At 37.8% G+C, this 68453-nt stretch overlaps 12 protein-coding genes, 1 long non-coding RNA gene and 2 pseudogenes across 19 annotated transcripts in view; 9 read left to right on the forward strand and 6 right to left on the reverse strand.

The window, feature by feature from the left end:
- Window positions 1–641: 641 nt before the first annotated feature.
- On the reverse strand, window positions 642–1496 carry LOC133729543 (cyanidin 3-O-galactoside 2''-O-xylosyltransferase FGGT1-like; annotated as a pseudogene).
- Window positions 1497–3305: 1809 nt separating this feature from the next.
- On the reverse strand, window positions 3306–8084 carry LOC133729541 (uncharacterized). 2 transcript variants are annotated; one of them, XM_062157074.1, is made up of 8 exons: window positions 7622–8084; window positions 6756–6959; window positions 6116–6604; window positions 5752–5862; window positions 4988–5176; window positions 4525–4737; window positions 4021–4141; window positions 3306–3930 (listed from the first exon to the last, which is right to left on the reverse strand). In XM_062157074.1, exons 1-8 carry the CDS (start codon window positions 8024–8026, stop codon window positions 3818–3820), a joined length of 1845 nt encoding a protein of 614 aa, XP_062013058.1. In that variant the 5' UTR covers window positions 8027–8084; the 3' UTR covers window positions 3306–3817. The 2 variants fall into 2 exon arrangements, with proteins under 2 accessions (XP_062013058.1, XP_062013059.1); XM_062157075.1 differs by having other exon boundaries at window positions 6116–6601; window positions 7622–8082.
- Window positions 8085–8256: 172 nt separating this feature from the next.
- Window positions 8257–9918, forward strand: LOC133729545 (transcription elongation factor 1 homolog). The gene is made up of 5 exons (XM_062157082.1): window positions 8257–8391; window positions 8837–8965; window positions 9118–9188; window positions 9509–9530; window positions 9635–9918. Exons 2-5 carry the CDS (start codon window positions 8853–8855, stop codon window positions 9696–9698), a joined length of 270 nt encoding a protein of 89 aa, XP_062013066.1. The 5' UTR covers window positions 8257–8391; window positions 8837–8852; the 3' UTR covers window positions 9699–9918.
- A 194-nt stretch (window positions 9919–10112) lies between these two features.
- LOC133729544 (transcription factor VOZ1) lies at window positions 10113–12984 on the reverse strand. 6 transcript variants are annotated; one of them, XM_062157079.1, is made up of 6 exons: window positions 12827–12956; window positions 12636–12709; window positions 12161–12422; window positions 11836–11985; window positions 11170–11692; window positions 10113–11068 (listed from the first exon to the last, which is right to left on the reverse strand). In XM_062157079.1, exons 3-6 carry the CDS (start codon window positions 12386–12388, stop codon window positions 10515–10517), a joined length of 1455 nt encoding a protein of 484 aa, XP_062013063.1. In that variant the 5' UTR covers window positions 12389–12422; window positions 12636–12709; window positions 12827–12956; the 3' UTR covers window positions 10113–10514. The 6 variants fall into 6 exon arrangements, with proteins under 6 accessions (XP_062013063.1, XP_062013065.1, XP_062013060.1 ...); XM_062157081.1 differs by having other exon boundaries at window positions 12545–12709; XM_062157076.1 differs by lacking the exon at window positions 12636–12709 and having other exon boundaries at window positions 12827–12984.
- A 2681-nt stretch (window positions 12985–15665) lies between these two features.
- On the reverse strand, window positions 15666–18566 carry LOC133733262 (OPA3-like protein). Its single transcript, XM_062160908.1, has 4 exons — window positions 18162–18566; window positions 17620–17754; window positions 17053–17139; window positions 15666–16051 (listed from the first exon to the last, which is right to left on the reverse strand). Exons 1-4 carry the CDS (start codon window positions 18288–18290, stop codon window positions 15890–15892), a joined length of 513 nt encoding a protein of 170 aa, XP_062016892.1. The 5' UTR covers window positions 18291–18566; the 3' UTR covers window positions 15666–15889.
- A 5050-nt stretch (window positions 18567–23616) lies between these two features.
- On the reverse strand, window positions 23617–24654 carry LOC133733264 (putative germin-like protein 2-1). Its single transcript, XM_062160909.1, has 2 exons — window positions 24383–24654; window positions 23617–24253 (listed from the first exon to the last, which is right to left on the reverse strand). Exons 1-2 carry the CDS (start codon window positions 24492–24494, stop codon window positions 23718–23720), a joined length of 648 nt encoding a protein of 215 aa, XP_062016893.1. The 5' UTR covers window positions 24495–24654; the 3' UTR covers window positions 23617–23717.
- A 3043-nt stretch (window positions 24655–27697) lies between these two features.
- On the forward strand, window positions 27698–28364 carry LOC133729547 (histone H3.2). The gene has a single exon (XM_062157084.1). It carries the CDS (start codon window positions 27761–27763, stop codon window positions 28169–28171), a length of 411 nt encoding a protein of 136 aa, XP_062013068.1. The 5' UTR covers window positions 27698–27760; the 3' UTR covers window positions 28172–28364.
- A 133-nt stretch (window positions 28365–28497) lies between these two features.
- LOC133729546 (trans-resveratrol di-O-methyltransferase-like) lies at window positions 28498–29989 on the forward strand. Its single transcript, XM_062157083.1, has 2 exons — window positions 28498–29410; window positions 29582–29989. The coding sequence occupies exons 1-2, from the start codon at window positions 28652–28654 to the stop codon at window positions 29879–29881; spliced, it is 1059 nt and encodes a 352-aa protein (XP_062013067.1). The 5' UTR covers window positions 28498–28651; the 3' UTR covers window positions 29882–29989.
- A 1007-nt stretch (window positions 29990–30996) lies between these two features.
- LOC133733263 (trans-resveratrol di-O-methyltransferase-like) lies at window positions 30997–32466 on the forward strand (annotated as a pseudogene).
- Window positions 32467–32947: 481 nt separating this feature from the next.
- On the forward strand, window positions 32948–34275 carry LOC133733265 (uncharacterized). The gene is made up of 2 exons (XM_062160910.1): window positions 32948–33286; window positions 33374–34275. The coding sequence occupies exons 1-2, from the start codon at window positions 33119–33121 to the stop codon at window positions 33962–33964; spliced, it is 759 nt and encodes a 252-aa protein (XP_062016894.1). The 5' UTR covers window positions 32948–33118; the 3' UTR covers window positions 33965–34275.
- A 4820-nt stretch (window positions 34276–39095) lies between these two features.
- LOC133734698 (uncharacterized) lies at window positions 39096–40109 on the forward strand. The gene is made up of 2 exons (XM_062162312.1): window positions 39096–39422; window positions 39517–40109. Exons 1-2 carry the CDS (start codon window positions 39255–39257, stop codon window positions 40030–40032), a joined length of 684 nt encoding a protein of 227 aa, XP_062018296.1. The 5' UTR covers window positions 39096–39254; the 3' UTR covers window positions 40033–40109.
- A 785-nt stretch (window positions 40110–40894) lies between these two features.
- LOC133734361 (uncharacterized) lies at window positions 40895–43548 on the forward strand. Its single transcript, XR_009858244.1, has 3 exons — window positions 40895–41617; window positions 42171–42249; window positions 43276–43548. It is a non-coding gene; the product is annotated as an uncharacterized LOC133734361 (long non-coding RNA).
- Window positions 43549–43900: 352 nt separating this feature from the next.
- On the forward strand, window positions 43901–44684 carry LOC133731353 (uncharacterized). Its single transcript, XM_062158746.1, has 2 exons — window positions 43901–44077; window positions 44160–44684. The coding sequence occupies exons 1-2, from the start codon at window positions 43901–43903 to the stop codon at window positions 44682–44684; spliced, it is 702 nt and encodes a 233-aa protein (XP_062014730.1).
- Window positions 44685–57829: 13145 nt separating this feature from the next.
- On the reverse strand, window positions 57830–60401 carry LOC133731354 (ACT domain-containing protein ACR9-like; the record flags this gene model as incomplete). Its single annotated transcript, XM_062158747.1, has 4 exons — window positions 57830–58032; window positions 59207–59558; window positions 60009–60114; window positions 60218–60401. Coding segments are annotated over 4 exons (717 nt in total), but the record flags the coding sequence as incomplete, so codon positions are not given.
- Window positions 60402–68414: 8013 nt separating this feature from the next.
- The window catches only part of LOC133733268 (probable small nuclear ribonucleoprotein G), a 295-nt gene continuing 256 nt past the window's right edge, over window positions 68415–68453 (forward strand). The window contains exon 1 of the mRNA XM_062160912.1: window positions 68415–68453. This exon is cut by the window's right edge and continues 256 nt beyond it. The gene's annotated coding sequence lies outside the window, so the exon portion shown is untranslated.

The raw sequence follows: 68453 nt of genomic DNA on the forward strand, positions 1-68453 counted from the left end.
CAGGAGACTTTTTGTGGGTTGTTTCTCTTGCAATATTTAGGATTTGGTTATCTGGTCACTTAGGTAGAAGATTGCTCTTTATTCAACGTATCAATTTGTGTGGTGTAGACAAGGTCAGTCACACTACCGTCGGTTACCTTAATAGAATGTTACCCTCTATTTAACGTATTTCTTTGCATGGAAGTATGGTTGACCATACTATTGGTACAGTTTTACATAGACTGGACTCTGCTTGGTGCTTAATTCAATGCTTTATAGCATTTCTCAGTACCCTTATTAGGTTTTATTTCCGATGCCTTGTTGATCTAGTATTGTTTTTGTTATTTTTCATTTTGATGTAGTTTCTACATCTATAAATCTATAAATTGCAATCTTTCTTATTATTATTAATAAAGTGATTGACTATTACTCTAAAAAAAAAATCGCAGGAATTTTGGGAAGCACGAGATTTAGAGGAAAAAAACATGCAATCTTTTTTTTTAACTTTGTCAAGGAGAACCCAAAGGCTTCCTAGGCCCAAGATAAAAACCCCTTCAGCGCATGTGAAATGCTCAAACTGTGCATTGCAGCATAGTGTCTGGCCACTTTGACAGCTTCGGAATTCGAACCTAGGTTAGGGAGCACACCCAGCTTCGGAATGTCAACCCACTACCAAATTCCTTGTTTTCCAAGGCATCAAAAGCTCGAGTTTCGTGAGTCTGTTACTTGATTGAGAATGAACTACTGAAACACAGCAAAGGGTGTACAGGATCAACTTCATCCAATGCTTTCTTTCTCGACAGGCCTCGGTTTAGCAGGTACCATACACTTGCAGGATCAACTAGCCAGTAACATACTGACTGAATCTAATTGCCTAGTTGACGCAACAAATCAGGCAACCAGTAACTAAAATCGAAGAACACAAAATCAGGCTTGAGTTTGAGGAGATATTGTTCGATTTGGGGTCGGGTGAGGTCCATGGCAGTGGCAAGAAGAGAGCCTAAAGAGAGAGGAATGTCAGCTGTGGTTTCAGTCCCCAGAGGGAGCCCATCGACATGAGGGACATCGAGGGGAATGAATGTAATGAGATGAGGGTGGAGATTATAGTGCTGCAACTTGGATTGAGTTTTGAGAGGTAAAAAGAATGAGATGTTGTGGCCTCTCTCTGCGAGTTTGTTCGAGATGTGAAGATATGCAGTCAAATGCCCCATAGCAAACCATGGATACATAGCAATATGCAGAGTTTGGTCACTCATATTTGGACTACTACTGAACAAAATTTGACTGAAGCAAGCACTTACCTGTATTATAAAGTTCATAGGAAATATGATCTGTTTGGTGATGGTATCTCAGCCATAAAATCCCACCAACTCCACATACAAGTTACAAGATGCAATCAAATATTGGAGTTATAGTACCGAATACAATAAATACATCTCCGTCTAGAACTAACTCTAACTCTCTTGTCTTCATGCAGATAAAACAAGCAGCTGTCCTCCATGCAGATCAAAAGCGCAGCTATCCTTCTCCTGAGCAAACACGCAGAACCGAATCAAAGCCACCCGCCGAAACAGGCTGCCAACACCTGTCAAGGGCAACAAAGTAATAAGGCCAGACAAAACGCAGGAACACAGACGTCTGGTCATCTAGGGCTGTCAATGGGTCGTGTCGGGTTGGGTTCGTGTCGGGTCAAGGTATTTATCGTGTCACAAGATACAAACCCAAACCCAACCCATTTAATAATCGTGTCAAAAATTTAAACTCAAACCCAACTTATTTATTAAACGAGTTACCCGTTTCCAACCCGCTTAACCCATTTAATAAATAGGTCGTGTCGTGTTAGACAAAATGACCCATTTAAGGGTTAACAATGCGACCCATTTAACTAAAAAATACAAAAATTGATTAAATTCACTAAAAACTCCACAAGACGAAGAATATAAATAATTATATGTACTTCATAACTAATTAAATCCAATAATTATAAAACAAAATATTTCAAATTGTCTAATCCTATGATCAAAAACTCCTAACGTCTAATATTTCAAGAAGAAATATAGCATAATCGGGTAATCGGGTTATACGGATTCACTTCGTGTTGGCGGGTTGACCCGTGGCCGACCCATTTATTAAATGGGTCATGGCAGGTTGACCCACGGCCGACCCGCTTTTTAATCGTGCGGGTTCAACCCGCTTTATTTCATGCGGGTTTCGAGTCGTGTTATCGGGTCGTGTCGGAATTGACCAAGACTAAAAAATCGAAATTTTCGCCGATATTTTGGCGAAATTTTCGTTTTTGGGAGACCCCGATACTTTCTTTAGTTACCAAAGGAATTTCGATCGAAATTTTGGGAATTTCTCAATATTTTCAAAATTTTCGCGAAATATTCGAAACTTCCCGAAATTTAGGGAATATCTCGCGAAATTCTGATCCACTTTTCATTTATCACGCGGCCCCACCAACCTGAAAGCCCACGTGCCCAATGAGACTTGAAACTGCAAATAAAAATGATGCCCAGACCAAGAGTCGAACCTCGGTCACTCGTGAAGAACATTGGTGACTCAATCATTCTTGCAACACTTCAACTAAAGTATTTGTTAATTACATCTTTTAATATAAGTAGTGACCAGAAGGTTATAGTAAATATGTAATGAATAACCAATTTACTATTAATTTTTTTTTACCACCAATTCTCAATTTGAAATACCAATATTTCAAATATTTTACTTTTGAAAAAAAAAAAACATTGTCATCTAATTTATTACACAATTCAAGTTTCGTAGCTTCATGCTTCATACCTTTCTCATGCTGTTATTTCGGTAATAAAAAATTACTAATATTACTAGGTATACAATTATTTACAATTACTAAGTTTTGGTTTACATAATGTATTGTAATATTGTATTGGTCTAATTAATATAATTCACCATTTCATCTACTATAACTTTTAAAAAACATTGAGAGTATTAAGTTAAATATCCACAAATGTTAGACGACTCAGCATATACTACTTCACCTTAAATTATTACAACTCAATATATAACAATGTTTATTCAACATTTTCGTTTGAAATAAAGTAGATAATTGATCAAATAAACATATGTAAAAGTTTCATTCAAAATTTCCAAGTTTTTCTTTAAATTTCCATAATTTTTCTCAAATATTTACCGATATCGATATTTCTTCGATATTTCCATCGAAATTTCCATTTTCCAGACTGTCGATATATCCTCGATCTTCGATATTTTAGTCCTTAGAATTGACAGCCCTAGTCACCATTGCTCGCAACAGTAACCCCAAACCCTTTTTAGTAGACATAATTAGATGATGGTAAGGCAGAGTTGCAATAGATATTTCAAAAGCATTCATTACAATCAGATTGCCAAAACCAAATTAAGGAATAAAGAGTCATTTTCACTATGACCATTGACCCAAATTAGGCGATTAACTAGTACTTGGTGATGGGAGGCAAAGAATTTGTCACATATCTGCAGCTGAAGGAAGAGAAGAGTTACTAAACTTGGGGACTTTGCAGATCTCAATCATGTGATGAAGTATCTCATCTAACTGAATTCCTATGTACAAGGCACTCTTTACTTTCTTCCAGCAAAAACAAACCATTTGATTTCAAGTTGAGACTCAACTGAAAGTGAAATTAGCAATTCCTCTCAACACATCTCAGCACCAGCTTCTTATCCTATTTGTGAATATCATCATATCCTTTTCATTGTCATCAGCAAGATGTGCATTCTCATCCTCCTATGCACAAATAAATGGTGGCACTGTCATTACCAAGATGTGCATTCTCATCCTCGTATGCAATTAACAGGCAAATGATTATCGAACTGGCCGGGCCAACGCAAATGATGCATCTGGTTTTACTGACATCAACAACTCTATGACAGCGACCTCATCTGGGCACTGGACCTTGAGACCAGGTTCCATCAACCCTATTTGAAACAAACCAGATAGTGAACTCATGGACCAAAAGAATATGAGTGGCAATTCATAATATAATAACAGATAACAGCAGGACATACCAGGAGAAAGCTTTCTTCCTCCATATAACTCCTTCGATAAGGGATTGGCAGCCCAATGGTTAACAGCAGCCCTGCTTAGAGGTTGGAATCCCACTATCTTTCCATCTGCTGACAGAACCACCTATATATAGCCCAAAACAGCATGCAGATATATCAAAAACACCAATCATCACCAAAGTATAGAAGTAGAAAACATTCACTCCAGCACTACATCAACATAATGATGATAATACTTTTCTCTAATATTACATGATCAAAATGATAACACCACCAGCATCCTACAGCATTGATTCTTGAAATCAGTCACAAGAAGAGAATAACCCCTTAAACATAATAAACAAAAACAAAAAAATCTTTCCCACTAGCCAGAGAGCAAAGGCAATGGCCAAGTTGATTAATATTTGAAATTTGAAAAGTATTTGAAATGTGTCCATGTTTTGATGGAGAATGGAGATGGCTATAAGTTGAATGGGGGAAAGGACACAAGAAGGTTACTTCAGTTACCTGATAACTAGCAATATCTTGTGCCGACGCTTTCAAGTCTTCATCAATTTTATCTAAAGGGGAAGAGATTGGCATGTCTTCGCCAACAGCCATCCTCAAATAATCTGGTACTTTGCCAGTCCAAGCACCCACATTTGTTTCCAACGTTATCTCACCAGGCCAACCCAGAGAATCTTTTATCTTTTTAACAACTGATTCGCAAAATGCTTCCAACTGTCCAATAAGGTTTATCAGATGATTCGAAAGCATAGTAAGATTCAGGCAAACAGTAAATCATTTATTTTCATTTCATCACAGAATTATATTAAGATAGTTTCTAGGAATAACTTCTTATGAACAACCTGCTTCTCTACTCCCATTTTGGCATACTCGAAATTGTGCACGAACTGACTACAGATGCGTAATTCAAAATGTAATAAATTGGACATGGTACACAGATATAACAGTCTTGCTGCATTCATACCTTCACGGCATCTGAACACTGATTTAGTGCACTATCAACTTCAGACGATGGAATAGACCTGTGTTCTCTCAAGTACTTGCCACCTTTATGTAGATAAGGTAAACCAAATTGACCAAGAGCACTGATTGCAACGAGAAGAATTCCACTTGCAAGGGAGACAGATAGCAATTTTAATAAGAACGAGCCTGTCTGAAATAAATGAAACCAGTAAGCAGTATACCAATGAACTCAACTCAAACACATTATCCCATCTGAATTCATTAATCAAAGATTGCTGCAATTGTGTAGAATTGATCTAATGCTGAATGGGAAGCATTTAAGATAAACAAATATCTTAAGATTTATTTAAACTATTAGTAAGGCAAGGGTAAAAAAAAATACTGAAAATGTATGATGACATCCTACATCTCTTATAGAGTTATAGAGAAAGAAAACAAAGACGAGCAATATATCAATTTCCTTCTACATATTTATGTCTCCAAACTTCTGATACTTGTGCCATATAATTACTGTATCTTTCCAGTAGCAGAAGATGGGGGACTTCAGCCAACTTTTCTAGTGAGGAAAGAGAACATTCTGCTAGTATTTACCTTCTAACAGCCATATGTCATTGATTATATTTAACTGCTAGTTGCAGAGCACGTTACGCACACGCACACACACACACACACAGATATATATATATATATATATATATATATATGTAGGTCTTCAATCAATCAATTGATAATCAAGAGATAAAAAAGAGATATGCTGTACATTACCTTTTTATTAGATAAGTTGGTGGAACTTGCAATGACACCACAAGATAGTTCTTTATCAGGCAGGGTGTAAAGATCTTCATAGTACATATCTATTATATCAGCCAATCCAACCTGCAAATTTTGTAAATCAGAATAATAAAGTAGCATGCAAGCCATATGTAAGATACACAAAAATCAAACATTAGAGAAGTAATCTCCAATGCGGCTTTATCGCAAAGAGAGATATATTAATAGAATAACTTCATGTAAATTATTATCATCCTATATCAGATTGCGCTAGAAAGCATTGGCATAACATGAACTTCCCAGCTATTTTCTCCAGATTGAAATCCAGAAGCCCAAAGACAAGGAAAGAAGAAAATACCATCTGGGAGTGTGTCAAAAGAACTTCCCAACTATTTTCTCCACATTTTCTCCAGCCTTCAAATTTCACATCCTTAAGCCGATTAGCATCAATTTGTAGCTTGTAAGCTGGAACATACTCACTAGTCCAAGAACTAAATTCCAGACCACCAATCTTTTCCAGTTTAGAGAGTGCAGATGGTGTCCACCACTTTGATTTTGCTTTTACAGACTTAAAACTGTTCTTTGTGGAATGAAAATGTTCGAGCAGACTCTTGGCATTTTCAACTATCTCATCTTCAAATAATTTGTATATGACAACTGAGGAATCTTTTGATACAGTCCTTCCAGGCTTTCGAAACCAATGAAGGAAATTACTTGGTGTTTTGCCCGTGTAATCTTCAAGAAATTGTTTTTCTGTATTTTGAAGAGCAGAGATGCAGACAACTTCTGCGAGCACAGATAAAATCCGTTCGTCTGATGAACTAAGGGTGACACATCCAGGGACCTGCTGATACGAAATGCATAAGAGAACTGAACCCATCAGTATCATGTGACACCTGCAGGACAGAGATTACTAATGATATTACATTTTACAAGAAAGTAATGCAGCTGTCCAATATCCAACTGTATAAATCTACAAATAAAGAACAAAGACAAACCTCTCTGGGGTTCTCAAGATCCTTCATATTCCTTTGAGTTCCAGGTCTGAAAACAACTAGTTGAAAGCTCCAGAGTAGTTCTAACACTACTTGTCTAAACGTCATAGAAAGTATGTTTCTAGAAGTAGTGGTTGACAGCATATCTTCAGTGATGGAGCTTCTCAATTTACCAGCTTTTTCTTTAACTTTTCTAGCAGGAAGAAACTGTTAAAAATGTCAACTTTACAACAGCCATTCAGAAAAGCAAAAACTCTCTACAAATGACATTATTCTTGACCAGAAAGGACCCTCAGGTATCAAAATATGTTCCGTGGAATTTCATTTCAGTACGAAAGCAGCAAAAACACTCTGAAGTTCAGAACAATCAAAACGTAATAGACACCAACCAACATGATTCATGCAGGACAAGGCACACAAGGTCGTGACACACATCTAACACAAAATAGCAACCTCCCACGGCGCAATTGTGAGGACTTGTGAGACTGCTACAACAGGATAGTTCTCTGCAGTTCTTAGGCTTTCCAGTTCCAAATTCTTTTTTGTTCAAAATTGGAATATTAAACATTGGCTACAGTTTAGTTCCAAATCCGCTGAACTATCAAACAATGCCGCCTGGTGTTAACATTATTAAATTAACTTGGAACATTACCATAGTAAGTGTTGCAATTTTAACTCTTTTGAAATTATTTAATGCCGATTTTCATACTCTAAAAATACACTATAATGCTTATAACACCAACATTCTTCAGCCATTTTTGAGTCTTTAAGCATTACATACAACACATTACACATTTGTTAATGATTGATTAGTTCTAATTCTCATCTATTACCACAAAGTTCCAAGCTTTAGAGCTAAGTGAACTAACCAGCCGGGTCGAGATTGTACTGTACGGGTCGGAGTTACCCGGGAACAAAGTCTCCACAACCATAGCGGGCACGCCCTCCCTAATGTGCTCGTCGGCGGCCTCTCCTCCGTCGGCGGCGGCCGCCGTCAGAGCCTGCTGAAAATCCACGGCTCCGACTAGTCCCAGCCGCGCCAATTCGTTCTCGTACGTTCTCACGCACGGCAGGCTCTTCTCGGAGGACTCGGAAATCGCCTGGAGGACCTCCTGCTCGGTGGCCGGAGCCGATTTCCGAGAAGAAGAAGAAGAAGAAGAAGAGCAGGCGAGGGTAAAACGGGGATTTCGGGGTTTGGAGTAGAGAGAGCAGCCACTGGGTCGTGTGAAGGAGACGAGAGGTGGATGGAGGAAGAGAGAGTGGACGGACGCCATTGGTGAAGCTTTGAGCAATTCTGAGCTTTAGGGTTTTCGAGGTTGAGTGAGGTAGGGGATAGTGAAAGTTCCTTGGATTTCGAAAATTGGGCTCACTTTGGGCCGGGCCGATTCGGGTCGAGTCGGGTATGCGATTTAGAGAAAAACGAAAACGACGACGTTTGAGTTCACTAATTGGACCGTCACCTTTGCTTTTACACGGTTTTAAAGCGAAGCTCAGACAGGTGTGGGGGGAACTCGTCGATTTTCCAAAACACTATCTGCGCATTGTGATCTCTCTATTTGCTCGGCGTGAACATTAGGGTTTTGATTCCGGCGAGCATTGGAGAATAGTTAACGTGGAGGCTAGTTCTTCAAATCTTCCGGTAAATATTGTGTGTGTGTGTGTGTTTTTTTTCTTTATTGTTCGTTTCGTTTGGATTTTATTGATCGTAATTTATATATTTGCCTCTATTTGGGGGGTTAATAAACGAAGAGAATAGGAAATCTAGGTTTTTCATTAGAGATTGAATCAAATTCCAAAACATTTTGTGGAATTTGGGGATGGTTGCATGATTTTTTTTTTTTGTTACAGAGATCAACGTTACACACTTACACTGATCGAAAGCTGATTTACATAATGTCTATGTGTGTTTGATCTTTTATGCTTTTTTGCTCGTAGAATGGTGCTACCTTTTTAATTATATTGATTATTGGAATGGGATTGTGAGGAGGGAATTGTAAAAGGATGAAATGGTTGAAACTGGATATATAGAAGAATTTCGGAACATTCATTAAGTTACGTTCTTGATGGTTGGATATTGACTGTAGAGGAGATAGTTGAGCAATGGGGAAAAGGAAGTCAACAGCAAAGCCGGCTCCGAAGAAGCGGATGGACAAGCTTGACACCGTCTTCAGCTGTCCCTTCTGTGGCCATGGCTCCAGTGTCGAATGCCGCATGTGAGAATTTTTTTTTTTCAATTATTTTTGTCTGATTTATGAGTCTTTTAACCAAATTGTAAGGCAATGCAGAACCTAATAAGGTTTACTTTTAGTGTTAAGGTTTTATATATCTGGCATTGTACTTACTTTTATTGTTTATCTTGTTTCAGTGATATGAAGAACTTGATCGGGGAAGCCAATTGCAGAATATGCCAAGAAAGCTTCAGCACAACTGTCAATGGTATGTTCAAATCCTCTTGTCTCTGGCAGGGTTAATGATATATTAGTTAATCTGAAATCTTTTCTTTAGAGTCAAATTCTAATTATGTGAAGCATGCAATAGGTATTCAGCATTGAATATGCTTTCTTTACTAAAACTTGTGGAAAAAGTTATGAATGATATTGGGTTTTTTCCCTTTGAACACTGATTCACTTTTGAAAATACGCTATATTATCAATATGTTCTTCCCAGTAAAATTACAATGAATAACGTTACTAATCAAAATTCTGCAGTTTAATGAATATATTTATATTTATTTCTGTTTTCCCTTGTATTTGCAGCTTTGTCTGAAGCAATAGACATGTAAGTAAACCAACTCTCGCTCTCTCACCTACACACACACACACACATGTGAAAATTGTTAGTCAGCAGCTACTCTTATTGATGTGAAAGCTGTAACTCTGCAGCTACAGTGAATGGATTGATGAATGTGAACGGGTTAACCATCTTGAAGATGATGGTGATGCTTAAGAAGAAGTCCTGAAGCACCTGATGCCTAGAAAGCCAGGATACAATGTTACCATAGCCTAGTAATTTCCAAGCTTTGTTATAATGTTGCCCTTTAGTTTTGGCCTTGTTCTGAATAATGCTCCTAGTCAAAATGTTGAAACGACTCGAACAAGACAGTTTTGACTTGTTTGTCATGCTTTAAATTTCATTTATCCAATGCACATATTGAACTTTTGTATGATGGTGAAAAAATTTGATTATGTCGCGTTCTTGTTTGGAATTGCTCTCTAACGCTGATAAGAGTTGCAATCCTTTTAGTACAAACCTTTAGGTACAGCGACCACATCTTGAGGCAAACATTATAGGGCAGTAGCTGCATTATGGATCGTAACATCAGCATCAACAAAAGTGAAGATTTTAAAACTGTGGTGCATATTTAATACAAAACCCAATGAAATGTGCATTTATAGAGAGGTATCATTATATACCCAATACACAACAACTAGAAAGTTCATATTGCAGAATGCACCCTTAACAAACGGCATGCTGCATCCCATTCTAGTTTTGGTGAAACTGCTGATTTCCAGCTTGACATCATATCACAATTAGTTATAAAATTTGCTGACAATGTTAGAATATGCTCTAATGTGGCATTCCATGTGAGGCAGCTATTCACAGTATCTCCATAGAGCCAAAAATGAGCTTGACTTAAGAATAGAAGAAACAGAAGACCAGATAAGTGAAGTAGAAAATGCATGAACCCGCCACTGCTTACTGTAAACTAAAATCTAAGGGCATGCTTATTCACGCCCATCAATCCTCTTCCAGACTTTGGAGTTATGTTAGGTAATAACCACTTAGATTGTCAACAAGATAATCATATGGTGGACCTGTTCCATAGTCAAATGTCCCATTTGTTGCTGTCCCTCGAGTTGGAGTGTAATAGACAGTTCCAACACCAACCTTTGCATTCACTTTGGCCCTGCCCTTCACATTGCGCTTGTTATCAGAGGGGAACTCAGCAGAAAGCCTTCCCATTTGCTTCTGGAGATCAGCAACTGAATCATTACTTAGTTTCCCCTTGGAATTTTTCTTCCCATCGACAAGTTTCAGTTCCAATCTATAGAGGGCACAAGCATCACACTTGTTGATCTCGTATTCATAAAGGTGCCACTCAAAATGGTTCAGGGGTTGCGGATCCATATAATAGGATCTCTTCAGCCCTCCGAATTCATTCATCACTTGCTTCCTTGACTCATGCCAACCTCGTCCGTTGTAATCTGGCAACGACCTCTGCTTTCTGTTACCACTCTCAAAAGCTCTTCGAGGCTTGTCAAAAAAGAGCCATTCCCGAAGCATCTCTCCCTCAAGAACCAAAAGATCAAAGAGTTCTGAAATCACAAAACATAATTAGTCCACCAAACAAAATTCACAACGAAAGTTACATATGACTTCTGCTTAACATATTGAAATATAGCTCATATGCACTTACCAGGTGCATTCCATGGAGACTTTGCAGTAGCAGCTCCCTCACACTCAGGGATTCCAACATCTTTTCCTTGTGCCTTTGCACTAAGAGCAGCAAAAAGTAGGCCATCCTTAAGGCCAATTCCCCCAGGTCGTAGGACTGGAGCCATGCCAGGTGGTCCTTCATTCAACGCTAAAGCAGCATGAAAGCTACTGCAGTAGTCTTGACACCAATCCAACCCTTGAGCAGGCCTAGGACAATCCCAAAGTGCGCACTTTGGGCCTAAGAAAGCTGAAGGTGGAGGGCATATACTTGGTAGATAACTAGTGACATGAGACAATGCATCACCCGCACTCAAAGCTGTACCATTAAAACAACTGTAGTAGTTGTGATCAAAGTCTTGATGCAAGTCAAACTGCTGATAGTCCAATTGATTAGCCCCTTCCAAATTGTTAACACCGGCACTGCGAACTCCTAAAAGGGAGCTTTTGCCCTGATCAGCCAGTGGAAAGCCGTGTTCCTGTTGCCCATGATTCACACTGAACCCCTGAAATAAGTTGAGTACAATCACCAATCAGTGCTCGTTTACAAACTGGTTCTCCGCTTCACAGCGGAGCAAAAATAGTAAATTAAAAGCATGTTTATCAGTTTAGAAAAGAAGAAACGAGAAGGAAAGCAGGAGTAAACCACCTCTTGAAAGACCAAACTCTCTCCGACTTCCAATTTCTGATCGTTAGGCTCAGGTTTTGGTGCAGCTAATGGACTGCTGGCATCATCCTCCTCCTCACAAAGCTGCAACAGCCGACAAATGTCTGAAGAGAACGAACCAACACTACCACCCTACATTGACAAGCACCACACCCTTTCAAACAAAAACCATAACCCACATATCTCACATGATGTATTTTATGGCACATGGATTACACACAAAATGCAGATACAGAAACAATATATGATCACTGTAGTTCAATAAATGCACTGCAAAAGTATTCGTGTAAATGATGATGAAGCTAACTTGCTGCAAAGAAGAAGCTGGGGACGGCTCATTCAGCTCGGATTTCCATTCGCGGAGCATCTGATGGACTTGTTCTTCGAGGAGGGTGGCATCGATAGTGCGGCTCTCCTTCCTGGCAAACTGGAGATCCACGAACATGCCCTGCAAGTCATCGACACGGTTCTTGGCTTTGTCCTTGAAGAGCTTATGAGAAACCGACTTGCAATTGCTCTTCGAACCCTTCCTCATCACAAACACCCGCCCCCTCGTCACTTCTTACACCCTACAATTCACAAATCAAACACACACCCATCTCAGATTACCAAAAACCCATCAAAAATTTCCAAGGTTTCAACAGACCCACCTCAGATTATCACAGGAAATAAGAAAACAAAAAAACCATACCTGAATTTTATGAGCAAAAAAAAAATCACAAAACTCACCAACCAAACTAATAAAATTCAAAATCAAATCAAACTGTTATGAATGAGTGAACCTCTATAATCAAAAGCAACCCAGCTCAAATCACAAGATGCAGTGAGAATTAGCACCAAATCGGAGCTTGTTTTGCTGAAAATGGAAAGAAAAGAGGGTTTTGGGATCGCAGAGGGTGAGGAGGAGAGAGAGAGATAGCTATAAAGAGAAGGGGAAAGTGAAATATTCTCGACCCAAAAAAGAGATGCTTACCCGTTTTCTCAAAGTGTTTGATTCCAAGTTCCACAGAGCCGAGAAACTGAAATGGGTTTGTGGCTTGGTGGAGTGTTGATGATTAAGTAGAGTAGTGACTCAGTGACTCGCTTTTCTCTGCTGGCTATGAAAGCTATGCGAGGTGAGGAATGTGGTCGTTGGGTAATAATGGGTGAAAAATGGGGGCCTTTATCAGCAATGGGATGTCATTTTCTGATTTTCTTAAAAAAGTCAGAGCTTCGTAAATCGGGCCTCCGTGTCCGAAACATGATATTAGAGTGATTGGTTGTATGAGTAGGTTAAGAACATCTTAATCCATTTACGACGTGAATGTCTCGTATGGTCAAATAGAATCATTTTAATTTTTAAGCAGTGTTGGTTGTTTGTTTGGTAACTTAGGATGGAAGTTGTTAATCATAGAATGTTGGCGGACGTAAGGATTAGAAGCGCACTCATACTCGGTTGAATAGAATCATTTATGTAGTGGTCTTTGTTTGATAACTTGATATGTTCAAGATCCTAGTGAGATAAGTTTTTAACGGCTATATACGTTTTAAACTTAATTGCTTATTTTCGATTATGTATGTTATTTTTCTTTTCTTTTTTAGTCATGTCGGAGGAGAATTGAACCTCTGAGACTCTGACTTAGTATAATAACTCCATTCTCAACTCCCCTCATCACTTAGGCCTTCATTTAAGGACAATTTTTAACACTTTACTTCCTTCTAAAATTTATGGTGCTTTATATTGAACCCTACATAACATTTGAATCTTTATTATTATTTCTTCTTTTTTTTAGAAAATTTGAATGTTTATTTCTACTCGCAGTATATGTCTAAACTATATATATATATATTTTTTTTTTTTTAAAGGATGTCTATACTATATTTAAGAAAAGAGAGTTTGGCGGCCAAAATAAAAATTACATAAATACCCTCAATATATTAAAATACTATGAAAACTAAATAATTAAAAAGAATAAACAAGTAAACTTTAAGAATAACAAAAAATAAAAAGTAAAGAAATATACAGGCATAACCACCCACCTTCTTTAAATAACTCCACACCAATCGAGTGTGTAGAAATTTCTTGTAATTATTAAACAAAACACACAATAGTTTTATTTCACGAATAGCTGAAGCTATTCTTTTTTAAATAAATCACATCAACCCCTACACCTATTTGACTCTTTAACCAAATGCGGTCGTCACCTTTCGCTTATCCGTCTTTTCTAATAACGTGGCTCATAATTATGGTTCTTATAATCCCTATCATTGCTTAAGATGTGTAAAGCATAACCTAAATCCTGAGAAATATAGCAATTGTGCCTTTTACTAAAAAATGGTTAAAAAAGAGTGCTATAACAACTCCAACCATGGGCACCATTTGGGGGTGCTATTCTCATTTTAGCACCCCCTTGTTGCACTATTCATATAGGACTCAATTCTCATCTCCAACCATAGGGGTGCAATTTTTACTATTCTTGACTAAAATATAATATGAGTATAATTTTGAGCCATCAGATCTGAGCCATCAGATCGAAATACATCCGTTCAGTAAATAAAATAAAAAAAAAAAAAAAAAGGCAACATCCGACCGTCCATTTTTAAACCTGATCAATCATGAACGTTGGATTTTCTGACCGTTGGGGGTTCCAACGGTCAGGAAATCCAACGTTCATGATTGATCAGGTTTAAAAATGGACGGTCGGATATTGCCTTTTTTTTTTTTTACTGAACGGATGTATTTCGATCTGATGGCTCAAAATTATACTCATATTATATTTTAGTCAAAAATAGTAAAAATAGCACCCCCATGGTTGGAGATGAGAATTGAGTCCTATATAAATAGTGCAACAAGGGGGTGCTAAAATGAGAATAGCACCCCCAAATGGTGCCCATGGTTGGAGTTGCCCTAAATGGCCCCAAGTCTTATATTTATAAGACCAGATCATGGGTTTTTGGTGGGTTGGAGAAGAAAAGTCCTATATTTGGCAAAATTTGAGTTTGGCACCCCTTGGTTGGAGTTGCCCTAAAAGAACTTGATTTGGACTTGGGATTTGTATGTTTCCAATAATTGGCTCATATTTGGTCGGTTGAGGAAACACAATCAAAGAGAAGCATGTCAACAAGAGTTAGCACCACACAAACAAAAGCTTACAAGCGAAGAGTCTACAAAAACACCATCCTATTCCTATGCATAGTTGGATTGGGAAGAGAAGGGAAGTATAGGGGAGTAAGAAAAGAATAAAGAGCTCATCCACTACCATCCACCATATTCCTTCTAGATGCCCCCTCCTCCTTTCATATTTGAGATAGAAGAGAATTAAAAGGATGGTTCTGCAAGTATGATACTAAACATGACCAGAAGCATCTTATGTTTAGAATTTAGGCATTTTGTTGGGCCCTAATACTATACAAGATAAACTTAATTGCCCTAATTCACTTGACTTTAGAAAAAAGGAAACTTTTAGAGCAAACCAACTATTCTCCTTTTGGTGTTCATACTGATTTAATCTGTGGTGTTTATACTTTGATATATCCTGTTTTCCATATATCCTATACTAACTAAGCTATACAGCTTTCATTCTCGAGAAAAATGACAAACTACCCTTGTTGATGAGTAACAATAACTCGTCGAAAAAAGTTATAAAATTCATTTTATTTTATAAATACTTGAACAACATTTGCCAAAGAACAATTTCTCGATAAAAGTTACAAATTTTGTTTTATAATATAAATCATCGGCAAGTTGCAAAAGAATATTTCACTTAACGAAATCGGCGAAAAAAGTTGAGATATTTGTTTTTATATTATGAGATAATCTTTCGACCATGACATTATCCAAGAGCAAGTAGCTAAATTCATACTTAAACACCCCCCACATCTGTTCAAACAGAACCTCAACTCTTTCAATTATATTCATCTACATCTGCAAAAATATAAGCCAGACATCAATCGGAAATTATCATCAATGGTCAAAAGAATTGAGGGGAGAAATTTTCCCCCGTTACAAATTAAAGATCTTTTTGTTATGATTTATTTAATTTATCTTGTAACCGGATCAAGCTGGCTTTACTGACTTTGCACCTTCTGTATCGGCAACACGCTTGAAATTAAAAATACCACCGAGTCCTTGTCCCTTAGCAAGCTTCTCCAGTTCTTCATATTTGCTCCTTAGAAGCTCCACTTCTCTAGATAACTCTTCATCTCTTTGCTTCATTGTCTGAAACAATGGTGTGAATGACAGGCGAATTAGGCCAATCAATATTGACAGCTAGTGGTCAAAGAAGCATGGAGAAGTACCATGAAACAGTAAATCATTCTGTCTATAAAATCCTTTAAAACACTTCATCACACAATACAAGTTGGTGCTTGAATCATATAACACTACAGTTTTTCTTAACAACTGCGATTATGGAGATTATATGACTGTTTCAAATTACAAGTCTAACCAGGTCACTTGGATCATTCTATTCATGATAATTCTCAAAGATGTTGAATATTAGATATCCATAACCTTGGACTAGCTCCTAGGTACAGAGTGCACTGGATCATAAGGTGATACTTAACGGCATTGCTCTATAGCCATCTAGCTTTCATTTGGCTTTAGGAAAGGACAAGCTAAATTTGTCTAGTTCCTCTCCAGATAATACATTTTCTCATTTGGGGGGGGAAGGTAAAACCTAACATGAGAACTAGAAGCTGCTCTATTCATTTTCTCTGTAATGAACAAAGTATAGTGACAGAACTGATCTGGGAACAGGACTTTAACAAGACTGAATTTTTTTGGATACAGCACAAACTGTATTTCATGATAGAAAAGGGACATTTTCTGTTTTCAGACATTTTAAAGATAAGCTGTCTCTTTATTCAGGAAATAAAACAGTTGCGTAGTTAATTGCAGTTATTTAAGAAATCTACGTAAGCTACAAAACACTAAGAAACTTTTATCAACATATTGAAACTATTGCTTAACTTTATTGCGCATATTACCAAGATCTGAAGTACAAACATATAATGACCAGCTTGTTGACATTTTCACTGACATCACTGAACTGTATTAGCACTTTAAAAAAGAATTGGAGCTCAAAACAGACATCAAAAGGAGAGTAGAATTGCAGCGGAATATAAACATCTACATAACTCTAGCAGGTCAAGGCTGCCCTATAAATGCAAATCAAACAATGACTAGGTACTGTTTAACAAAGAAACTAGTGCACATACCTCCAGTTCTTGCTTTCGTGCTTCCTCCTTTCTGGCTTCTGATCTGGCACTTCTTTGAACTTCAAAGATCAGAGCAACTCCTGCAACCTGTATATTTAGAAATTCCAGCATGTAAGTAATGATACAAGTCCTACAATAATCAATATAAGTACATTGTTTTTAGTGGAACAAACATGATCCGAGTCAGATTCCTGCGTTGCTCGAAGTACAAAACCACAACCCCCAATGTTATATATAAAAGCATACTAGGCCAGCACAATATTCCCACCCATAAAGCATGGGAGTTTCTGTAAGGATCCTATATGTTAATCACCAACTTTTTGAGTCCTTGAGTTCCAACTAACAGTAGAGCAGTCAATTTTGTTTCATGTTAGACAGGAGCATTCAAACAATTTATCACCGACAATACATCTTGATTCTTGACTTTCATCCACAGGCAGACTCACAACCAACATATTGCTACGTAAACACATAATGACTGTTGACTAATCAGAATACCGTATATGTAAACAGTGAAAAGATGTCTTTGAGAAGTTCAACAAACGAATAGCTAGGTTCAAAAATTACCGTGAAGACAAAGAGCTCCCCGATGAGGTCCACAGCAGCCTGCACAGCCTTCTCCTCATTCAAGGGACGAATCTCGACATCAGTTGCGTGACTATAGAGGCGTCTTTGCATTTTCGTGGTGATTTGATGGTTTGCCTGTTACCAAATACATTACAGAGAATCCCCCAATAGCTAAATGCATAGAACGAAAAAAATAAATTTCTTATAAGCAGCATTAGAACCATTGTTTTTAAATTGTAATACCACACTTCATACATAAAATGCTTCTTAACCATTTACAAAAAGATCAAAGTAACAAAAACCCTGAAAGCATTTCACATAAGTAGAACTAGTAGCTCAATTTTAGTAATTCTCCACCACAATTTCACAATGCTATAGAACACAAAATGCCCAGATAGGTGGACAGCTCAGGAACTCAATCAGCAACAGAAAAGATCAAACCTTTCAAACTGGGTCAAGCACAACTCATCAATCAATGGCCAAAAGACCGCATTTTGGGTTCATATTTTAACGAAATACCAAAGACCCATGAGCAACAATACCTGAGCCATGTTGACGATGATTTGGCGGAACCTGGGGTGCTTCCCAGCTGCCTGTTTAAGCCTGGCGGCTACAGGTTTGCTCATAGTTTTTAAGAGCAAAGTTCCGAGCTTTACAAGCGGGAGTACCATTGCCGATCTAAGAACCCAAGTTTCTTGGATTGAAAGCCAATAACAATAAGCTGAATGCTGAAGAATTAAGGGTCTCGATGAAGTTCGAAATGCGGTGGTTACATATCAGGGTGGGCTTGACTGGTTCAAAGGGTGAGTGGGTTTCTTCTTGATGAGCAAGACAATGGAGAAGGTCAGCGAGAGAGAGCGAGAGAAGAAGAAGGCGCGTGGGCAAATGGGGTTGGGTTTGGAATTTGGGGCCAAGGGGGAAGTTTTTCAGGGGGAACTATGCAAATTGATCTGTCTCGTCTCTGGGTCAGTGGCTCTTAACTTTGGTTTGGGTTTCACTTTCAAGTTTTCACTCCCGTCTTCTCCAAAAAAAAAAAAAAGTTTTCACTCCCGTCTCATTGGATTGGTTGAAACTTGGAAAGGGAAAAACGAATGGTAAAAATTAGGAAACTTCTTTTCTCCAGTTAAAACTAAATTTTTTAATATCGGCTAGTTGTGAGTTCTCTGTTATCCGTATATGGTACATTAATGTATAAAACTATGAATACAACAAGTATACCGACTCTGTATGGTAGTAGATCGGTTCCACAACTATGTAAAGTTGGTTATTATTGTAGGGAGATAATCTACCATTGTTCAACCGTTATGAATGTCAGGAGGAGAGAGGAGATATCAAAGGTGTGTATGGGTAGGGGAGGAGACTAGGAGAGAGTGAAAAGTATTTGATTATTGGTCGGTGAAATGATTGAAAGGCTAATAATTAGTACATCGAGTTGGTTAGAAAAAAGACTAACAACGAGAGCGCTCTCTCTCAAAACCCTAGCGCCGCCTCCTTTGGGCGTCTTTCAGGGAGGTTCCTGTTACCTCCACCATTCTCATCTCGACGATCGTGTCAAGAGGCTGATCGTTTCGTTCCTCACTTCGAAGGATCGTGGGTTGCACTGAGACCACGGCTGGGACGTTCCCGTGGTTAGGGAAGGAGATCCGGGTTTCGGCTAGGGCAGCGACTTCCTTCCTACAAGGATTGGCGGATTTTCGATGGCGGAACTGGACTGTTGGTGGCGCTGGTGCAGAGCGGCGGCTAGGTCTTGATATGGTGTTTGGGATTGATGTTGGCGGCGTCGTTGAAGTGCCCAGCGATGGTGGCCAACGATGGTGGTTCGGAGTCATTGCAGAATGGAGCCAGAGCCTTGCTTTGTTGGAAGATCATGATCCTGTGGTTGTTGTGGGTGCAGATCGTCAACGGCGACCGGACTGGTCAAGCACTGAGTCTGGGTGCCTTGTTCTTGGGTGTCTCGATCAGCGTGATGGGGTACTCACGAGATTTATGGAAGATCTGGGTTTGGGACCCAGGAATTAATGATCTGCCCGTTTGTCTTGCCGGATTTTGGTGGTGTTCCTCCACCGGGAGAGTAATCTCCGGTCATATTCAAGGGCAAGGAGGAGAGGATCGAGATTGGGTCGTTTGGGCCTTAGTTCGAATATGGTGGTTTACTCAAGTGCAGGCTCAGGACAGTGGATTGGTGGCTTGGACTTGTTTTCAACAAACCATATCTCGTGACCTGCTGTATCTTACATTTGTGAGAGACTCTTTGCAATCTACTAGTATTTTCGTACACTAATTAAGGTCTCTAGGCAAACTTACTTGTTGTTCAGTTGTGTCGAGTCGTGTATCTTCCACTAGGTTACGATTTTCTCTTGTTTGTTGCTTGTCTAATTGTGCGCATTTGTTTACAATGAGGGTCACTTGTCATATGTTTGGCGGCTTGTGCCATCTAGAACTTTTGGTATGAGACAACCTATGATGTACGCGCCTTCTGGTCATGAATAAGTAATGAAGTTATCTATTTTCTAAAAAAAAAAAAAAAAAGATAGAGAATTAGACGAGACAGTTTTGAGAGACCAAAAATGGCACGAGAGATGAAGATATCGAGTGCTGAGTGTGAGAATAGTGTCTTGGCCTAGGGGAAGCGCTTAACCCCGAAGTAAGGGGAGTATAAATTAATTGTATCAAAAGTATCAAGTGGAAAAGAAGTTTCGACTGCATCACAAGCAAAGCCAGAGATATTTTGATTTGATTTTTTATTTTTTGGACAAAAGGTATATGGACTGGGGACATTTTGATTTGATTTAAAGTCTTTGTATCTACTTCAGTTGATTTCATATTTTGATTTTGCTAATTGGTTCTATTGGTTTGTATGAAGCGTATTAGAGGATATGTACTATGTATGGTGTATATTGTACTATTTGGTGGACATTCTAACCTTATTGAGGCTTTTAACATTTTAACCTTAGGACTCGTTTGGTTCATGGAAGCATCGGAAAAGGAAACTCAATATTTTCTTGTGTTTGGAATGGAAAACGAAAGGAAACACTTTCATGTAGGAAGGAAAAATAAAGGGGAAAACAGTTCCTTCCATACTTCAATGGATTCATTCACCCCCTCCCTCCTCCTTCCTTGCATTTATAACTCACATTTCATTATTTTATTGCATTAATTACAAATTTTCAAACAACTTTCTTAATTAGTTTTCTTATGTTACCAACACTAAAATGAAAAGTTCATGGAAAATTTAATTTCTATCCCATGAGAAAGACAACTGAATTACTTTCTTTTCTACGAACCAAGCGTGGCTTAAAAGAAAAAGTCTTTTTCTTTTTTTTTTGAAAGGAAAAGTCTTGTTTTTTTTTTTTTTATGGTAGATTTGTCTACGGTATATTAATATATTCATACATCAAATAAACTAGTTTGATACAAATGTATGTTCGATTAAGAGTAGACTAGTATGAGAAAAGGCCAAACTAGTCTACTAATGCATGAAATCAATTTACTTTTTTTATGAACTAGTCTACTCACTATATCTATGCATTAATCTATTATTGTTATGGTAAGTTAACCATTATGAATCCCAATGTGTTAGAACATCAAATAGAAGCAAACAAGGTTGAGAATACCCATAAACTTCCAAAATTAGTTACTGAACTTCCCTTTTCTTAACCACGTGGTGTGGTGTGTTGGTCGAACGGCCTAGTCTGGAACCCCCAGGTCTAGCGTTCGAATCCCAACTCCATCCCGTGGCCAGCAGATTTGAGGGATCCTTTGGATTCGTGCGTCTGCGGTGCAGTGGATTAGTCTGGCTTTGCCAGGCTTTCGCCGCAATGTCGGTGCAGGTGTCCTGGCGCTGGGATACCACTGCATGGGTGTGTGAGTTACTAACAGCTAACTACCTGATCCAAAAAAAAAAACTTCCCTTTTCTTTTTCCTTTTTTGGTAAAATGGGGTCCTGGACCCCCCCCCCCCCCCTCCACAAAAAAAAAAAAAAAAAACTAAGAGTTAGCAGATGTCATGACACTTTATAGGACAAGCAGTTCCAGTTATATCATCAAGGACAGTGGTGAAAATGAATGCAGGCATAAACAATAATCTATGGAGGCCAAAATCTTTTGAACCTTAATCACCGTGCACTCAAAACGGTGTATACTTAAAATAGATATATGTATAATATGCAAAAAGACTTTAAGTGGATAGGGTGTTGTGCTAGAGTGGTTGCAAAACGATTGAATGCTTTTTCTTCTCACGATATCCCTCATATGTATCCGACCATCTCGACATTTTATATCTGACAATTTGTTCAACCATATGCCTTCCAAGTTCCAACCACACATCGTGCCTTCCAACGTACTCTAGCCATGCACCCATATATATGTAACAGTTATCATGACGGATCCAGCTCCTCTAAAGTGAGGAGGGCGTAAAGTTACGTCAATTTCATAAAATCTAGATGCTTCATATAATCTAATGGTCCAAATAATTGACACATCACTCTACCATTAATTTTTAGAAATTTAGACTAAACACCGCCAACTTGCTGTTAACTCCAAAAAAAAAAAAAAAAAAAAAAGGGTTTTGACGTGCTCTCTCTCCTTTGCCGCACTGCTCAATTTGCTCTTTCCATGAAAACTCATCCATGTTTGAAGAAAAGAAAATAATTTGAATCATGCAACTGCATCCGTTTCGAGTTTCAATAAAAAAAACTTTAATTAAACCATCAGAGTTAAAAGAGTTAAACTTTAAACTCTACAAATTTATGAAATCCTTATCAACGAATACCCCCATTTGCTGAAGTGAAGTCCTTGGTTTGTCCCACTCCTGGATGATTGAATAATCTTACATTATCAACTACCTCAATGGAATTTAATTATCCATATAATTTCAGTATAATCGTGTATTATCATTAAGACCTGCAAACCAATGTTCTTAGAAAGATTTTTCTTCAACCACGGACTAGTTTTCATAGAAGCATAGAGAATGTCGCGTTTGCTCTATGCAGCACAGAGAAAGAATTTTGACACGCGCATGAGGAAGTTCACGTCAATACCATGTTTGGTTCGCGGAAAGTAAGCATCAGGAAATGAAACTTGTTCCTTTCTTTGCGTTTGAGATGCAAAAGGAAATGAAATCTTTTATTGAAGGAAGGGAAAATAAGGGAGAAAGTGGTTTATTCCAAAACCCCAAATGAATCATTTCCCCCCTTCTTTTCTTGCATTTATTACTCAAAATATATTATTTTATTACATTATTTACAATTTTTTTAACAACTTTCCTGATAACTTTCTTTACTTTACCAAACATCGGAATGGAAAGTTCTATTTCCCTTCTCATGGAAAAGACAAATGAATTATTTTTCTTTCCGTAAACCAAGTCCAAATGAGGCCTTATCTTTAATCTTTTTTGTTTCCTCAAGTTAACGGCAAGTTACGGTGTTTAGACTAAAATCTCAAAAATTGGTGGTGAAGTGATGTGTAACTATTAAGACCGTTAGATTATATAGATCATCTAGATTTTATGAAATTGACGTAACTTTATGTCTTCCTCACTTTAGAGGAACTGGATCTTATCACGACCATCATTAGCCTTATTAACCATATAACTGTCAAATAATGCTCATATATATAAAACATAAAACCACTAAACCATAAATAGAGTAATAAACACAAAATGAAAATAAACCCCAAAATAAATTATGAAATAAATAAAATACATTATAATTTTAAATCATAAAATTTTCAACACCTAAATCCGTGACAAAAGTAACCAAAATTTTGTTTTTGTTTTTTCTTGTTCTGCATGTTTTGGAAAGAGGAAGCAAACTTTTCAGTGTAAGAGAGTAGTACTCTAAGGCTTTCATTGAGGATGCATTCAATGTGGAAGGGAAGATTGGCAGGAATCAAATAAATCGACAAGGCCTTTTGGAGAAATTAATAGAATCAAACCAATTCATACATAACATGGATCACTGAGTGATCAGAAACAAATCACAGTCTTGAAGTAAAAGAATCAAACGAAATTGTACGTAGTGCTAAATGAACAGTAAAAAATTGTACACACTTCAAATGAACCGTATGTCAAGCCCATTTTGAAAGGTTTCAAGTTGGAGTCTAGAATTTGGACTGGAAATCGTAGATTGTGTCCTTGTCGACTTGGAATGCCTTTGCAAGAACATCAGCAGAAATGGCAGGCTTTGATCCAAACACTGCATTGGCAATGGTAATAGCACCTGGATTTTGGCTGCTCAGAGCTGCAATGGCGACCGCATTAACATTTCCAACATTGTGCTGGAAATGCACAAGTCCTACTGGGAACACAAACACATCGCCCTTCTGAAGCACCTTTGTGATAAGTCTGTTTTCGGGGTTGGAGGTGACAAAACCCACTTGGAGGCTCCCTTCTAGGACTGTTAGGACTTCAGTGGCTCTAGGATGAGTGTGTGGAGCATTGATGCCCCATGGTGCATAGTCGATACGAACAAGGGAGATACCAAGAGTATTAAGTCCTGGAATCTGGGCTACGTTTGCAGGGGTCACACGTGAACCGGCAGGGTTTGAAGTGTTGCCTGCTAGGTGAAGTCCACTGAAGAAGAAGTCATCGGCGACAACTAGCTTGGGGTCCTTGCACACATGTCCATTCACTGGTACTGATATTTGATTATGTCAAAAATGCATCAGAAACATTACTAACTAGTGCTAATTGATTATATCAACTATGTATTTCTATTTGGGAAATTCAATCAAATGTTTATAAGAATATTATTGTAGCTAGTTACCTGAGGTTGATAGATCAGCCACACAGAAATCCTGGAGAGAACTTGGGTCAGATGCCAAAGCAATGGAAGCTGTTATAGCAAGGCATGCTAACAATAGAAACTGCGAGGCCATTGGAACTTTGGAATAATTTTTTTTTTTTTCCTTTTGGACAAACTTTGTTTAAGCTTGGAAAGCAAGGAAACTTGATATAATTGTGGATTGAGACCAGCTTGTGTCTCTGCATTTATAGAGAGAGATCATGGAGCCTTAGTGGTGTTCCGAACATGTCTAGCCTGGAAACGTGTATGACAAGTTCTTCACTGAAAGTTTGTCATTACTTAATTACCTAGGTTTATTTCAGGGGACGGCAATTGTTGCCGGCATTGAAGTAGTTTCTTTCCATATGTGACAATAAGCCACTTCAAACTTCTTTATAGCACCTCAGTCTCTTGCTGCACCTTTTATATTGGATAGATTTGTATCATGTTGAATCCGTTTAATATAGTCATCATTGTCTAATTCTTGCCTGTAGTTGCCATATGGATTCGTATTTATGGCTCATTCTATAAAAGACAATAGCTGCTGGTAGCATCAGATAAATTTTATCCTATATATAGTCATGTTTATGGTCTATGCAATTTCCTATCAAGAGTTAAATATTCGGATTCTAATGGTGTCTTTCTAAGAAAATCTCTGGACTAAATGTGGACTCATTCAACTTGATGTAATATGAACACAAAAAACTGACACTTGGTTCCTTGAGGATTTTAAACGTCTCTGTCAATATCCTAAGTATGAGATCTCTGAAACCTACAATCTAGCTTGTTCAAATATTAATATAAATTTGTGTTATGTTTTAGTTTTAGTTTTTTTTTTTTTTTCAAAAAAGAAGACGTACTGTGTGAATACGAGAGCATAAAGTTGGTTTTTCTCCTACTGCTACTGATTGCTTAACAATAGGCCATAATACTTTGCTAGAAGCCACACTTTTCTTCACAAAGCCATCAGCAACCATATTTCATTTCCTATGCACATGCTGAAATGAGTATGAATTAAAGGAAAGAAGCAAGGAATTGCAGTTTGTCAAAATATATAGTACCAAGAGGATGGAGATCCATTCTCAAAAAGAAAAAGAAAAGGATGGAGATCAACATCATCACTAAACATTAGCTGCTTCATAGTCGTATAATAAGTCTCCACTTCAATATGAGTGATTTCTATCTCAAAAGCAAGGTTCATGCCAGTTAGCATAGCCGAAGCTTTAGCCTGCAACACTTTACAATGGTAAATGTTCCTCATAAATTCATAAATCCTATCTCTCAAGTCTCAACCCCCCAAACTCCAATCAAACCATCCACTATTCTAGTACCATCCACATTGAGTTTAACATGATCGGGACTTGGTTTATGCCAGCTTAAGTATTCGATCAACTCTGTTAGATTCACTAGTTTGGTTTTTAGAGTTGCCTTTACTTCCTTCATAAATGTATTGAAAGATTATAGCAATATAATTACAAGGACCATAAAAAAATGTTCTTATTTTGCCACTTCCATAAGAACCAACAAGTGAAGGAAAAGAATTGGGAGAATGGGAGCTGGGACAAAGCAAAGCCAAGAAACTTACAATTATGCTGTAGAATATTAGCAGTAATTCAATTCTCCCAGTTTAGAGTAACGGTGCGTTTGGATGAGAAAATTATAAAATCCGTAGGAATTTATAAATGATGGAATCTTTAATTCCATCAATCTAAAATTCCATTAATTGCATTTTCTATTGTTTGGTTGCATCTATTTAGGATTTGAAATGTGTAATAAATTAAGAAAGTTTTAAAAAAATAAAAAGATAAAATAGAAAAAAGTCTTGTTTTGGAAATAAAATTTGAATACTGCAAAGGAATTCGTAAATGACACCTATTTTGGTGGAAATTGAAATGAGAAATTTAAATAACGAATTCCTTCGTTTTTTTCCACAGAGAAATTTAAAATTTCCAATCTGATAATGCCAAACGAGGGAATTGGCTTTTAGGAATTATGAAATCCTCACTTTCAATTAAATTCCATCATTTTTTCCCTCATCCAAACACACTCTAAATGTTATGTGACAGAAACAGCTTAACAATATCATGTTGGAAAATTTGGTAGATGAATCCTATGTGTACACCAGATTTTGATTCTCCTACAAAATCACACAAAATAATATATTAATAACAAATAATATTCATCATTTCATTGTGATAATGGACTAAAATAACAAGAATCGTAACATTTATCTATTGGATTTGTAGGCTTCTAGAGGACAGATCATTTAAAAAGAGTTTAAGGTTGAGATGTGTAAACACTGTCCTTATAGATTTCACCACGCGGAGTTAATGTCTCAGTGTACCAGGTTAGTGACGCCCTACCCTCCAGGGTACAATAACTGTTAATCCTTGTAAGCGTATATTAGCAAACTTGGATCCTAGAAATGCTTGATTTTTTTCCTTTGGCATTATGGAAGAGCAAGAATAAAGCACACTCTAAAATATATATGAACACACTAGAGAAATAGCTATGGAGAGAACTATAGAAGATAATGAATTTCATTGTGTGTGTAAGACCAAGAAGTGACATGTATACATGGTAGATGAAAAGGCTTGGAGATATGATGCAAATTTAATAAGATAATTATTGGAATATCGAAACTCCCGTAACCTTAATATGCTCTAATATTATGAGCATAATGAATTAGTAACGTTTTAAAATAAATATATGGTATTTTCCAATAAATTAGGAGTTACACAGAGTATTTTGAAATACACAGTCAAAATTTCCAACATATCATGCCAAACAACAAACGCTTTGAAACAATTTATGAAAGGTGCATAGATTCAGTCTCTCCATGACAATGAACATTAGAGATATACTCTCATTTGTCAACAATATTGAACTTCCCATATTGAATAGGAATTGGAGTAGAAATTCTTCCAAAATCACTTTAATTTAGAATTAGCTCTCTGGGCTACAACAGTAAAGCCCATCCCATAACCTTCCCATTTCCCAAAGCCAAACCCTCCACGTCACCGATCCGCGCGCTTCCTCCCAACCCCAATCCCCAATCCGCGTGCTACCCCTCTCATCAAATCCCAACCGTCCATTCCAAACCGCATCGACGACCAATCCCAATTCACACTTCCCGCATAAATTTTCGAAACCCGCGCAAAGAAACACGCCACGTCACCGATCCGCACCTAAAACGCAGCCACAGCCGTCCATTCCCCAAAACAACCAACGGCCACGATTACTTCTCCCCCACCACACCCCTACTATAAAATCCACTCCAAATTCCACTTCACAATTCACACTACCAAATCCCCAATTCTCTCTGAAAACCCTAGAAATCTTTCAAACCCTAATTTCTCAATGGCTCGTACCAAGCAAACCGCCCGCAAGTCCACCGGAGGCAAGGCGCCACGTAAGCAGCTTGCCACCAAGGCCGCTAGGAAGTCCGCTCCGGCCACCGGCGGAGTGAAGAAGCCACACAGATTCAGGCCGGGAACCGTCGCGCTCCGTGAGATCCGCAAGTACCAGAAGAGCACTGAGCTTTTGATCCGCAAGCTCCCATTCCAGCGCTTGGTCCGTGAAATCGCTCAGGATTTCAAGACCGATCTGAGGTTCCAGAGCTCCGCCGTGGCGGCGCTGCAGGAGGCGGCGGAGGCCTACCTCGTCGGGCTCTTTGAGGACACCAATCTGTGTGCCATTCATGCCAAGAGGGTTACGATCATGCCGAAGGATATCCAGCTCGCTAGGCGCATCAGGGGTGAGCGCGCTTGAGTTTGATCATGCCCAAGGGTTTAGTACAGATGGAGTAGTATTCGGAAGATAATGTGTTCGATGAAATGTCTGTGTTTATTTTGAGTTTCCCGTATGGTATTATGGTTTAGATGGTTGTTTAGAGATGTAGATCAGAAGCTTAATGTGATGTAATGGGTTTATCTTATCAATGAAAATGGCTTATTTTCCACAATTTATGTCCACCTTTGATGGGGTTCAAACTTCAACGTTCAGACACATCACCACCGGATAGGGCTTGGCAATAAAGAAAGAAAAGTCTTTGTCCGGTTTAGCAATATTTAAAAGATAAAGAGTTTCTGAGCCATTGACAAATGGAATCGTTCGTTTTTGGATTATTGCAGAATTGAGACTTTTCTTCTTCTCAGAAATTTTCAGTAGCTCAGGATATATTTATAAATATAAGCTAAAGAGTTTCGTAAGGAGGAGACGAACTAGCTGTAGAATTAATCATCAATATTTATGGATTGTAATGAAGCAAGGGACTTGTTCCAAGCTCAATCTCATGTGTACAAACACATATTCAACTTCGTGAGTTCTATGTCACTCAAGTGTGCAGTTCAGCTAGGCATACCAGACGTAATTAACAGCCATGGCCAAGCCATTACTCTACAGGAATTGGTCACAGCACTTCAACTTCACCCAGCTAAATCTGGCTATGTGCAGCGGCTCATGCGTCTAATGGTACACTCTGGTTTCTTTGCTACAAAAAAAGTCTGTAAGAATCAAGAGGAAGAGGCCTATGATCTTACACCGTCTTCTAGGCTCCTCCTGAAAGACAAGGTCCCGAGTTTGTTACCGTTTGCTCTGGGGATGTTTGATCCAGCTATTGCAACCCCATGGCAGTTTTTGGGAAATTGGTTCCGAGGGAACGAGCTCACACCCTTTGAGACTGCACATGGGATGGGATTTTGGGAATACGGAGACAAAAACCCTGAATTCAACAGTGTTTTCAATGAAGCAATGGCCAGTGATTCCGGAATGATGAACTTGGTCATCAAAGACTGCAAGCCAATCTTTGAGGGGTTGACTTCTTTAGTTGATGTAGGAGGTGGTACAGGAAAAGTTGCTAGGATCCTTTGTGAGGCTTTCCCCAGCTTGAATTGCACAGTTCTTGAACTTCCATATGTTGTTGCTAACCTGCCGGATAGTGCGAATTTGAAGTTCATTGCAGGTGATATGTTCAATGCTATTCCTCCAGCTGATGCTATTTTGCTCAAGGTATGCAATTAATTTTTCATTTCTTCAGTTATTGGCTACACATAATGTCAGCAACTGTAATGGCTAGTGTATTATATACCATCATTCTTTGTGTTTGTGATTTCTAACAAGATGATTGATTATACACATATACATGATTCTAAATTGGTGATAAAATTGAGTAAAATGCAGTTAACTTTACATGCTTTGAACGACGAGGAATGCTTGAAGGTTCTGAAGAAATGCAGGGAAGCCATTCCAGGCAATGGCCAAGGAAAGGTTATTATCATAGACATTGTGATAAACGCGGAGAAAGACGAGCACGAAACAACTGAAGCAAAGCTCTTCTTTGACATGTTGATGATGGTTGTGGTGACCGGAAGAGAGAGAAGTGAGAAAGAGTGGGAAAAGCTCTTTCTGGAGGCTGGTTTCAGCAAATACAAGATAACACCCATCTTTGGTTTGAGGTCCCTTATTGAAGTTTATCCTTAGAAACTATCATATGCTGTAAGCTGTTTCATTTTGAAAGATCAATCTTGAAATTAATCAATAAATCATTATATCCGAAGTCTTAACAATTTCAAATGAGTCTGCTGATGCTTAATCATTATATATTGACTTAATTGTTCCTACTCTTTTGGAACAAATAAAAGGGTATGCACTTACTAATTGAAAATCATCTAGTTTTCATTTTTGGGTGAACAAGCAAGTATACCAAAACATACAAACTAACCAGACGAATTTCCAAACAGCATCAATGCACAACTAAACTAAAGGAACACAACCACTGTGCAAGAACTAATTCAGCACTCGAGTCATATTAATATAAGTCTAGATATTTATCCATCAATCATCTCAGATCAAGTTTGACAGTCGAAAGCAGATTAGACATGCAAATAAAGCTCTACCTTTGGAGCATTTCTTCAAACAGGTCATGTTTGATTCCTAAAAGATCCAATGAATCAAATTTTTCTAACCTATTGCTTGATTCATAGTAATCCAGTAATGGAGCCATAAACAGCAACTCAAACGCATCTCTCTGATTTTGTATAAAAAGAGGAAAGAAGCAGACACACCTTTTGATTTTGATTACTGCTCGGGGCAAATCTTTGGGTGGCCACTCACCCAAGGTGGCCAGCAGACACTCTCTTTTATGTGTTAAAAAAGAGAGTATCTGACTAGACTAGGGCTCCCAACGTGTGTGTGTGTGTGTATTGGAATCTCTAACGTCTATATTTCTGTGCTAAGACAAGCATGCAGCCTGGAAATAGTAGCCCAGAATCTGCCATTTTTCTGCTACAATGTATAAATATATAGCTTGAGCTTGAGCTTCTCTGGAGCGGTGATTGCAGTGAAATCCATGGCTATTTACTTCCCACCATACCAACCAACCAAATTAATTAACCCTGCAAAAAAGACAAGACATTACAAAATACAAGAAATTAGACAAAATACTTCGAAGATTCTTATCTCTGAGACTTTGACAGATGGAATCAGCCACTTTTGGATTTTTCGTAGAATTGAGATTTTTTCTTCTTCCTAGATTGTTTAAGTAGATCATCATTTTTACAAATATAACCTGAACGGTTGATCATAAGGAGGAGAAGAACTTGCTGTAGAATTATGGATTCTAATGAAGCAAGGGACGTGTTCCAAGCTCAATCTCATGTGTATAAACACATATTCAACTTCGTGAGTTCTATGTCACTCAAGTGTGCAGTTCAGCTCGGCATACCAGATATAATCAAAAGCCATGGCAGAGGCGCCATTACTCTACCGGAGTTGGTCACAGCACTTCAACTTCACCCAGCTAAAACTGGCCATGTGCACCGGCTCATGCGCCTAATGGTACACTCTGGTTTCTTTGCTACAAAACAAGTCTGTATGAAACTATGAATCAAGATGAACAAGAGGAAGAGGCATATGATCTTACACCGTCTTCTAGGCTCCTCCTAAAAGACAAGGTTCCGAGCATGTTACCCATTGTTACAGCAATGCTTGATCCAGCTTTTACAACCCCATGGCAGTTTTTGGGAAAATGGTTCCGTGGGAATGAGCTCACACCGTTTGAGACTGCACATGGGATGGGATTGTGGGAATACGGAGATAAAAATCCTGAGTTCAACAGTCTTTTTAATGAAACAATGGCCAGTGATTCCGGAATGATGAACCTGGTCATCAAAGACTGCAAGCCAATCTTTGAGGGGTTGAGTTCTTTAGTTGATGTAGGAGGCGGTACAGGAACAGTTGCTAGGATCCTTTGTGAGGCTTTCCCGAACTTGAAATGCACAGTTCTTGAACTTCCCCAAGTTGTTGCTAACTTGCCGGATAGTGCGAATTTGAAGTTCATTGCAGGTGATATGTTCAATGATATTCCTCCAGCTGATGCTATTCTGCTCAAGGTATGCATTTTGTCACTTCTTCTGTTTTTTGTTTGAAAGTAGATAACCATTCATTGTATGTTAGCCAGTGTTATTGGCTACTATATATACCATCATTCTTTGTGTTTGTGATTTATAGAAGATGATTGATTACACACACACACACACATGAGTGACATGACTCTGTAAATTGGTGACAAAATTGAGTAAAATGCAGTTAACTTTACATGATTTGAGCGACGAGGAATGCTTGAAGGTTCTGAGGAAATGTAGGGAAGCTATTCCAGACAGTGGTCAAGGAAAGGTTATTATCATAGAAATTGTGATAAACGAGGAGAAAGACGAGCACGAATCAAATGAAGCAAAGCTCTTCTTTGACATGTTGATGATGGTTGTGGTGACCGGAAGAGAGAGAAGTGAGAAAGAGTGGGAAAAGCTTTTTCTGGAGGCTGGTTTCAGCAAGTACAAGATAACTCCCATCTTTGGTTTAAGGTCCCTTATTGAAGTATATCCTTAGAAGCTATCATATGCTGTAAGATTTATGCGACTGCTGATCAGCGATTTCAATTCTTCCTTAATAAAGTACTCATTTTGAAATGTCAATCTTGAAATACATCATTATATTTAAAGTCTTCACAATTCCAAATGAGTTTGCTGATGCTTAATCAACCCTAGGATGCTAACAGCTAATCCCTATTTCAAAGAGTTGAATAGAAGACTTCCATATAAGTTATGAGCTAAAGGGGCAATATCTACTCCATAAATACTTTTCCTACTTATTCATTCTCACCTTAAACATTAATGGGAACAAGCTTAGCTAAAGTTTTTTGCCAGTCTAGGAGACCAGCCATGTTTACAAATAATGTATTTCAGCTTTTATTATTAATCCAATATGGCCAAGTAGAAGAAAGTGAAATCAAACAATGGCCACCAATGAAGTAACAGAAGGAAAAGTCAAACCGGATCTCAAAAAAAGTCAATTGAATCTGTAATCAGAAATCCTGCTATGTTAATATTCCCCAAGTATGTCTTACTGTCTTTTTACTATGCTAATCCTCATAGTTAGCATATGAGGATCTCCTCTCTTTAGTCTTGCTTTATAAATTAACATATCTAGAATATTCTTGAGTCTAATGTCTGAATTAGAGCTAATTAAAATAATGCAAATTGTGACAGCAGCCCCATTAAATTGAAGTCAAAGCTATCCCTGAAACATTTCCATTGAATCTATGGAGTCCTTCCTTCTATATTAGAGAAGTATAAAAGTGGATTCATATAATTAAAATCCATTAGCTCTTCCTATCCACAATTTCATTATCTTCTACTTAGCAAATCAGAGAAGAAAATCATGGGTTTTGGGAAGGATGATCTTGATTTGGTGTTGGTCCCAAGTGGATTGCTGATCATGTTTGTCTACCACATCAACCTTCTCTACAGATATCTTCATCTCCCTCACACCACAGTCATTGGCTTTGAAAACAATGACAAAAGAGCTTGGGTTGAAAGAGTTATGCAGGTAAGCTTTTACAATCTCTCTTTCCTATTTTCCATACAAAGATCATCAAATTTAGCCAATTAACAGAACTTAGTTCTTATATTTCAGGCTGAAAGAAGAGATGTTGGAATAGTACTTAATGTGATTTCATCAAACACATCAGCAGCAACATTTTTGTGTTCTATCTCCCTAACTCTTAGTTCCCTTATTGGAGCTTGGCTTGGAAGCAACACAAATGGGGTCTTTCAGAGTGAATTAGTCTACGGCAACACGAATCCATCAACGATTACCATCAAGTACATAACCCTCTTAACTTGCTTCCTTCTCGCATTCGCTTGCTTTGTTCAATCAGCAAGGCACTTTGTTCATGCCAACTACCTAATAAGCACACCAGACAGTAACATTCCAGCCTGGTATGTAGAGATGGCAGTCATAAGGGGTGGTGATTTTTGGTCACTTGGGCTAAGAGCTTTGTACTTTGCTCTTACTTTGCTTCTATGGTTTTTTGGTCCAATTCCAATGTTTGCCTCCTCCATTGTTCTGGTCATGGTCCTCCATTACCTTGACACAAACACCAGGCCAATGTTTCAGCATCAGTTTAAAGGAAAGGAGATGGTGAAGAAGGTTGAGGAGAGAATTTCAGAGGTAGGTGTGCCCTCACGGCATCTTCACAGAGAAAAGGTTGAAACTTTGGTGTAATTTTAAATTTGTTAAAAAAGCCCAATTTTTGTTTGTAAATGCAAAGTTCCATATGCTTCTTTATTTGGAGTTGGTGGGGATTAGGTACCTATGTATTGCCAAGAAGACAAACTAGAGATATAATATGAGTCTTGCAAGCCTAAACTTAGAAGATCATCAAATCATTCTTCTCTTATATGGTCCAAATTTTGGTTTATAGTTTCATACATTGAAGTTCTATATAGACTTTCTGGTACTGATAGATGTCTAATATCAGCACCAATTCATGGATTGTATTTTACGTAATAGGAAACGTGTTTGAACTTTGAACACTTATTACAAATTAAATTGCTAAATTGACTTATTCTTATTCATAATTATAAGGCAAATACATTGTATGACTTGTTTGTGAAACCAAAGTGTATATAGTCCATATAGTCATCTGGAGACTGGAGGAAGATTTTTTCTTTGAACATAAATTAATCAAATATTCAAATAATCAAAGTGGAAAAATCATTCTCAGATAGCAATGTATTCAGTACTATATATATATATATATATTTACTGGAAAATATAATTTTTGTTAAAATCAATGAGAAGGTTGCACCTAATCTAGGACGCACCAGGCTGGGCAGCCAGGCATCCATGTGCATAAATTAATCATAGTAATGGACCAATGTTACAACCATCTTAGTTATCTAAAACACTAAACAAGCCTACTTTTTTTTTTGTTTTTTGTTTTTTGTGTGTATTACATATAAGGAAAATGACATAAGTATTTTCATTCTTTCATTGTTCCATATTCGTGTGTGTTCTTGACTTTTACGTCCTAAACAATTTAATTGCTTTTGAATTTATCTATTATTATTTTACCTTTTTTTTTTTTGGCTAAAATATGATTGGAGAGAGCAGAGCCTCCCAACCTGATTTATTAAAAGAGCTGGATGATACAAACAAAAGAAGGGAGGACATCGCCCATACCCCTTGCCAAAAAACAGAAAAGCTAAAGAGGTTCTAACCTCTAGTCGATCAACAGATTAAAAGCGACAAGAAAACTACAACTCAAATAAACCGAAAATTGGGAAGACCAAGTGAGTCTCGTCGACAAAGATCCAGAAGAAAAGGAGGAGCCTCATTCCACCACACCAAGCCTGACGATGACAAACCAACAGTAGCAAGCGCATCTGCCACCTGATTGCCCTCTCTAAAAATATGAGAAGATTTAAACTACATTTGCGAGATACGGTGCAAACAATTATCCCAAGCAACACGGAACCTCCATGGAACAAGATGGGGTGCACGAAGGAAATTAATTAAGTACCATAGCTGAATCAACTTCAAGCCAAATGTGCTTCCACTCCCTAACCCAAGCAAGCTCAATAGCTTGACTAACCGCCATGATCTCCGCATCGACGGAACTAGGAATCTCAAGATTAGAAGCAAAAGCACCCATAAAAGAGCCCTGATAGTCCCTAAACACTCCACCGTAACCTGCTCTTCCCGAAACACGTTGCCATGCACCATCTGTATTAATCTTCACCCAGCCCATAATTGGAGGAATCCAATTAACCTCAACAATCCTTGGAGTTCGACGAGGACGATAACTAACCCCAAAAAATTTTAAGATTTGAAGCTCAACCACTAAATTATACATACTCCCTGTGGCTAGTTTACTAGCAGCTTGAACATAGCCCATAATTAACCTCTTCGTAGCCTCCACAGTAACCACACAATTATCATGCTTCATTTTGTTTCTAGCTCTCCATATAAACCACAAAGTAGTGGTGAAACAAATAAGCCAAACTTCCTTTACTTGGGAGCTACGACCAACACACCCCAGGTTTAATAAATCCAACAATGAAGCTGGCATATAGGTCAAATTAAAAACTGCCACCCATCTATCCCATAACGAAGCAGAGAATGGACAAGTCATAAAAATATGAATCAATGACTCTCCATTTAAACCACAAAGAACACAACGAGAAGCCAAACAAATACCTCGACGCTGCAACAAGTCCTTTGACAACACCCTACCCAGTAAGACCTTCCACACATGAAGAGAGATTCTAGGAATAATAAATTTTGTCCAAATAAGCTTACCCCAATCTGTGAGTGGAAGATGTGGGTGTAGGAAATGAAAAGCCTCCTTCTGCTGTTAGCTCACCAGAAGAGGATGGAGACCAAATTAACTTATTGGGTTTGTTAGGAACCATAGCAACAGGCACTGCTCTAATTAACTCACACAAGTCAGAAAAATGATTTTGGAGTAACGCAGGAAAACTCCAAGCTCCATTATGAATAAAATCTGCCACCAACCCATCAGCAATAGTAGACATATTTGTGTGAGGCGCAAAAAAATGGAGAAGAGGCTTTCCCAAAAAATTGTCTCTCTAGAAAGAAATTTTCTCACCCGAGCCAATAATCCACCTTGAGTTCTCTTGAATTAGATCCCAGAAGCGCCTCACACCCGGCCAGATAGAGGAACTAGCATATGAACGACGCAAAACTCCATTATGGCAAAACCGACCTCGAAGAAAAGAACTACCCATTATTATTTTACCTACTTGTTTCGGAAGAAATAAAGTTCTTATAGATCGTCTGACTTTTATAGTGGTATGATACTATCACTATGAAGTCTTAGAGGGATTATTTACATTGTGGAAAATGTTTGCCGTTCGAGTTTGCTTATTCGAAAGTCATTTTCTTTTTCTATCTAGGTGTTTGAAATAAATAAATAACTAAATTCAAAGAAATTTTGAAATGATAAGGGCCATAAGGCATCTGCCGATGCCCATTGTTGCTCATACTATTGCATTGCCCATTAGAAGAATGATATCAAGCCCAATCAAGGCATAACGGCCCATTGTTAATTCCGGCATTAATTTGAAAAGAAGCGCCCATACTCAACTAACCAAAACCTGTCATGTCAGCAATTCGCGCCAAATAAATTACCCCAAAACCTCTCCATTGTAGTTAAGGACTTGGAATGCCATTACCAGAATGTTCATTATAGCTTTTATAAGTAAGTTTTAACAATTGATCGACTGTTCTAATCTTTAATAACAACTATTACAGTAGATGAATTCACCATTGCCTATCATATCCAGTGGCCGAACTACGTGAAGGGTTTCCCAAAATTCATGGGATATTTTATATAGTACAAGTGTGCCTTTCGAACAGATGGCCAACGTTGGTTCAGTTGGCAACTTGTGGAGTTGTCTTCTTTCTTGCTAAGATCCCACCACCTTGGTTCGAGTCCCCAGAACCCCCTTATTATATATTTTTAGCTGTTTTCCCATTTCCTTCTCCGTTTTTGGCATTTTTTTCCCCTTTTTTCCTGTTTTTTTTTGTCCAAAAAAAAAAAAAAAAAAAAAAATCTTGTAAGCTCTTTAAATTAGCCCACCCCTAATTTTCATCCTGGTTCCGCCACTGATTTTTTTTTTTTTTAAAGAGGATTAAAAGATTTCACTCCTACCCCCATAGTGAAAAATGATCATATCACCCAAGTTAGGGGTCGTCAATGGGCAGGGCAGGGCCGGCCCTGCCCAAAATTAATGGGCTCGGGCCGGGCCGGGCTTCTCTTAAAAATCAAGGCCCAGGGCCGCCCATGGGCCCAGGGCCTTACGGGCTTTTTAGGGCCGGGCCGGGCCGGGCTTTTTTGGGTGGGCAGGGCCGAGCCCATTATATTTATATGTCATAATATTTTGTTAAAAAAAATACAAAAAGCTATGAAAAAATTATGATATGTTAATGATTGACCAAAATAAAATACAAAATTAAAAAAACATATGACCTAATGCAATAATTAGTTCAATATAACTACATAAAAAGATATTAATACAAGAATTGAATGGGCTTTCGGGTGGGCTTATAAGGCCGGGCCGGGCGGGCTTTAATGGGCATATAACGGGCCGGGCCGCGGGCCGGGCCTGGGCTTTGAACCCTCCGCCCTAGCCCTGCCTCGTGCCCAATGGGCAGGGCCGAGATGGGCTTTGCTGCGGGCCGGGCCGGGCTTTTGCCCACTGGGCAGGGCGGGCGCCCATGGGCTTTTAGGCCCGCGGGCCAAATGATGACCCCTAACCCAAGTTTAACTCCATTATTCTTCAATACTACTCAAGACATAATTATACGAGTGAAAATGTAAACATGAGTATTGGAAGTTTAATATTTTGGAATATTATGGGCTACTAATTTCCCTTCTATGGTCCAAAATTCGGTTTTCCATTTCCAATTTTTATATTGATTTGCTAGTAACTGTCCATAATCTCTACACCAATAGTAGTTCACTTTACATAAACATGTTTGAAAGTACTATCTACAGGCCAAACAAGTCGTAAATTTCTATATTTTGGTGAAGGAAATTGATCAAATGCATGATTACTTGATTATATTGACTAAATATAGAACTAGTGTTATTTTCTCAGAAATGTAAAGGAAAGTACTAATGCATGAGTGGTTTTATTAGGACATATATATTGTCAAACCACTCGTGTATATAGTTCATACTTGGTCATGAACATCGACTTGCAATAGTGTTCAAGTACAAGTCAAGTTTTGGAATAGTCTTCTGAAGAACTGGTGATGAAGGGAAAGCTTTTTCTTTCAAAATAAGCTAATCTAATAAGTCTAGAAGCTTACGACTTGATAAAATGGGATCCTACTGAGATTTATAGATATTAATTGATATCCATACATCTATTACTCTATTAGTAAAAGATGGTAGAAGACACCATTTTCTCAGTTGGTCATAACTCATATCATCATATGAACGTACTCTGTCGGATCGAGATCTAAACTTATAGCTAGTTTTCATTATCATTGTACCTGTAAGAGGTAAGATTAACTGCTTACAGTCAAAACGACCACCAAAGGATCGAATGGCCCTTGGGTCATTTATTGGCACGAGGCAATAGTTGGCGCGCGATAGATCGACATACAGGCTCATTCCACATAGATTTCAATTGTACCGAACATATTGGGTAACTCAGGCCGGCCAGACATGTAGGAGAGAGTTTTCCGCTTCAACGAACTTATGAAGGCCAACTCAGGCCAGAGATGTTTCATGGAATAAAGGAATCCATTTAGGATATCCAGCATGTGGGAGAGTCCATTATTTGCAGCTTAATTACTAGTTTATTAGCTCAACTGATTAGCACTTTCTTTCATTTCACGTAAAAACCTTATATGCCAACTGGTGCCTTAGAAACTGGGGAATTTGAAGTCAAAGCCAGTTTCATGTAAACAAATTTGAAGCAACTTGTACAGTTCCTTTATAAACAATAAGAACCTTTGGTATTAGCACTTGGGAGATATGAATATTGAGGAGGAGTACATAGATGTGCTTTTGGTCCCTGCTGGGTTACTGATCATGCTAGTTTACCACCTCTTCCTCCTTTTCAAGTACTTCAATAAGCCTCTCTCCACATCCTTAGGTTACGAAAACAACGACAAACGAATTTGGGTTGAAAAAATCTTGCAGGTGTATATGTATCTTCTTTAGTTTCTCCAATTTCCAAATTTGCTTTCCGGAACAAAGTTATTGATCCAAATTTACTTGCTGTTGATATTTATAGTTGCAGGGTGATGATCTTAGAAAGAGTGTTAAAACAGCTCTCAATGTGATTTCATCGAGTACAACTGCAACTATTTATCTGGCAACAATCTCATTAACCCTCTGCTCACTTATCGGAGCTTGGATGGCAAACAACACCAACAATTTCTTCCCAAGAGAACTTATATACGGCAATACAAGTGCGTCGATAGTTTCGATCAAGTACATATGCCTCTTAACCTGTTTTCTCCTTGGTTTTTCGTGCTTTGTTCAATCAGCTAGGAACTTCGTCCATTCGAACTTCCTATTGAGCACTCCGGGCGCGACGGCTAAATCTGATGTGAAGAAAGTGGAAAAAGCAGTTCAAAGAGGAAGTGAATTTTGGTTACTTGGGCTTAGAGCTCTATATTGTGCTCTTAATTTTCTGCTGTGGTTTTTTGGACCTATACCGATGTTTGTATCCTCTATCATAATGGTGGTGATTCTGTATTGCCATGACTTTAGATCAGATGATCAAAAGGGTCTTAATGTAGTGTAAATAAACAGATTTCTTAGACATCATTCTCCAAGGTTCAATCAAAGTTTCATTGATGAATGCAAATATGCCATAATGTCTAGTTTAATGTACATTTTTTCTTTGCACCAAAGTTGAGTTTCGACCTACTCAATTCAGACAAAACTAATATTTTGTACTTTTGAGATTATTTTCTTAATCATGATTAACCTCAAGTTAGTCCTGCTATTGAAAAGTCTGGCTTCAAACTCTAGTTGCACTAAGATATAATATAGTACTATGCATGTTGACTATTTGCGCGCAGTGTACAGCTTATATATATTTAGAAAAATAGTCGTGCTCAATAATGGTATTAAAAAATTATGTACAGATAGAATCCTAGTTTATTAATTCATTGTTTTTTTTTTTTTGAAAGGAGAATAATCACCAAAATACTATTCTCTTGATTAATTGTGTAATACCCGCAATTTTCCATTTCGTCTCGTGAAATTGTGCGAATTGATTAAAGTGCTTTTGCACGAATATTACCCGAAATAATTCAACTTTTTGAATTATCGAAGTTTCGAAATATTCGTTTTAACAAAAGCTCGAATTGTGCGATTCAAGAAAAATCGACTTTTCTACGTACGGAATTTGGGAAAAACTTCATTCATAAAAGTTGTAGAGCTCGTCGATATGATCGCGTGCATATGTCGAACGAAATTTTTGGAGTTCGTACGATTATGTTACGAATTTTGGAAATATGAGATTCTTTTTATAATCTCTTTTCCTCGGATTCTCTTTTAGAGATTTCTTTTTCTTCCTTTTCCTTTTCCTTTTCCTTTCCTCCGGGTCTCCTTCCTTCTTTTTCTTTTTCTCTTTTTTTTTCTTCTTTCTCTCTCTCGCTCGACCGAAACCGAAAACAGAGCAAAGGCTCTTCGGTCTCTCTCTACCTCCACCGGCCACCAAACGGCGTCGAACCACTTCCTTTTGCTTCGTCTCAGCCTTGCGCAGCTTCCAGAGGCAGCCTTGCACCGTGACACGGCCACCAGCGGCGGCGGGAAGCTCTGCCCGGTTTGAGCTCGTTTTGGAAACAAGCTTGATATCTCAAGCTACCGGTCACCAATCCTCACCAAAATCCATCCACAAGCTCGCCTCAACTTCCTGAAACTCCCAGAAGCAGCCTCACACGGCGGCGTGGCCCGTAGCAGTGGCTGCAAGTCAAACCCAACCAAGAACGAGACCGGAGCTATCGATCAAGATATCTCGAGCTGTAGTGCATCGTTTTGATTGATTCTTTTTCCAGTGGGTTCCCCTTGATGTTATTAACAACTCTCTAGAAGGCATCGAGGCCTGAAATTGAAGCTTTGACGTCGAAATCGAGCCTTGCCGGATTCTGCAAAATTCTGGAATTTTTCCGACCACCGAAGCTTTCGATCGGTATATCTCGAGCTACAGACCATATTTTTCTGTGATTCTTGAACCAGTGAGTTCTTCTTGAGTTTCTTAACAACTCTTCAGAAGGAATCGAAGCCTTAAATTGACGTTTTTACGTCGAATTGGAGCTCGCCGTTTTCTGCAGTTTCTCGCCGGTTTCTGGAAAATTCCGGCCACCTTCATACTGTTCAAGGTAATTTTCGACCCCTTCCGATCATTTTCAGACTTCGTGCTAGTTATGAAAGTTGTCAAGCATGATGAGAGGAAGAAGAGCAGCCCGGCCCCGACACCATTGGTGGTGGTCGGCGGCGGCTCTGCCACTAACTCCGGCGGCCCTTTCCGGCCACCTCCGGGGATCAAAAATATGGTTTCTGTACATTTTCAGATTCTATATTTCAATACGATCATTTCGATATATTATACGCAATTTTTGGATATCGTATGATTAAGTTATGAATTTTTAAGTTTAGATCGATTTCGATCGTTAGATTTGTGATCTGTGAAGTTAGGACCGTCAGATGGACTTGTAGTTTTAATATGATGATCTTATGACTGTCCCAGTGGCTTTGTGTGGTCATGGGCGAAGATCCGACCGTTGGATCTTCGTATAAATGCAAAACAGTGATTAGGAAGGCGATCCGTGAGGATCCGACCGTTGGATCATCATGTAATTTCAATCCGACCGTTGGATTGTCGTTTGATTATGTTTTTGAGTTATTGGCTAAGTTAAGGTCATGTTTGATTAGGTGATCGACGGTTTGATTTGGCGGACGATTCGTGAAATTGTATTTTGAGCTGTTAAGAAGACGCAGCGGGAATTTAGAGGTGAGTAAACCTCACGTGGTTCATATTACGAACCGAGTACCTTTAATTACTTTATTTTCTGTAGTAATTGTGTGAAAATATTTATGGAATAAATATTTGTTTTAAATCATATGGACTTGATCAACTACGGTCCATAGGTAAGTAAAATGATTTAATTATACAAAATGAATTTCATGATTTTCTTGTGTGAACTATAGTTGGTATTAGTGGTCATTCCTGAGTGGGTGATTACGTATATATATATATATTTACGTGATTATATGTGGAATGGTGTGACATTGAAGAGTGTGGAATTGTGATGATTTATTTATTATGGTTTGAAATTTGACTTATCATATTTATATGTGATGATCATGATTGATGAGTTCTTGTTAATATTCATGATTTACATTGGAGTATGTATAGAGTTGGAGAATGTAGGATTCTGAGGACGAGGTGTCTGAAGTTTGACGGTTATGGATAACCGGAGTGTTTGTGTACTGAGGACGGGGATGTCCAAAGTGCGACGGTTTATTATTAACCGAAGTTGTGTACTGAGGACGGGGATGTCCAAAGTGCGATGGTTTATTATTAACTGAAGTTGTGTACCGAGGACAGGGATGTCCAAAGTGCGACGGTTTATTATTAACCGAAGTATATGGTGCTGAGGATGGGGATGTCCAAAGCGCGACGGTTATAGTGTTAACCGAAGTATTTTTGCCGTTGCTTGACCCTAGGCCAAGGTGTCAGAGGTAACGAGGCAGTTAGAGCTCTAACGTGTTATTGGGATGGACCAGAGTGGTGTTATGTGGGTTGGGTGTTTGCAGGACCAGTGTGGTGTATTGTGATTTGAGGATTGTGAAAATGTATTCCTTGTGGTTTTCCATGAGTGGTTTGATGTCTCTTTGCAGACGTAATACTGTTGAATTTTACTTGAATTGTAATTTAATAAATCAACAGTTCTTTCTTGTTTACTCATACTGGCTGTAAAAAGCTTACCGGGTTTTGTGTTGTTGCAACTCCCGGTACACTATTCAAATTGTGTAGCGGGTAATCCTACAGGACAGGAGAACCAGGACGGTGATCGTGCGGTTAGAGCAATGGTTATAGTTTTACAGCAATTGTAATAGTGAGGCGAGTTAAGCTCATTTGAGCATTACAATTTGATTTGGTGGGAGTGTGCTGTAATAAATAACTTGAGGATTTGGGTTATTGTAAATTTGAGAGTTGTGAAGTGTGGTTGTTTGTGAGAAAAAAATTCAGGATGTTAGTTGTAATTTGTTATTATTCATGTTTCGGATTTGAATTGATTATTCAAAATTCGGGGCGTGACAAATTGAAAGTCTAAACATCTACTTAATGCAAGATTATATCAGGTACAGTAGTAATAAATGAAAATCTATTACCAAAAAAAGCTAATTCAAAGTTACGCCGCTCTTATGTTAACAAAGTGATATTGTGTTCACGTCGAATACTAATCAATCTGAATTCAATATGTTTTACCAAACGTGTTAAAAATGGATCGAATATGTTTATTGATTGTGTCTTTTTTTAATTCCCTCAAATTCAAGTGAAAGGAAAAGTATGGTGTGAACAAATCCAAAGCACCATGTACTGATTCATTATATAAACAGAGTAATACCCCGTTGCCATTAGTAAGACTTAGGAGACTATGGATTTTGAGAAAGAGTACTTGGATGCTGTTTTGGTCACAGCTGGGCTTCTGTTCATGTTTCTTTACCACCTCTTCCTCCTGTACCAATACATCCATGACGCCACCAAAACATCCATCGGTTACGAAAACAAAGACAAAGAAACTTGGGTTCAAAAGATCTTGAAGGTCACTGAGGTCAGTACTACTAACATATCTAAATTAATCTTGATTCGATATATCCTAAATTTGTTGATCCTAATCTAATTTCTAGTTGCAGGGTACTAATGATGATGCAGTTGGGGACAATGTTAGCACAGGACTTAGTGTGATTTCCTCAAACACAAGCGCAACCATGACCTTAGCGTCAATCTCCTTAACTCTCTGCGCTGTTATCGGAGTCTGGATTGCAAGTTCAACCAATAAGTTCTTCCCATTAGAAATGGTTTACGGCAACACAAGCGAGTCAATCATTTCTATCAAGTACTTATGCCTGTTGAGCTGCTTTCTCCTTGCTTTTTCGTTCTTCGTTCAATCTGCAAGGCACTTTGTCCATTCAAACTACCTATTGAGCACTCCAGGAGCCACGAAAGAAGAGGATGTGGAAAAAGTGCAGAAAGCGGTTGAAAGAGGAAGTATCTTTTGGTCATTGGGACTCAGAGCACTATATTTTGCTCTTAATTTTCTGCTGTGGTTCTTCGGGCCTATACCAGTGTGTGCTTGCTCTATTGTAATGGTATTTGTCCTGTACTGCCATGATTTCAGGAAGGACTCGAAACCGTCAGATAGTCGAAAGAAGGGATGAGTGAATCCATGTCTCGACAACTTTGATTTCTTGAGAATGAAGTAACTGTATAAGTACTGAATCGATCAGCTTTTATATATCGATCATTAATATGAATGCAATTGTGTCTTATTTAATGCATGAGTTTGTGATAATTGTTCTTCTGTGAATATTTCTTCTTCAACCTCAAGATACATCATCAATCAACTGCTATTGAATATTCAGTCTTCAAGTCTTAATTTGGTTCAAACTCAACTTGCATATTAATATTGTAAGCTTCAGTTAGGTTTTTAAATCACAGGCTTCGCAGCTACATGCATATAGTGTTGACTAGCTAATAGTATTACAGCTCAGCTTCTGAGATTTATAGGTGTTAATTGGGGGATTAGAGAATTAATAAGAAATTTTGTTTAGTGCAGATTATAAAATGAAATACTCTGTGGAACATGAAAATATATATGCTTATTATTAATTAAGTACAGATTTATTAACCTCTTTCTTACATTTCCAATCCCAGTCTGGAGGATATTAACCATCGACTAGATAATTAGTTCATGAAAAATCAAGCCTGAACTGATGTAGGACGAGAATGGACCCAGTTTAGAGGAAAAACCATAAAAGCAAAGAAGCGGCGTAGAATGAAGAAGAGTGATTGGAAAATAGGTAACTCACGCGTAATGAGATTATTAGCCGCTGGAATATTCAAGAAGATTTGGTTTTGGACCTTTCGAGTTACTCGTACAAAAAGTCAGGTTTTGATTTTGAATCAGATTTGACTAACTTTTGGCCAGAATGTCCGTTTGAGACGCATGATACCTTTCCAGAATGGGAACGACGAGATCTTCAAGACTCACTTTAGTGAGCCCTATCAGATTTAGGCCAAAATGTATCGTCTTAATTATCCGATTCGTGATTTCATATTTTTAGGCTAGTTTTACATTCTTTTTATTTTAGGTTTTCTAGTTTATTTTGGATTTGTTTTGTTTTGTTTTAATCCGTGGGCTTTAGGGTTTCATTGTTAGTCGCCCTAGGGTTTCTTTCCCATATATAAGCAACCTTAAACGGCTGCAGAACGATCTTTTATCATATTTATCAATCAAATTGAGATTTATCTCTTTTATCTCTGGTGGACTCCAGAATCTTTGCTTAGGTTTATTGCTGGTAAACCTAGTTTATCAATCCGACTGCGTCAGGTGGTATCAGAGCAGGTCTTCCCTGTCTCTTTTATTTGCCTTAGTAGCGATGGGTGAAGTTACGAAATCAGATATCGAAGCTCTTACGACAGCGTTTACCGCTGCCATCAATTCCATGAATAATCAGATTGGAGAAATTCGTGGATTGTTGGGTGAGAGGAACAACAACAACAATAATCAGAATCGAGGCGGGGAAGGAGGCCAGCGAATTAGGGCTCCACGTGGTGAATTTGTTGTTAATACTCCAGAATCTGAGCCTGAAGAAGAAATTTTGCAATACGAACAACAGGGACAAGCTGACCAGGATTACAAAGTCAAGGCCGAAATTCCATTCTTTTCGGGCAACTTGGGTGTGGAAGATTTTTTGGATTGGCAAGTTGAGGTGGATAGGTTCTTCGAAATTATGGAGATTCCAGAGAATAAGCAAGTTAAGATGGTGTCTCGAAAGCTTAAAAGCACTGCTGCTTATTGGTGGGATGAATTGCAAGGAGCCAGAAAGAGGCAAAGAAAAGTGCCTGTTCAGACATGGCGGAAGATGAAAGGTTTTCTTAATGAAAAATTTCTGCCTAGAGATTTTGGTTTCAAGAATTATCCTGCTAAGATTTTTGAGAAGAAGTTAAAGTCCAAAGAGTTTGCTTTGCCCGTTGAGAGTAATAGTTTAACTGAAGAGAAGATAGAAATTTTTTCAATAGAAGAAGCCCCACAAGAAATCATCCATGCTGAAGAAGAGAATAAATATGAAATTGCTCGTGTTGACATGGTTATTAATAATGAAGAAGTTTTGGAGCCTGAAATAAATCATTCAGAACCAGATGTCATTCAAGAATGCAACCTTGAGAGCCGAAAAGAATCTACAAAGGTTGCCTATGAAAGCCAAAATGCATATGACAGACTCATCTTTGGCGTTGGGTTCATGATTGTGCCATCAAAGTTTGCAGAGGATCAAGCCAATAGCTCACAGGTTCAATTGTCTAATTTTTTCTGGGGTCTTTTGTCTCCCTATTCTTGTCCTTTATTCTTGTCCTCTGATACCACCTGACGCAGTCGGATTGATAAACTAGGTTTACCAGCAATAAACCTAAGCAAAGATTCTGGAGTCCACCAGAGATAAAAGAGATAAATCTCAATTTGATTGATAAATATGATAAAAGATCGTTCTGCAGCCGTTTAAGGTTGCTTATATATGGGAAAGAAACCCTAGGGCGACTAACAATGAAACCCTAAAGCCCACGGATTAAAACAAAACAAAACAAATCCAAAATAAACTAGAAAACCTAAAATAAAAAGAATGTAAAACTAGCCTAAAAATATGAAATCACGAATCGGATAATTAAGACGATACATTTTGGCCTAAATCTGATAGGGCTCACTAAAGTGAGTCTTGAAGATCTCGTCGTTCCCATTCTGGAAAGGTATCATGCGTCTCAAACGGACATTCTGGCCAAAAGTTAGTCAAATCTGATTCAAAATCAAAACCTGACTTTTTGTACGAGTAACTCGAAAGGTCCAAAACCAAATCTTCTTGAATATTCCAGCGGCTAATAATCTCATTACGCGTGAGTTACCTATTTTCCAATCACTCTTCTTCATTCTACGCCGCTTCTTTGCTTTTATGGTTTTTCCGCTAAACTGGGTCCATTCTCGTCCTACATCATGAACTTTCAATTTGTTTGGCAAAACATCTAAAACACATGCCCTCATGAAATCCGTTAATGGGATAATCTAATAGTCATATACTTTGTGTTCCGGTGCACACATGTGCTTTGAATGTTTACGTAAGGGACATTTTATTAGGTGCAGATCATGTTTCTGAGCGCTATATTTATCATGATCTTGGGTTTTCTGGAGGTAATGATCTATATTTTGTTTTTAGTATGGTTTAATTAGTTTGGAAAGCTTATTGTTTTTAATTTGTTTCTGTGTTTAATTACAACTGAGAGTTAGAGTATCACGGGTTTGAACTTTTCTCTGAATTCGAACTGTAAAAAAGAAAGATGTTACAATATCTCTGAAAACTATAACAAAGAAATAACTATTTTATTGATCCAATCAAATTCCATTATTATTATTGTTTGATTGTTGGAATGGGGGATTTTGGGAATATTTAAGAAATAAATCTGCTGTGGACTCCTTAGTATCAACATAGGGTTATGTATTAAATGACATTGTAACCATTGTGAATCTTGATCATTAGCTAATTTTTTGTTCTATTCAGTTCCTTGGAAAAAAATAAATTACAAGCATGATCAAGGAAAATAGAGCATATATATAGATTAACTTCTTTTCTTTTAAGGAATGATGCATGAGTGGTTTACATCTGTAAATACTAACAAGCAATGATTTCTCTCAAGAATGAAGGTTCCAAATTGAAGACTCGAATTCGAGGGCTAAATTTCTCCAACCTAGGGAGAATGATGTGGTGCATCAGTGATGCGAAGCATGAAGAAGACTCATACATGAACTTGAGGGAGCGTTTGGTCATGAAGATTCAACTTGAGAAGACTGGGACTTTGTCTGGGAAAGATCAGCCCTGATCTGTTGCTAATACTGGTCGCAAAGATCTGCTATTGGTTGCGATGCAAGTAGAGTCTACGCGGCGGGTCGCAGATTTTGTGCTACGTACTGGTCGCACCTGACCTAATAGCTATGTTATGTTCTTTATTTATTTTTCTTTTCCTAGTTAACTTTGGATAGTTATAGTTATTAGTTGTTTAGGATTTGGAGACTATATAAACCCTTCTTTTTAATAGTGTGCTATTGATGAATTAATAAAAGGGACCTTGATCCAATACACAGAATCAGGCCAAGGCTTTTCCACTTACACCACCAAAGAGATTTTAATTCCCAACTATCCAATTCAAGAGTCAAATGACAATTTTACCCTGAGACAAATTAATAAATTGCCTCACGCCATCGATCTCTCTCTCTCTCTCTCTGTTTTTTGAATCTTAACTTTCTTAGATCAGTTTCATCCCAACAAAGCTTAATTTCTATTTCAAATTGACAAAAAAGACCTCGGTGCATTTCTTAATGTGATTTCAGCAGACATATCTGTAGCAATTTTCATGTGTCCCATCTCCCTAACTCTCAGTTCTCTTGTTGGAGCTTGGATGGGAGGTAGTGTTAAGTTTAAAGTTCTTTTTGGAAACTGAAAAGTCTTTGGGAAAATTCTATAATGTGTTAACGTATGACATGCATACAATTGCCTTAAAAGTGGTCAAATGAGTCCTCAAAATAGTAATATTAGTCCTCAAAGTGTTAACATGAGTCCTTAAAGTGGTAAATTTTCTTAGTTACCACATGAGTCCTCAAAATAGTAATATTAGTGCTCAAAGTGGTAACATGAGTCCTTAAAGTGGTAAATTTTCTTAATTTACCATATGAGTCCTCAAAATAGTAACGTGAGTCCTTAAAGTGGTAACATGAGTCCTTAAAGTGGTAAAAATAGTTGATGTATGAGAAATGTTAACATACCATAGCTTTACCCAAGTCTTTGTTGCAGCATGCTTTTATTTTTCTGTTAGTTCCAATGTTGTAGCTGCTGGAGGACTCTAGAATATCAGTGTCTAGAATTCTCCTTAGTGTTTATTTAAGAGTGTTTTAGTTTGCTTTGGATATAGGAACAGTCCAGGTCTTGTAATTCTCCCCTGTACCCAGTTCTATTTTTGAGCAGTGAAGTTTACATTCAGCCATATTGCTGTGTGTGTAGATCTTTCTGGTTTGTTCTTCTTCTGTGTTGTTTTTTATCTGGGGAAAAAGAGAGTTTTCTCTGCTGTTTTCTTTATGGTATCAAAGCCCCAAGGGCAATAGGTGCCGTGTCAATCCCTTGGTGAAGAAGATCAACCGGTGTTGCTGCAAGAGATGGATTCTTCAAGTTGGAGTGTCGGACTTGGCATAGAACTGCTCAACCAATCAAATTATAAGATGTGGAGATCTTGTATGCAGTCGTATTTGGTTGGTGAAGAACTATGGGCTGTTGTTGGTGGAGCAAATACAGCTTAGCTTGAGGATAATGCAGAAAACGCTGAAGATTTGAAGAAGTGGACGACAATGAATGCAAAGGCAGAGTTTGTGCTAAAGAAATCCATTTCCCCTGCATTGTTCGATCATATTATGAAGTGCACCTCAACAAATGATATTTGGGAGACTCTTAACAGACTATTCAACAAGAAAAATATCGGTCGCCTGCAAATGTTGGAGAATGAATTGGCAAATTCAAGCCAAGGTGATCTTTCTATCTCTCAATTTTTCTTGAAGCTTAAGAACTTGTGTACAGAGATTTCAGTTTTAGATCCAGATGAACCTATCTCTGAGGTTCGTGTGAGAAGACATATTATTCGTGGGCTGAGAAAGGAGTACACTCCTTTTGTTACTTCAATTCAAGGGTGGGATTGGCAACCCTCTTTGGAAGAATTTGAGAATCTCTTGTCTTCTCAAGAATCTCTAGCATGACAAATGGCTGGAATTTCAATATCAACCAACTCCAACAACACAGGGGATGCACTTTCTGCTCATGGAAAGAAGAATTTCAGATTTGAGAAGAAGGAGTTTAAAAGGCATGTGAATGAAGGAGCTGGTGAATCTTCCTACAAGAAAAAGTTCAAGTGTCATCGATGTGGTAGGCCTGGTCATATCAAAAAGTTCTGCAATGTGAAGCTCAATTCGGGAAATTATTGTAGGAAAAATGGTGGCTCTCATGACTCAAGTCATGGTGAAGATGAAGATAGTTGGGGGAAATGTTTTATGGCAAAATCATCAACTCTCAATGCCATGGCTTCTATTAATTTCCAGAATGATTGGATCGTGGACTCCGGTTGTGGCCATCACTTGACAGGTGATGAATCAAAGTTACATCCACACAATGGCAATGAAGCTATGGTGACAGCATATAATACAGTTGACAAGGTTGAGAATGAAGGCACCGTAGTCATTAATGATGGAGGTAACGATTCTATCACCTTAAATAATGTTTTCCATGTTCCTGGCATGAAGAAAAATTTATTTTCAGTTCCAAATGTTGTGGATGCTGGTTATAGTGTCTTGTTTGGGCCACATGATGTTAAATTTCTCCGAAATGTTGAATTTATAAAGGCAGATGTTATGCATACTGGTAGGAGGGTAAAAGATACATTTGTGTTATCTGCCTCTTCATCTTATATTGATAGAGCTAGTGAGCTGCAATGAGAATGCATCCTTGTGGCATGCTAGATTGGGGCATGTGAACTTTGATAAGTTGAAAGTTATGGTTCGGAAGAATTTGGTGGAAGGCCTACCAAGCTTGACAACCTTTCCTGGCAAAGAAGTGTGTGAAGGGTGACAATTCGGTAAGTCTCATCGTCTTCCATTCGGAATTTCTCAATCTAGAAGCAAGGCTCCCTTGGAATGCATTCATGGTGATTTATTTGGTCCTACTAGAACTCCTTCATTTTCTGGTCTTCGATATATGTTGATTCTTGTTGATGACTTTTCAAGATTTACATGGGTCTATTGTATTAAGCAAAAATCAGATGCTTTCTCAAAGTTTCAAGAGTTCAAAGAGAATGTTGAAGGTGTTCTTGGCTTGAAAATTAAGCGGTTGTGAACCGACAATGGGGGAGAGTTCATCTCTGATTAATTCTTTTCTTTTTGTCGTCGGTTCGGGACAAGAAGATAGCTGTCTTGTGCAGAAACCCCCCAGCAGAATGGCATCGCCGAAAGGAAGATCCGGCATCTCACAGAGACATGTAGAAGCTGGTTACGTGCCAAAAATTTACCCAAGGCCTTATGGGCGGAGGGTATGATGTGTGCAGCCTATGTAATCAATTGGTTGCCTTTGAGTCCAAATAACATGAAGACACCTTATGAGCTGATGTTTGGAGAGAAGCCTAGTGTAAAGCATTTCAAAGTGTTTGGCTCAATTTGCTATGTTCATGTGCCGGACTCTAAGAGAGGGAAGTTGGATGCAAAGGCGAAAAAATGCATATTTATTGGGTACGATGAAAGGAAAAAGGGCTGGAAATGCATGGATCCTATCACTCACAATTTTGTTGTCTCTAGAGATGTTGTATTTGATGAAATTTCTTCATATTATGGTGCAGCTGCTGGTGGAGAGCTAAATTTGCAGGAATATGAAATTGTTGAATGGCCAACATCCTCAAATGCTCCTAGTTTTTGTTTGCCTTCGTCTGATTTGCAGCAAGGTGAAAGGGGGAGCATTAATTCTGAAAATGAAGAAGTAGTTGAAGATGGAAGAGTTCCAGAAGATGGTGATGCAGTTGTTGTAGCAAATCAAAAGCCAAGAAGAAATATCACCAAGCCAGCACGATATCAAGATGAAAATTTCACAAGCACTTATTCTTGCTTCTTTACAGGCCCAATTGATGATGAAGAACCTTCTGGTTATGATGAAGCTAAAGAAAGTGCTCACTGGAGGCAAGCTATGAATGAAGAAATGAAAGCTCTCATTAAGAATGAGACCTGGGATCTTGTTCCAAAACCTGATCATGTGAATCCCATCACATGTAAATGGGTTTACAAGCTGAAAAGGAAAGCTGATGGAAGTGTGGACAGATTTAAAGCTAGATTGGTTGCTCGTGGTTTCTCTCAAAGCTATGGAGAAGATTATGAGGAGACTTTCAGTCCCGTTGCAAAGATGACATCTGTTCGTGTTGTGATTTCCTTGGCAGCCTCTCAAAGTTGGAAGTTATGGCAACTCGATGTTAAAAATGCGTTTCTATATGGTGATCTTGACAAGGATATCTATATGGAGCAACCAATAGGCTACACATCAAAAGCTCATCCAAGTTATGTGTGCAAACTCAAAAAAGCATTATATGGGCTAAAGCAGGCCCTGAGAGCATGGTACGGGAAGATTGCAGAATTTTTGCAATTCTGTGGTTATCATTCTACAGATGCAGATTCAAGTCTTTTTGTTAAGAAGGATGGAGACTTGCATATGGTGGTCCTTTTGTATGTGGATGATATGATAGTAACTGGAAGTGATGAAGGTAAGATTGCAAAGCTAAGGGCAGAACTATCTACTCGATTTGATATGAAGAATTTGGGTGAGCTGAGCCATTTTCTTGGTTTAGAAGTGAAAAATATGAAGGATGGAGTTCTGTTATCACAAGAAGGTTATGCTAAGAAGTTGGTTGAGAAATATGGCCTGAACCTTAGCAAGAGACAATCTACTCCACTAGACACAAGTGAGAAATTAAGGCGAGATGTAGGATCTCTCTTACCAGATCCTAAGTCTTATCGTTCTCTTGTTGGTGGTCTTCTTTATTTGACAATCACAAGACCAGATATTACTTTCTCAGTTGGACTCATAAGCCGGTACTTGCAAGAGCCTCGGAAGCCACATTTAGAGGCAGCAAAGAAGATTCTCAAGTATGTTAATTGTACTCTTGATCTGGGTCTCTTTTACAAAAGAGGTGGTGGTTTCTTGTTAAATGGTTATACAGATGCTGATTTTGGTGGAGATTTAGACAAAAGAAGATCCACATCTGGTTATGTTTTTCTTTGCAACAATACAAGTGTTTCTTGGTGCAGCAAGAAACAAGATGCAGTGGTTTTATCTACAACTGAAGCAGAGTACAAGGCTGCTACACTTGCTGCACAAGAGTGTGTTTGGCTTCGAAGACTTATTAAGGATGTTTATCATCCAATTCATGAGCCTACTGATCTGTTTGGTGATAATCAAAGTGCCATGCATCAAGCTTGCTTATAATTGGTGTGCCATGCAAGAACTAAACACATTGAGATTGAGCATCATTTTATTCGAGAGAAGGTTCTTGATGGAACAATTGACAACAAGGAGGTGAGAAGTGAGCTCAATGTTGTAGATATATTTACGAAGACTCTCTCCAAAGGTCCATTCGAGTTCCTTCGTGCAAAGCTGGGGCTGATCTCCAAAAACAACTTTAAGGGGGAGTGTTAAGTTTAAAGTTCTTTTTGGAAACTGAAAAGTCTTTGTTGCAGCATGCTTTTATTTTTCTGTTAGTTCCAATGTTGTAGCTGTTGGAGGACTCTAGAATATCAGTGTCCAGAATTCTCCTTAGTGTTTATTTAAGAGTGTTTTAGTTTGCTTTGGATATAGGAACAGTCCCGGTCTTGTAATTCTCCCCTGTACCCAGTTCTGTTTTTGAGCAGTGAAGTTTACATTCAGCCATATTGCTGTGTGTGTAGATCTTTCTGGTTTGTTCTTCTTCTGTGTTGTTTTTGATCTTGGGAAAGAGAGTTTTCTCTGCTGTTTTCTTTAGGTAGTACAAATGAAGTCTTTCAGAGTAATCTAATCTACGGCAACAGGAGCCCGTCAACTCTTACAATCAAGTATGTAAGCCTCTTAACTTGTTTTCTTCTCGGATTCGCTTGCTTTGTTCAATCAGCAAGGCACTTTGTTCATGCAAACTATCTAATAACCACACCGAACTCTGATATCCCAGTTTGGTATGTAGAGATAGCAGTCATAAGGGGAGGCGATTTTCGTTCCCTTGGGCTTAGAGCTTTGTATTTTGCTCTAACTCTGCTGCTTTGGTTTTTTGGCCCTATACCAATGCTTTCTTCCTCTATCGTTACGGTCATAATCCTTCATTACATGGACACGAATACCAGACCACTGTATCAACATCACTTTCCGGAAAGACGGCTCGTTCCGAGAGTATCTGACGTCTGAGCTAGCTGTAATCATACAGAATAATTAATCATTGACAAAAATTGAATTTTTGGTCAATAATTATTAATTTTCTATTAATAAGAAACCCCAATTTTTGTTTGTAAGTTCAATTACATATCGTTGCAGGTTTTGTCCTGCCTGCCTCTCCTTTTTGTTCTTTGCTTTTTGTTATTGTAATCTTTCCGCCAAAAACAAAAAAAAAATTACATATCGTTGAAAGCTTAAATTACTAGTGCATGATTGATTTCTTGAGCATGAAGTTTGTACACTTCTCTTTTAACCTTTCATTAATCTTTTGGTCATTGGGACTCAGAGCACTATATTTTTCCTCTTAATTTAATGCTGTGGTTCTTCGGGCCTATACCAATGTGTGCTTGCTCTATTGAAATGGTACTTATCCTGTACTGCCATGATTTGAGGGAGGACTCGAAACCCTCAGATAATCGAAAGAAGGGATGAGTGAATCCATGTATGGACAACTTCGATTTCTTCAGCATGAAGTAATTGTACAAGTACTGAATCAGCTTTTATTGATCATAGATATGAATGCGATTGTGTTTTATCTATGCATGAGTTTGTGATTATGGTTTTGCTCTGCATCTCCTTTTCTTCAACCTCAAGATTCATTATATAACTATGCTATTGAATATTCAGTCTTCAAGTCTTTGGATCAAGCTCAACTTGCTATATTATTATTTTAAGCGTCAATTTGGTTTTCTAAACACAGGATTCCCAGCTACCAATATTACTATATGCATGTTGACTAATAGCTACAAGTACAGCTTAACGTCAGAAAATTGAAACTGATTGACAGGTTAAGATAATAAGATGTTTTGTTTAGTAATATTTATTTCCAGTCAGTACTAACTAATTCAGTGCATTAATCCTCTGATATGATCAGTTGTCAAACTTTATACACATGTAGCTCCTACCAATGTACTACCACCACAGGAAAGTAGTCTATCATGCACTACCGAAACAAATGTATTGATACGTTAACGCATCCTTTCCATAAAGACTGTTACATAAGTTTGAGGTTCAAGATCTTATATATTGTCATGCACTACTTAAATTTTCAACGCACTCGCTCGGCGCTTTCGAAGTTAGGCTCAACAACTTGGTTACAAACAGTGAATGGAATGAATAGCCCTTTCTGCAATGTATACCAATATACCATGCATAATTTCAGACGTACATCTCACCTAAAAGCAATTAGTAATAGGGAGTGTGGAAAATGCAAATGTGAAATCAGTCCCCTGGAACACGAAGCAGTGCCAATGAGGTCTTTCAGAGCATGGTAATCTGTGGCAACATGGCCATCGACCCTTGCAACCAACTACATAATCCATAAGTTATTTCCTTCTGGCAAGTACACTTTGCTCTGTTCAATCAGCAAGACACTTTATTCATGGAAAAACAATCTAATAAGCACACCAGATCAAGTTCCAGATTATGATACAAATTCAGATGTACATGATGTATGTACAGAAGGCAGTCGATCCTGAGGAGAAGCGAGTTTTATACCATTGGCCTTAGAACTTTGTATGCTGCTTAATTTTAGTCTACCGCTATGGTTTTTTTTGGTCCGATTAATTCCGATGTTTGTTTCCCCATTATGTTATCATTCTGGTCCTGTATTACCTTGACACAAATACCAGACACCATCAGTTGGCCGGAATGAACTGAGATGGGATAAAGAAAAAAAATTGAATTTCACTACAACTTTATTATATGTGCTCTGAACCTTTCTTCTTCAACCCCAAGTTACATGATGATTGATGAAGTCTTAAGATCAGCATAAACTTTTTGTGTTATTGGTTAAAAACATCTTATCCACACGACCTCATGAAAAATCACATGCTTTACGAAACTTGCATTACTAGTTTAGCCATACTTTGCATGTTTGTAGCGATCTGCATGGGTATATACATGCATGTGCTCTAAATGATCGAGTACAGCTACATTTTATCAGTTTGCAGATTATGTCTGAGAGCTGATAATCTTGAGTTTTCTAGAGGTCATGCTCTGGTTTTTTGTTTTTCTCCTATGTATATATACTTTGTTTGGTGACCTTATTGTGTTTTTCTTTTTATCGATTGCGATTGTAGCTTTCCCTTTTATGTTCGGATGGGGAGTTTCGGGAACTATATTTTATGTTGGTAAGTCGGACATGCTCGGAAATGTGGAAACCACTAGGTTGTGCTCTCAATAGTTGTGTATGTAGATGATTGTCTAATGTTTGGGTAGCCTGATAATTCACTGATACAATGTAGATGATGTTGGAAAATTTAATATTAAATATTTTATTTTCCATAATTTGTGGATGAATAATATAATGAGATTGTGTGAAGTTGAATAAATGTAAATGACTATGTAATGAGAAGTCATGGCTGATCACAAAAGATAACTTTTGGTGAAAAGTCATATCTCCTCCAAAAGTCACCTTACATCTATAAAACACTTGCTACACCATATTCTGAAAGAAAAAACTTCTTGAATTCATCTTTCCTCCTCTCCTTCTACATATGAGTATTTCCTAATGTCTTAAAAACCAATTGAGTCTTTTCAAGAGAGAGTTCATACACAATCTAAGTTCGCTGTTCTTGAGGTTGGGAGTGCTACTACCACAAGAAGAAGGTCGTTGTATCCTGGGAGACGTTTGCCATTAAAACCTTTAAGCACAGATGAGGAGGCAATTTCGTCTCAACACTACACCAATTTTTCAATCAGACGACAGTTTTTCACTGTCGTCTGAGTATAGAGGTTGCTGTTGTCTATCTCAATGCCGTCTGATACATAATCAGACAATACCAGAAAACTGTCGTCTGATAAAGTTTAGTACAACAGCAGCTACTATCATGTCTGTTGTCTGAATACCACGAAGAACAGCAGCAGCTTATATACTTGCTGTTGTCTGATAAAGTTTAGTACAACAGCAGCTACTATCATGGCTGTTGTCTGAATACCACGAAGAACAACAGCAGCTTATATACTTACTGTTGTCTGAAGGATGTGCCAGACAACAGGGGCTTATATGCTTGCTGTTGTCTGAAGGCTTGATCAGACAATATGTACTTGCAAATGTCATTGTCCATCTATTATTAATACTATAAATTTCTAAAAAAAAACATTGTTTGTTGTTTTGCTAGACAATGGCTTTCTCGTTCTTTTAGTCCTTAAAGTATTATAGTTAGATGACTCATACAACAGTTTTTGTTAGGCATTTTATGGTGATCAATTATTGGATCATAGTTTTTAGCTGGAATAGATAGTCCGAGAGACATTCAAAAGACCTACATTCTCCATATATGGGATCCAAATGACAACCCAAAACACATTTATTTAGGTAAAGATTCAATACATTCATCCATATATCCAACAAAGTCATTCTATCCCAACATTAACCCCCACGATACTTGTCCATAAATGTGATGCACATTAACCTTGCCTAAACCTCACAAATATGTGAAGACAATGCACCAGCAGCTTTAAGTACATCCTTTTGTTTACCCTCAGTAAGAACCTGCATATAATAATGTAGAGATGAGTGAATACATTATATACTAGTATTGTATATCTTAAGAAGCTGTAAAGAGATTGTAGAAATATTAGAGATAAAGGCGTTCAATTAATCAAATGCAAATTAGAGTTCTTACAAGAATTTACTCCTTTCTACCTGCTAAGATAGTCCTATTTAGTATTTACAACATCAACTAGCAAAGCATAAGTTTATGGAATTTATATCTTCTTATTTACACTTTTAAATCTTCTTACTACTCTATAGTTCATTGTTTCTATATAGAACACAGTATATAACCGGACCAATCATACAAATGTGAAATGCCACAGACCAACAATGGTAGAACAGAACATACCAACAAATGTAAACCTACAGCTATTAAACACTACACAATCGTGCCATATATTAGCCATCAGTACACTTGGTAGGAGGCAAATCAATCTTAATGAATATAGGTGACTTACAATTGAGTTTCTCACAGGGTAAGAACCTGCATATAGTAATGCAGAGATGAGTGAATAGGCTATATACTAAGAATTATACATTGGACTAAACAACAGCTGAAAGTACCAACATATTCTACTAGCCAATGAGTATGGAGAGATATATAGGCCTACAAAAGGAGCTTGATATATTAATTATTATTTACGTACAAGACCCTTTGGTATAGATTGGGTTTCCAGCTTTCTGCAAATTAAACAATATCAGAGTAAATTCTATAGCTTCAAGCACCATAGTTTCTTACTTTGTTTCACTTTAGAATTTACGCATACTTTGTGTAAGGAAGACAGAGCTGCAAGGGAATATGCAAAAACAAAATGAAACAAAAGTGAATATTTCGGTCCCAACACCAAATTATCGCGCAGAGCAACCTAATTTTCCATAAAGTAGAAGTTCCAACCAACTCACATTCTTTCCACACACACTCAAATGCATATATAACTCTTCTATCACCCTTGTTGGGGTTGAGGTCGGAATTCAACCTCATTCCCATCTAGGGAAACCTGTGTCAACTAGGACCTTGGAAACCAGCTAACCATACTCATCTTATTAGGTGGCTGGCAATTTTACCATTCTAGGACAGGCACGTGCTGACCAAACAAACACAATAAAATAGCCTAGTTACTAAAATATGATCTGATGTTGTCTGGAAAAAAGATGATATAAGAATCTTTACCTTGATGTTGCTGTCTTTCAAAGTTCTCATAATGTCATACAAGAGACCCTTGTGATCAGCACAGTGGATCTGAAGTAATGTATGTGCTGGGCTCAATGAGTTGTCTATTGTTACATTAGCTTTCTTGAATTTCGTCATATCAGGACTAAGAGCTTGAGAACGGATTTCTTTATCCAACAGCTCACACCTAAATAGCTCTTCAGCTACTAATGGAGACAGAGAAGGAATGCCATGGTGGGGATCATACTGAGGACCTACCAACTGAAGTTCGCAACTGGTACACGACTCACCCAATACGGCTTGCAACTGTTTCAATGTCTTATCTTGCCGCTCCTTTGTGTGCAGAAGATCCCTGAATTGAGAATTTAGCCCATATGGATATTTATATGCAATAGCATCAAGATTTTACATTAACTGACTTATTACACTACCAAGAATACCAAATCAAAGACAATAATTTTGACTAGATCCCAGTTATATTCCTGGTCTCTGAGCATAATGATATTTTATCCTTTAGCAATTGGTCAGGAAAAAATTTAGTCAGTGGAGAAAAGTGGAAAGTTACAAGTTAGGAATTAATATCAGCTTAGAGAGAGAGGAAAGTGGGTAAAATTAGAAACCGTGTCCCATATTGTTACATATAGACAAGCTAAGTATCTACGCGACTAACCTATGATGTCTAGCCACTACTCTTACCCATCTAGAAACCATGTAAATGTGAGAAAACAAGCAAATTATCATACATAATTTATGAAAACTTTCAGATATAGAAACAGAAAACGAATACCAAAGCAAAACTCACATGTTATCTGTTATGAAGAACAGGTCCAAGACCCTGTCATCTGGTGTTGTTGTCACTTTCACCCTTTGAATCGAAAGCTCAAGATCAGACAGAATTTCAGTGACATCTAAGACAAAGGAGTTGAGGCAACATGAGACTAGACCAAAGGGAGACAACTGAACAAAAATATTGTTCGTTCCTGAAGAGGAAGTGGGAAATGTTTCCCTTACCATGCAATAATCCATTACGGTCACAGCAAAGAAACTTCAATAGATAAACTGCAGGGGGCGAGGAACATGTAGTCTGAGGGTAGAAGTAATACGGAACAGAACATGACGGGCACACGGATAGGAGCTGGTTCTCCAAATTCGACCATTTCAATGTTGTTGAGTTAGAATGAGGAACCACCCATAATTACGCATTAGAGCTAACCTTCCAAATACATATGACAGAATCTCATGGTGAGACTCAGATGCCAGCTCGGGGTTTCCATACTTTCTTTCTCCCATATAGACAATGTAAACCTGGCATTACAAGTCACCAAAAACCAATGAAAAAAAAAATTAAAAAAAAAACCCATCATAGTAAATTTGACCATTCAAAAAGAAACAACATAATCAAAATAGTAAGAGTATAGATTTTTGGGTTTTGATATTTTTGCTTTATATAGACCATCAGTTTCTCCAACCCTTCTAGCCAATCTCCCTTGTCCTGCAGTGTAAACATATGTTATAAGTACATGAGTAGATATGCATATATATCTGATGTGATGATGAGATAGATAGCACTCTACTTGTTTGTTCAGCTGCTACTTTAATAGAATTTTATTTGCACTCTACAAGTCGACTCTAGTCAGTAATCTAGTCACAGTAGTGTGGCTCTTCAGTAGTAGATGGCTGCTAATTTTTAACATACTATGATTTATAGTAACTGATCGCAATAAAATCTAAATTACCCTTGATCAAACTTTTCTCTTCCGCAGAAAAAGTAGGCAGCCTTTCCTTCACCGCCTCTTTCATACTTTTTGGATATTCTCCGAACACAAATAGTTCCAGAAACCATCCTAAGTTGAAGTCGTATAAAGAATTTTATTTATATTTTTTCCAAATCACAGATAATATTCATTTTATTTCCATGTCACAAGCAATAGCTCTATATATAACCTAATTAAAAACAAAAATTACACAGAGTACACAGGCAATATAGCTCTATATATAACCTAAAAACAGATTACCTTTGGATTTAATTTCAGTATTGATAGCATTCTGTGTTGGTGGCAAGTTTCTGCATCTGTACAAAAGGTAGTTGAATCATTGTCTGCATCTGCCCCCATCTCTTCCTGAAAATGACAATCGACTCTAGTCAGTAATCTAGTCACAAGTCGAGAAATGAAATCTACTTGCATCAAGAAATGCTAACAAAACAAAAGGAAGATAACCACAGTTTGATTTATAAATGATGTCAAGAGCATGTATACAAGACGAGAAGATGAGAAGTTGTGAGATACATGTCTTCTGATGTCAATACCAAATTAAGGAGCAAGAACAAAGAAGGAATAGCCTAATGGAGAAAGCAACGCCCCCACCTTCTTTACTCTAAAAGCCATACTCTAATTCTTTTTTCTATTGTCAGAGTGTTCTGCAATTAGTGCTAGATAACTAATTACCCTAGCAAAAGACAAATTTGGGTATTGCTTAGCGCAAAGCAGTATGCATTACATACATATACATACGACTTAAGTTTGATTGCTCACCTAACTGCATCAGACAATATAGTCCAGCATGCACATATATAGCATCAACTGGGGTCAGATAATTTATTCATTATGCAAAGGTTGAACCCTGAAAATGATGAGCAAGAAGGGAAAATATTCAAAGTGGATGATCAAGGTGACAAGCTTAAAGCCTGGACTAAGAGTAATATACTAATATAAGATGCAAAATACTGTGTATGTTTTGACAATTCGAATTATGCCAACAAGAAATCAAAGAAACACATATAACCCCAAAATCAAATGGCATAAACTAGCAAGCTTACAGTCAAAAATTATACCCCAAACCAAAACCTCTACAACCTGAAAATGGTTTGAAGCCGGAACCCATTATAATTCTTAATAGAATCACAGTTCAAAACTAAAATTTGACAAATATTAAGCTCAAATTTCCTGAAAATCCACTACAAATGTAAATCAAAATGCAGAAAAGTACCAAAACTAGTATAAGAAATCTAAATTAACAAGCTCAAAAATAAAAGTGCCTCTGCAAGAGGAGGCAAAAATCAATTTTCAACGATATTAAACAAAAATCAAACGCAATTAATAAGAATGGTGCCAAATTGTGTACACTTCCTCTCTAGTAACACTCCTGCAGCGAAGAATCCAGATTTTGATTATCAAAAAGATTAATATACTCTCCCACAAAAACACAAGGGCATGCATTGTGCATAGCTGTGCATAGAGAGGGGGAGAGAGAGAGAGAGAGAGAGACAAACCTGCTCAACGAAGCCAAGAGCAAATGCTGAAACAAAACAGGTTGAGCCCGCTGCAAATGTGTGTAGCCAGGAACAATCAAACCCTCATTCTTCGTCCCCAGACAAATCATCAAAAAGTTGCACATGTTTAATCTGCACTAGAATTGCATCGATTGCATCTCTACACACAACCAAAAATCATTCAAGACCTGATTGTTTTCGTTCCTTGCTGCGTGGAGCTTCTTCGCCGCCTCACCGATCAAATCTTCCAGCGCGCCTCAATGTTTATATACACGTCTTCCCTATCATTCCTCAATTCGCCTCTGCATCTCCGTAAGCTCTTCATGAATGCCATCCCTATCCTCAACAGTGATGGATCCCTAATAGTAACCAAATCAAACCCTAGAAATTGAGAAATTGAGAGAATTGAAAATGGAGAAAATAAAGTTAAGGACCTATTTGGGATCATTGAGGCGTGGGCCTTGATGCCCATGATGTCATGTTTATAGAGGGCTTTGTCGAAGGAGATGGACTCGGTGAAGGGCTCGACGGCGTCGGTGATTCCTTCCTCGAAGCGGCCGCCCTAGAGCTTGGCCTCCTTGGGCTTGGTGGCGGTGCCGCGGAGGTCCAGCTTGGCCATGGGTCTGCGAGAGGAGGGTGTGGGAGGTGGTCATGTGAGGGAAAGAAGAGTGAAATGAGGTGGTTTTAAAAAAGTAGATACGAGCTTGAGAGGATCTTGTGAGAGAGAATTGTTTTTTCAGATCTAAGGGTTTATTTTTCTAGCCAAGGGAAAGGGCTTGTTTTTAGCAAAACGAGAGGGAAAGGCTGGGTTTTTTTTTTCAAAGGGAGGGAATACTTTAGATTAAGGTTTCGAAGGTTTTCAACCTACCAAATTAATTGAATTTTTTGGTCGAATGGAGAGGGAAAGAGTTTAATTTTTGAATTTTGTCCAAGTGTTGAAAATCTAACCCTAGCTAAATTAAACTCAGCTGGTATCGGGAGAGGGGGAAAAAAATCTAACTTCAGACAACAGCATTTAGGGTGCATTGTCTGAAGATAATGTGACAACAGACGAATAAAAACAGTTGTGTGAAACCAAATCAGACAACATCTTTTAGCAAGCATTGACTTAAAAGTTATTGCACAACAGACAACGAATAACAGTTGTGTGATTGAACAATCAGACAACATGAAAAATCAACCATTGTCTGAATAAACCTTGGACAACATTGAAATAATAACTGTTGTCTGAATTGATCCATTCAGACAACATCATAATATCAACCATTGTCTGAAAAGTAATTGCACAACAGCCAAGTAATGACTGTCGTTGGATTCGAAAATTCAGACGACATATATTTTTTTGCTGTTGTCTGATTATTTCAGACGACAGTTAAAATGTTTGCTGTCGTCTGATATGTGTTGTCTGATTGAAAAATTGGTGTAGTGCAAGGACATAGAACCAAGTTCTAGACTCGACCATATTGTTTAAGGTTTTTCTAACTTTTATCGTTTTGCATTGTTTTGATCTATGCATCCTATTTGGTATATAATCTGCATAAATGAGTTCTTGATTTTACTATATCGATTGTTTAAGTGCAGTAATTCATATGCAGAAGAAAAAATGGGTCTGATACTATATGTATGTATCGTATCTGCAGTTATATAAGTGGGTATAGTATATGCAGTTCAAACGATTATTTTAATCTTTAGAAAGATGAATTCAAGAAGTATATATATATATATATATATGCAATCTTATATGCATGCCTACTTGAATTGCATGTTCTGCATGAAAACTTTTTATTACGCTTTTGAATTGAATGATTTTGTCTTATCACTTCTCTAGACATTCATGGTACGTAGTTTCGTCGACCATGAAATATATAACTGCTATTGCATTTTATATACTCAATCAATCAATATGAACTGCTAAATACGTTTAGATGTATGCTGATGATTTGAAAATTGTTTAAAGACACAACTTGGAGTTGCCTTTCTGAACAGTCACGATGGTTGGCATTTTATATGATCCGATATCTGTTTCTTTGACAGATATAATTAAGCATTATGATTACCGTTTTTGTTTGATCGATTAAGTCTTGTGCATATCGGCCTTTGATCTGATATTTTATAATTTTATTGTTAACTTAAATGGTCCTTCATTGTCGTTCTGACTCATTGAATTGGGTACATTTATTATCAGAATAGAGGACTATATATGTTTGCTGTGCAAGTGCTTATAAAGAAATTTCTATTGATTAATCATAATTTACTCAAGCTTTGATCAATTTTCTATATTTGCAAATTTGACTGCTCCACCTCTGTGTGTGTGGGTATATATATTTTGATCAAAGAAAGTCACAAGTGATTTCAGTGAATCACCGAAATGAATTTTTCATAAACAATGTTTATCATGATGAGAACAGATGAAGTTGATATGACCATCAGTCATGGCGTACGTTCTTGATCAATTCAAAGTGAAAATACAGTGTTCCTACATTATATAACTATGGTTATGAGAGAATGTGGGGGTTGGTACCCAACTATCTGTACAAGCCCATTTATATATAGTTAAAGGAAGAAAATTAAAAGAAGGTAAGGAACACACTTTTCCTCTATGGGAGAAAAGAGCAATGATGATGAATTTGGTTATGAGGATTATAAGCATCAACGAAAGATTTCAGAAGCACCATGATAGGATGCTCTGCCCTATTCATTTAAATAATCTCTTCTAATGGGACATATCGTAAGGTATGGAAAGATTAGAGGCTTTCCTTTAAATGCCTTTTAAATGTGGGGGTGTCTAAATTAAAATTTATGTCTTAGTTGTTGTTGTAATTAGTAAGTCTCGATTAGTATATCGAAGACTTGACTTGGTAATAACTACTCTTGAATGGAATTAGTTTTCATACATTGAATTTGATTTGGAATGAAATTCAAACAAGTGGGCCCAATTATTTAAATCGAAATTTGATTAGAGAGGATGATCAGAAAGGAATGGGATATAAGCCTAAAATATAAAGTCGTCACTATGGATACCCAACCTAGTTGATTGGAGATCCCAAGATCTAGGTTCAAAGGGACAACTAAATGGTGGATGATTTTGAAGTAAGCATTGTGGAGATAAATCTCTTTCCCATGTCCTATGATAATGAAACAATGCATAATGAGTTAGGGTAAGCTTTGCTTTTAATGGTTCCTATAGCTTGAATTTTCAAGTGGGGTATAGAATGATACTCTTCATAGGAAGCCACCTATATGAGTGTGAAATGAGGCCGTTTCTATGAGAATTTTGAAGGCTGAATTCTCTAAAGCACTCATGAATACCGGGTGTTGTCCATGGCCAGAAGGACACAATCGTAGAACTAGATGTGTATGAAAAGATATTGTGTGAATACCATTGTCTTGGTTTACATAAATGGCTGAATAGTTCAAGACATCACGTTCACTAATTAGCTAGTAAATCCGATGGTATTTCACTAAGGAAGGTTCAAAGCCAAAAGCTACATATACTGATGCGATATCATTTCAACCGAACTCTCTCATATTTCCGCGCGCGTCGTCTTTGAAATTTTCCTTTCTAACTAATTATTTCATCCATGTGAGGGATTGTTGGAAAATTTAATATTAAATATTTTATTTTCCATAATTTGTGGATGAATAATATAATGAAATTGTGTGAAGTTGAATAAATGTAAATGACTATGCAATGAGAACACATCACAAAAGATAACTTTTGGTGAAAAGTCATATCTCCTCCAAAAGTCACCTTACATCTATAAAACACTTACTACACCATATTCTGAAAGAAAAAACTTCTTGAATTCATTTTTTCTCCTCTCCTTCTACATATGAGTATTTCCTAATGTCTTGAAAATCAATTGAGTCTTTTCAAGAGAGAGTTCATACACAATCTAAGTTCGCTGTTCTTGAGGTTTGGAGTGCTACTACCACAAGAAGAAGGTCGTTGTATCCTGGGAGACGTTTGCCATTAAAACCTTTAAGCACCGATGAGGAGGCAATTTCGTCTTAAGGACATAGAACCAAGTTCTAGACTCGACCATATTGTTTAAGGTTTTTCTAACTTTTATCGTTTTGCATTGTTTAGATCTATGCATCCTATTTGGTATATAATCTGCATAAATGAGTTCTTGATTTTATTATTAATATAGCAATTAGACCATATATTTACCAACAGATGATAGTCTCAATGCTTTGCTTGATGTGTTCCCAATTTTTCCTTTATAGTATGAAGAACGGTGAATGTCATTTCATAATGAATGTTACTTGCAATTGGATTAGTTCTTGATGATTTATAGGGAACAAATTACTCTAACATTTCTTAATCAAAACTCACACCCTTATTCTGCTCGCTAACTTTTCTAGTTCCTAACAATTTATTACTTATTGCTAATAATTGCTGGGTAAAGTCATAAGATTACTCCAATACAATTTGAAAGTGTTGCGAACAAAACATAGATTAATTATCACAATTGATTCATATGGAATACAATAATGATGAGCATATTAAACTTGTAAGTTGCGTTTGTGGGAGAAGTAGAAGATAATCACCATAATCCCATTTAAGCATGAAATACCACATATTGACATATATAGATTATAGAACAATAAAAACTTTGATATGATGATTCATTAAGGCTTAATGAAGATAGAAGTCCTTGTCCTACAAGGAATTTAGCTGGATTTGTGAAATATATAGTTTTATTTCCCCTTAATCTTCTCTTGGGTCCAATTGGTCAAAGTAAAATATCTGGTCAAATGGAAGCCACGTCAGCGATCCGTGCCCTCCGATTCTATGGTCACCGTTAATTCTCGTATTCTTTCTCAAAGTTCATAACGCGCTCCCAAGTCCCAACAATACACAACAAATTTGCCATGTCAACGATCCGCAACTCTTGTCTGCAATCGACGCACAACCGTCGATTACGGATAGTTACTCAAGGGCTCCGATCAGCCATGGCCTCCTCCTCATCGGTGTATAAAAGTCCGAGAAAAATTCAGCTACCCTCCCCAAACTATGTTGCCAAGGCCAATTTGATACCCGAACTCTCAAAAGTATCAATATGATACCCAAACACATATTTTGACATCAACGTGATACTTCCGTCAAAAATTTGTGACGGTTCCATTAAAAAAGTGACGTGTCAAGCACATAAAGACCAAAAACAAAGAAAAAGACCAATTTACCCTTTTCTTTTGTTAATTCATTTTTTTTTTCTTTTTCTTTTTTCTTCTTCTTCATCTTCTCTCTTCCGCATCGACCCGACCTGACCTCTCTCTTCCGCTCTCCTTCTCTCTGCCATCACCGGGAAACCCAATTTCCGGTTACCACCTCACGTCACCGCCACCATCCTTCGAACCAGCTCCCAATTTCGATCAAAACCCAAAGGCAGCTACCCCAACCGACGGTGGAAAATCGCCGTACACACCACCGTCGATGGCATCGAATCTGCATGCCTTCGTTCTCCAACCTCCAGTCCAAATCGAGCTAAACCACCTCCATAAATGGAATCAGCGCCTCACTACCCACCAATAGCCCATAACCTGGACCTCCGATTTCGACCGGAGCCACCCAGCACCGCCGTGAGAGCCACCGACTTACCTTTTTCGTTCGGTAAGCTATATTTCGTCCTCTCCCTTTGGATAATGCCATGAGTCATTGTGAATCGAAAAGCCTAATTCACTGCTCTCTGATTTGGAATATGAGGTTTGTGGGATCTGGAAAATTGAAGCTTTGGAGAAGAAATGAGCTACTGGCTCAGTTTCGACTGAAATCGAAATAAGGAATTCAGATGGTTAATGGATGTGGATTTCTGCGTTTTTGGAGTGTTGGAGGAGAGGAAGCTGCTGGGTTAATTTCAGTTGAAACTGGAAAAGGTGTTTACATGATTGTTGATGGTGAATTGCAGTAATTGGAATTAACTTCCAAATCTGGTAAAGAAGAATCCTTCCTCACCCAAAACCTCTCTCTCT

Source organism: Rosa rugosa, chromosome 2 (assembly GCF_958449725.1).
Source record: "Rosa rugosa chromosome 2, drRosRugo1.1, whole genome shotgun sequence".
Classification (NCBI taxonomy): domain Eukaryota; kingdom Viridiplantae; phylum Streptophyta; class Magnoliopsida; order Rosales; family Rosaceae; genus Rosa; species Rosa rugosa.

Coding starts and splice junctions, on each gene's coding strand:
- LOC133733265 (XM_062160910.1), top strand. CDS start 33,119: ATGGGTTTTGGGAAGGATGATCTTGATTTGGTGTTGGTCCCAAGTGGA. Junction 33,287..33,373: donor GGGTTGAAAGAGTTATGCAG/GTAAGCTTTTAC, acceptor CTTATATTTCAG/GCTGAAAGAAGAGATGTTGG.
- LOC133729545 (XM_062157082.1), top strand. CDS start 8,853: ATGGGGAAAAGGAAGTCAACAGCAAAGCCGGCTCCGAAGAAGCGGATG. Junction 8,966..9,117: donor TCCAGTGTCGAATGCCGCAT/GTGAGAATTTTT, acceptor ATCTTGTTTCAG/TGATATGAAGAACTTGATCG. Junction 9,189..9,508: donor CTTCAGCACAACTGTCAATG/GTATGTTCAAAT, acceptor TTGTATTTGCAG/CTTTGTCTGAAGCAATAGAC.
- LOC133729541 (XM_062157074.1), bottom strand. CDS start 8,026: ATGGCGTCCGTCCACTCTCTCTTCCTCCATCCACCTCTCGTCTCCTTC. Junction 5,177..5,751: donor CCAACTTATCTAATAAAAAG/GTAATGTACAGC, acceptor CATTTATTTCAG/ACAGGCTCGTTCTTATTAAA. Junction 4,142..4,524: donor AAGATATTGCTAGTTATCAG/GTAACTGAAGTA, acceptor GGCTATATATAG/GTGGTTCTGTCAGCAGATGG.
- LOC133731353 (XM_062158746.1), top strand. CDS start 43,901: ATGGATTTTGAGAAAGAGTACTTGGATGCTGTTTTGGTCACAGCTGGG. Junction 44,078..44,159: donor AGATCTTGAAGGTCACTGAG/GTCAGTACTACT, acceptor TTCTAGTTGCAG/GGTACTAATGATGATGCAGT.
- LOC133729547 (XM_062157084.1), top strand. CDS start 27,761: ATGGCTCGTACCAAGCAAACCGCCCGCAAGTCCACCGGAGGCAAGGCG.
- LOC133733262 (XM_062160908.1), bottom strand. CDS start 18,290: ATGGTACTCCCGCTTGTAAAGCTCGGAACTTTGCTCTTAAAAACTATG. Junction 17,755..18,161: donor TCATCGTCAACATGGCTCAG/GTATTGTTGCTC, acceptor ATTTGGTAACAG/GCAAACCATCAAATCACCAC. Junction 17,140..17,619: donor GGGAGCTCTTTGTCTTCACG/GTAATTTTTGAA, acceptor CTAAATATACAG/GTTGCAGGAGTTGCTCTGAT.
- LOC133733264 (XM_062160909.1), bottom strand. CDS start 24,494: ATGGCCTCGCAGTTTCTATTGTTAGCATGCCTTGCTATAACAGCTTCC. Junction 24,254..24,382: donor GGCTGATCTATCAACCTCAG/GTAACTAGCTAC, acceptor ATCAAATATCAG/TACCAGTGAATGGACATGTG.
- LOC133734698 (XM_062162312.1), top strand. CDS start 39,255: ATGAATATTGAGGAGGAGTACATAGATGTGCTTTTGGTCCCTGCTGGG. Junction 39,423..39,516: donor GGGTTGAAAAAATCTTGCAG/GTGTATATGTAT, acceptor TGATATTTATAG/TTGCAGGGTGATGATCTTAG.
- LOC133729544 (XM_062157076.1), bottom strand. CDS start 12,388: ATGAGGAAGGGTTCGAAGAGCAATTGCAAGTCGGTTTCTCATAAGCTC. Junction 11,986..12,160: donor CAGCTTCTTCTTTGCAGCAA/GTTAGCTTCATC, acceptor TTGTCAATGTAG/GGTGGTAGTGTTGGTTCGTT. Junction 11,069..11,169: donor GTCTCCATGGAATGCACCTG/GTAAGTGCATAT, acceptor TTGTGATTTCAG/AACTCTTTGATCTTTTGGTT.
- LOC133729546 (XM_062157083.1), top strand. CDS start 28,652: ATGGATTGTAATGAAGCAAGGGACTTGTTCCAAGCTCAATCTCATGTG. Junction 29,411..29,581: donor CTGATGCTATTTTGCTCAAG/GTATGCAATTAA, acceptor AGTAAAATGCAG/TTAACTTTACATGCTTTGAA.